This window comes from Antechinus flavipes, chromosome 1 (genome assembly GCF_016432865.1).
Source record: "Antechinus flavipes isolate AdamAnt ecotype Samford, QLD, Australia chromosome 1, AdamAnt_v2, whole genome shotgun sequence".
Taxonomy (NCBI): domain Eukaryota; kingdom Metazoa; phylum Chordata; class Mammalia; order Dasyuromorphia; family Dasyuridae; genus Antechinus; species Antechinus flavipes.
The window spans coordinates 579,467,559-579,539,647 of record NC_067398.1 but is presented as its reverse complement, the minus strand read 5'-3'; the positions used below and the strand labels follow the sequence as shown (position 1 = coordinate 579,539,647).

Sequence of the window (72,089 nt, the reverse complement as noted above, 5' to 3'; positions counted from 1 at the left end):
GAAATTAGGCTTATACTAATACCTTGCATTTTGGTGTAGTATGCTACAATACATTCAAAATAGAAATAGAACTTTAATATTTAAAATTCATATTCAAATGCCCCTTACAACTTTGAATAGGAGACATATTCTTAATCAAACAAGAAAGAGAGTCTATTATAAAGGATAAAAATAGGTAACTTTGATTATTTGAAATTGACAATCTTCTGCACAGATAAAATTAATGTACCTAAGACAATAAGAGAATTGGTTGAATGATAGGAAAAAATCTAAATATCAAATTTCTCTAATAAGGTTTAGCATCCACGATATATAAACAATTAATATACATGTATGTGTATAGATAGATAGATATAAATATGAATAGCAGCCATTCCCCAGGAGGTTAAAGGATATGAACAAATAGTACTCAAGAGAAAAATTGTAAAGTATTCACAATCACATAAAAGACTTCTGAATTACTAATAAGAGAATGCAAATCAAAACAACCCTCACATTTCATTCTATAATGAACATTCTATAAATTGACAAAAAAAATACCCAGAATAAAGGCAATGATCAATGTTGTGGAATTATTAATAGAGCTGTAAAATGGTAAACCAAGTTGGAAAACAATTTGGAATTATGCAAATAAAGTGACTGAAGTGACTAAAAGGTCCATACTCTTTGGAATTCTGTTGCTGTATTTTCATCGCAAATAAACTATTGGTAAGAAAAAAGGTCCCCCATTCACCAAAATATTTATAGCAGCATGCTTTTTGTCATAGCAAAGAATTAAAAAGAAAGCAGATGCCTACCATTTAGAGGATAGCTAAACAAATAGTGAAACATGAAAATAATAGAATATTATTGTGCTATTAGAAATGATGAGTGTGATGAAACATAGAGAGACAAGATTTATATCGACTGATTCTGAGTGACAAACAGAACCAAGAAAACCATATACACAATATGCAACAATGTAGATGGAAATAACAAAATCAAAGTGAACCTAATCAAAAGTGAATCTAATAAAATTATAAAGATTAAACAAAAATCATATGAAAACATATGAGTTGATATCCTCAATTCAACTGTTTGAGAGGCAGGAGAGTCCACAAGTATTAAAATACATTGCACGTGTTTTCTGACTTTTTCAATGAATCAATTGTTTATAGAGTTTTTTCTTTTTAAAAATACTATTTGTCAAATGGGATAGCTCTCTAACAGAGGGAAGAGGAGCAATACTTGGGATAACTATGATGATGCAAGAAACAGAAACAATCAATAAAAACTTCTATTTATCTGATTTTATGATTTTTTTCTGCATGGGCTTCCTCTCTGGGAAGAATAGCAATCTTTCATATGCACACAATCCTTGGACAAATATCCTAGGACAAACACAAAGAAACCATGATAATCCTTGGCCTCTGTTGAACTCTCAGGTCAGTCAGAGTAATTTCTTCTTCTGGTAGGCTTTCAGATAAGCTGATGGATAATCACTGATGGCTAAAGAAAGTCTACTCCTTCCCATCAGATCACACTTGGAACACACACTGGATGTGAGTTTGATGTGCACATGAGCAGAGAAAAATGTAATTTACCCCAACTCCCTAGTTCATCCTTTCCTGCCTATTTAATTCTTGCACACATGAAGGAACAAGATATCCTTGGGCTTGCTGACCACCCAGAGGGATTCAAGCAAATACAATTAATATCTTAGAAAAGCATTCAAAAAGAGCCTTGCAGAGGTATGTGAAATTCACAAACATCTAAAGGAAGAGCAGTCAGATATCTAGTGGTCACCAACCACTGAAAGTTACTCCAAACTACCAGAGGTTGTGAATATTACCATTTATTACCTGGGAACTTGTCAAAGTATTATTTTCATTACACTAATAAATACTGTAAATGTCAAAATAAAAAATACTCTAAGTTCTGGAACTTGTCTTATCTAAATCTATATGATCTGGAAATATTTAGCAAGGGAGCTCTGTAATACAAAACAGATACAGAAAAGGTCCAAGAAAAAGCCTTTGGGAAATGCCAAACTATTAATTACATGTTAAGCTGAAAGTCTCTTTAACAGCAATGGTCTATGCCACAAAGAACAAAGCCAAGTGTTTTCCAGGGAAATGTCTCTATATCCAAGTCATTTGGATCCCTTGAGAAAGGCCACTTTAAAGATGAAATAAAATTGTGATGGGTGTTTGAGTTCTGTTTGGACTAGAGAAGGTTTTTTAAGTAAAAAGTATTTTCTTTCTGATATTCCTTCTTTTTATTTTTTAGGGTTTATTTTTGCTTTTACTTTTGCTTTCTGTTTTTTTGAACGAAAGACTGTAGACTAACTCCCATCACTTAGTATACCAACAGAGCAGAACTAATGGTAAACCAAATAATTACTGAGTGAAAAATTCCAAAATGGTATTCTAACCAGAAAAATTCAGACTTTCTCCAAGCTTCTCTAGAAATTTTCCTTTCCCCTGAGATCTCTATCAAGTCTATCAAATTTTGTAAGAAAAAAATATGAACTAAACCTTAAAAAATCATTAGCATATAGTATCACAGACTGCTTGAGCTCTAAAGAACTCTTTGACAAATAAGGATACTAAAGTCTAGAAAGGACCCTTACTCAGGGTCACATATATGCATTTGTACGCCTGACATCATTTTGTGCTCCATTAGAGCATTTGCATCTAGAGAATATGGTCTTCTCTGAGAGAAAAGCAACAGAGAGAACTGGAAAGTCCTGAAATTTGAGCAAAAAATTATGGGTTCAATTCCTGGACATATTTCCACTCATTATGTTGGGCATTACTAGAACAAGTTAATTTACCTCCCTAAACTAAATGAAATGTTCTCTAAGTTCCCTTTCCATTCTAAGTCTAAATGATTCTAAATATGTATATGTTACCTCATGGAGGACTATGAATATTAAAATACAGTGATCCAAGGTAATTCAACAATATTCAAGGTGACAATAAGCATATTACCAGCACATGCAGAGAACATATTTGAATTCAATTTGCTAAATGGTCACAAGAAAGAAGTATGACCTACCACATAAAAAGTCAATTTAACCAGGTCAAACCAACACAATTCTATCCTTTTCCAAAAGCTATAATCAACCCCAGTGACACATCAGTGGGCATCCGCAGAAGCCCCGGAACAGCCAGCGCCCTGCACCGGGTCTATAAAATCCTCTCCCCCTCCCCGTTTGTTTGAATTCCCCCATGGCTTGCTTGATGAGGGCACTAAGTGCCGATTTCTGAGGTTAGTGCAATCTTTGTTTTTCCGTTGGCTTTCACCCTTCAAACCTGGGTCTACTCCCACAGGTGCTCTCATTGCCAGCTGGCTCTAGGTCCCTCACTTGGCAAAAACTACTTACCCTTTGATTCCATGTTACCTGGCTTCGTCCTGCCTTGAGGAGGTTTACCCAAAGCAGATGGCGGATGGCTAGGCATCTCACACAGGATGCACAATTATTTTTGTGCTATTTCACCACCCAGTTTCTCTTTATGGCTCCCCTAAGCAGACCTGATAGGGAGTTACTCTTCACAGCCGGAAAAGGATGTCAACCTTTGACGGCTCTCAGCCAAATGCTTCATTGGCTGCAATTATATCATTTATGAATTTATTTTTGTGGCTCATTAAAAAGACGCCACTTATTGCTCCAAAAGGTGCTTCCTTTGGTTATTTATTTTGTGCCACAGTAAAATGTTAATGCTAAACCCAAATTTCTTTTGCATATGTGTGATGTTATTGAAAACATCCCCTGGATTCTTCTAACCTTTTAGTAAGATTTTCTATACTTAATTCCATGGATGTAATAAAAGAACTGCTAAAAAGTATGATTTGGATGAGATCTCCTCATACCTTCCCTGAGGTCAATTCTATACAACTGCTATCAAATTGAATCTCAATCAACCAAAGACCAGGGGCCTGAAATGATATTTATGTTCTATATAAATAAGAGAGATAACAGATGTAGGAAGACCTGTCCTAAGAAGACCTAGAAAGACCTAGAAAGACCTTAAAAGGACAATCCCAAAGTCTAAAACACAGCTCAACAAGGATCTAATTTTTCCTCCAATTCAACAAACATTTACCAAGCACCATATATATATATATATGTGTGTGTGTGTGTGTGTGTGTGTGTGTGTGTATGTCTATGTTAGACTACAGGTGACACATTTAGATAGTTCTAGTCCTGTATCTCTTTAAGTTTGTTTATAAAAGAACATCAAGATTTCTGACTCACATTTTTTGAGCTTAAAACTAATTTATACCCCAAACTTTTATTGAAGGCTTTCTGTAGATACAATTCAACAAACATTAAGCCACTGATGTTAGAAATGAGATTTAAATATACAATTGTTGAATTACATATTTTATCACCCATTTAAAAATCTTAATACCCTTCAAGATATTCCCTAAGTGCCACTTACTACAGAAGCCTTTCCTGACATTCACAATCTTTAACACTCTTATTTTGAAATTACTCTATACGTGCTTTTCTGTGTACATACTGTATCTGTACAGTAGCATGTAAGCTCCATGAGGCCAGGGAACACTAAACATATAATGGCACAATCAGCTTTCATTAAATGCTTGCTCTGTGCCAAGCACTGAGCACACAAAAATAAAAGTAAAAGATTGCTCTTGAGGAGTGCATTCTATTGGAGGAACATGCATTCTGTTGAGAGTTTACATTTTTACTTGGAAACAATCCCAAGGGTTGTACATCCTATATTTAATTCACTGCCTTTATTCCATAACCAGGGCTCTCTGACATCACTGAATCAACTGCTTTGGGGAAATTGGGTTTTTTGTTCATCAAAATTATCCATAATTGATAGCTCAATGGCCAAACCAGGTAACTTCTTAACAATTAAATTACATCAACTATTTTCCAGTAGATCTATATGTAACTGTTATATTGGCAGAAAACCAACAACCAGACCCTAAATGGTTGACTTTACTGGGAAAGAGGAAAAATGCTGACAGCTTCAAAAGGAACCTAATTCAAATCCCATTGTAGACATTTACTAGCTGGTTGAGCTTAGGAAAGTTACTTAACCTCATTAATTTTAATTTCTTCCTCTAGAAAATAAGAATGATAATAGTACCTGCTCACTGTTATGTTATGGTATGCTATGGCTACATGAGCCATGATGAAAGTTGGGCCCTCATCTAGTTAAAAAAAACAATTCAAATAATGTAGAATCACTAAAAACATTTTTTCTTCAACATTTGGGTTGGAGAACCCCCTTAAATTGCCCAGTATTTTTTCCTTATCACCTAAATTCTATGTGACTTGACATGAAATGAAATCTGCTTTTGCACTTAACTAAATTTTTATTCAGAAAAAAAATTAAGAAGTGTGTCCCAAAAAAAGTGTTTTTTTTTAATTACCTTAAAATTTTCAATTTGATTATCACATTTCAGATCATTTGCTGGTTTCAGAAAAATAGATAATGTTCTCTTGAAATTCAAATTTGTTTCCCTCCAATAGACAAAGTAGATGAAGAAGTCCAATGTACCAAGCTTGGGCATTCCCCTCATTCATAGCTTCTGACTTTCAAACCAAACTTGAACCCTTTAGGGTTCAAGTTTGTTTACTCTCAGTGATACATGGTTTCCTGTTTATAAGGAAAAGGTCCTTAAAAAGTTTGTTAAAAAAAAAAAAAACTCAAAAGCCTTCTTGGACCTTGAATCACTCTTGCAAAACAACATTTCGATGAGTTAAGTGTAAATAAATCAGAAACATACGATTAAATTTCCATTAAAATACACAGGGATTTACGAATTATAAGGGAAAAGTCCTGGGCTTTATGCTTCTCTGACCCATAATACTTAAAATACAATTAGAGAAATTCAAATCATGGCTAAATTTGCCATCCAGCTCTTTCATAGATTACTCTGTGCTTTTTTTTTTTACACAAATTTATCATTTAGGGCCCCCATCAACTATCCTCACATTCTCCCAGGAGCACACACCAATATGAACCTCATTAAACCACATGGTGCCCCACCCCCACCTTAGTCTGCACTATTTGGGGGTCTCAGGAGTCTCCTAGGATAATGAATTGAAATCATAATGAGACTAAAAAGCCTAGTGGAGTGGAAGGTATGGTCCCATTGATTTTGCTCCTTGAGGGATAGGGAAGGAACACTGTAGAAGCCTCCCTACTATTAAGAGAGTGATTTGGGCTCAATGCATTGGTTGGAAAATCCACTATATTTTTGTAATTTGTCATTCTTTACTGTACTGTAGCCTGAACTCCCTCTTCAATTTGCTCCAGTAAATACTGGCAGTAAATCAAAGAAGTACTGTAAGACCACGGAGCTCATTTTCAAACCAAACATGGAAAGCAAGCCAAGGAGAGCTAGGGTGTGAGGATATGAAGCATTATAGACTCACCAATTTTCCTAAGGCACATGTTCTTTACGAACCATCTACACAGGCTAAGAAGTGAAAAGAATCCCTCAAAAAAACTCCAAATGCAAATGATTAGTATCCTTATCCTCTATTTAGAACATAGGAAGGTAGAAGACTTCTTTAGACAATGTCTAGTCCAGCCTCTGATTTTACATATGATAAATAATAATAATAAACAACCATTCAGAGAAATTAAGAGACTTAAAGGGGGTTAGAGCCAGATTTAGACTATCCCATGCTCCCTCTCTATTATTTAACAGTTAATTATTTTTTGGCCTGCTCTTATACCTAGGAATACAGAACTAAAGATCTGGATCTGAGAGAGCATTTGGGCTCATTCCTGAAGAACAGAGAGGTTAAGGGACACAGCAAGTGGCAGGCAGGGACTGAACTCAGTTCTCTGACTCCAAAAAACACCGCTTCCTCCCAACCATTGTACCACAATCCCTGATAAAGAGGACAGCTACAGAAGCCATTACGAAATGGCAAGAACAGTAAGATGCAGTTATGACAACTAGAGCAGACAATATGCTTGACTTGGAGTCTGGAGCAACTCAATTCAAATCCCACCTTTTACACTAACTGTGTGACCGTGGGCAAATATCTGCACTTCTTTGAACCTCAGCTTTCTCATCTGGGTAAAGGAGAAAATAATTCCTCTAGTATATCTACTTCCCAGAGTTGTTGAGGAGTTCAAAATTGATAATGTCCATGGAGCATTTTGCTATTATTAAAGCCAAAACTTCATACAAAGTTCAATCATCTGTACCAATATAGAGGAGATGTGCAAAATCCTTAGTATAGTATAGTAGATAATTCAGAAATAATTTCCATTGCCTTTTGGAAAACACTTTTTTACTTTTTGGTTGACACACAAATCTACTTCTGTTTTTCAATTTGTTTGTCCATAGTTATGTTGTGTATCCATAAAACATAACTATGGACAAACAAATTGAAAAACAGACCACCAAAAAGGTAGAGACAAAAGGGTCCTAAATAACTATGTATAAATACATAGGTATGATAAATATATATTACATGTAATGAATATAATATATGCATATATTAAAATTATTATCTTCAGTATTCTTTGTGGTAACAAAAGATTGACAACAAAATGGAAGCCCCAAAAATAGAAAATGACTAAAGACATCACAATAAATTAATGAAATGAAATATTATTGTTATAAGAAGTAAAAAACATAGCTAAATATAATGGTACATATCTATAATCCCATAGATAGGGAAGAATGAGGCTGGAGGATCTCTTAAACTCAGAAAATCTGAGTCATAATAGGGCAATGACAACTGGGTATCTGAACTAAATTTGACATTAATGTTGGGGAAAAGAGAGGAAAGGGATGGGAAGAAAAGAGGAAATAAAAGGATGGAAAAAGAAAAGAAAGAATTCAAAGAATCCTGGGAAGAGTTAAATGAATAGACACAGAGCAAAATAAGCAGAACCAAAGAATATTATTCACAATTACTACAATGATATAAATGAAAAGCACATTAAAGCTAAATTCAGATTCACTGCAATTATCAATCTTGGTTTCAGAATACAAGCAATAAACCTCTATTTCTTCTAGGTAAAAGGTACAAGATTACAGAAATTGAATAGTACACTCTCAAAATACAATCATTTGGTTATTCAAATTTTTAATTGGTCTTAATTTGCTCTGAAAAAAAGGGAGAGGATATGGGAAGAGAGTAGGGAAAAAAACAAGAAATTACTTTAATGTAAAAAAGACATTAATAAACATTTTTAAGTAATTATAGAACATACTGATTGAGACTTTTAAAAGAAAAGCAAACAGTACCAGTGATGGGAAAACTGGTATGACACTAGTCACCTTTAAGGCCAGGTACATTTACATTTCTACCCTTCTCCCCCAGTATTGTTCTGATACCCTTAAAGGACTGTAGCTTCAACGAATGGTGTTCCCTCAATGGTAGGGGAATCCCTTGCATCCCAGTTCCATTTAGCCACTAATAGATTAACTTTTACAAAGAAACATTTGCTCCAAAAAGTATAATCACAAATATACAAACTTATTCCCCAACAAGAAGTGAATGGCATAATCTCCCCCTATCCAACCCTCTGGGTTCTATAAGTTCTAAACCGATAAATTGGTTTAATAGATGCTAAACTACTGGTTCATAATTTAGCTCAGTTCTAGCTCCAAACTCTATATCTCCTTTGGGCTTTCTGACTTGTGTTTTTTCCTGCACTCTTTTCCCTGTTCTGCCCAGAGGGTTAAAAACATATTTTATCCATAGTATGATTGCCATGAACTAATAGTGAGAGCAAAAACACTTCCTCTGTCTGCCTCTCCCTGTTTTATGCTCCAGGTAGTAGGGACAATAGTGCTACCACCATAGGAGAGCTGGACACACCTTGACAAACCCAGGTTACACATGAATAAGTATTAAGTGTAGAGCTCTAACAGTCCTAGTGAATCATCAACTGATCACAATGTGCTCAGTAATGTGAGTGATGTCAATATGTGTGTATCAAGCTTAATAGTAGGTAGTTTCAGCGTTCCATAGAACATAGGAACCAAGAGATGATCACCAGACTTTGCAGTATCCCACTCCTCTTTTATAACTTGAGAGAATTGTATAAAACTTGAATATGCTTCAGAGACTAGCCACAACTATTCATGCAAGCCATCTCAAGAAAGTGGTCTCCTCCTCTATGGCTTGGAAACATTTATTGTCATTCCTGCCAAAGTCAGGAGTGATAGAATCTATTCCAATGTGTTTCTCTAAAACAACAACCCACATAAGGTGTCAAATTTTCCCAAAACTTCAGTTATTCCTTTGTTTTAAAGTAGTTTTTTCCAGTAACCTTTTAATGGGGCTAGGCCTGTCTCGTAACCTACCTTATGTGATTTCTTAGGCACTAGACCAACCCAATAGCAATAAAAGAAAAGGAAAAGAAAAACTCTCCATTGACTAATAATTAAATTTTGCCCTTAGAATCCTATTATTTGAATTGAAACCTTGCTATTGTTGTTTTTCTAAAATGTAGATATCCCGCGGAAAACTGGGACACTGATGCATTGTTGGTGGCATTGTGAACGAATCCAACCATTCTGGAGAGCAATCTGGAATTATGCCCAAAAAATTATCAAACTGTGCATACCCTTTGATCCAGCAGTGTTTCTATTGGGCTTATACCCCAAAGAAATGCTAAAGAAGGGAAAGGGACCTATATGTACCAAAATGTTTGTGGCAGCCCTGTTTGTAGTGGCTAGAAGCTGGAAAATGAATGGATGCCCATCAATTGGAGAATGGCTGGGTAAATTGTGGTATATGAATGTTATGGAATATTATTGTTCTGTAAGAAATGACCAGCAGGATGAATACAGAGAGGACTGGCGAGACTTACATGAACTGATGCTAAGTGAAATGAGCAGAACCAGGAGATCATTATACACTTCAACAATGATACTGTATGAGGATGTATTCTGATGGAAGTGGATTTCTTTGACAAAGAGACCTAACTCAGTTTCAATTGATAAATGATGGACAGAAACAGCTACACCCAAAGAAAGAACGCTGGGAAACGAATGTGAACTATTTGCATTTTTGCTTTTCTTCCCAGGTTATTTTTATCTTCTGAATACAATTCTCCCTGTGCAACAAGAGAACTGTTTGGTTCTGCAAACATATATTGTATCTAGGATATACCGCAACATATCTAACATATATAGGACTGCTTGCCATCTAGGGGAGGGGGTGGAGAGAGGGAGGGGAAAAATCGGAACAGAAGCGAGTACAAGGGATAATGTTGTAAAAAAAAAAATTACCCTGGCATGGATTCTGTCAATATAAAGTTATAAAATAAAATAAAATTTAAAAAAAATAAAATTAAATAACATGTAGATATCCCTAAAAGAGATGATACATTTTTAGATTTAGACATGGAAGGTTATACATCATTTATTTTCTAGCCCAACCCTTTCATTTCACAAGTTCAGAAACCAGGGTCTAGAAATTTTGTGACCTGCCCAAAACCACACAGGTAGCAAAAGCAGCAAATCCCAGCTTTAAATTCAGGTGCTCTGGTTCCCCAGGCTAGCCTTCCTTTTTATCCAAATGGATCATGTATGCTTCAGTGTAAATGACCTGATAAGATCCTTACTGAAAGAGAAGAGATTCAGGGTGCTCATATAGGAAACCTGGGAAAAGAAGATACTTCCAAGATTTTTGTATGGACCAGTCATTTCATCAGTGAAAGGAAACTATTAACAGCTGTTCTGCAAACTTCAAGTCCTGTAGGGGCACTAAGAGTATAAATGACTTGTGCAGGGGTCCCCCAGCCAATATATGCCCAAAGCTGGACCTCCTGACTCCAAGACTGGCCCACTCTCCCCAACTGCCCTTCCAGTAAAACATCTACTGAAAAATCAAAAAGACTGAACTATGGATATTTAATAAATGATACCCTGGTGTCCTGCAAGCTAATACAGCTTCCAAAGGTACTTAATTTACAACAGGGAGTAGCTCAGACATAGGGAGGATGGAGGTTATAAATGGTTTGTAATGATAATAGGAAAGGGCAGAGAAAGGGCCCCATTTTGTTTCACACAACTCCAGTGACATCAAAGGAAGCTCCAGGTTTGGGGCAGTTCAGCAGAGCCCAGCGGACAATGAAAAATGGGCCCACTGTGTATGTACTCAGGAGGGGGAAGCTTGGCCTTTGACTACAGCTCATGAACTAAATTGAAGTTTCCCCTTAGAAACTGGAGCAACAGCTTTTGATAGCCCTACCAGGAACTTAGTCTTGGGTTTAACCTGCAGATGTAAATGTTCCTTTTGTCTGATTTCCAGTGTCTTGCATGGATTTAAACATTGAAGTTATTTATTTTCTTTTCCATAAATTACATGCAGAATGTGTGCATATATATAACATATGTGTATGTATATCTCTATATACACATCTGGGTGTATGGGAACATATATCTATCTCAAACCATGTGAGTACACTTACTCAAACCTTGGGTAAGTCCTCTAGGAATTGTAATAAATAATGGAAAGTGCATGTTGTGTTCAAAAAAAAAATCTGTAATAATCCATGATTCACATTTTCTGTCATAGCCACACAGAAATTATGGCTGGACTGCAGGTGCAGCTCTACAGATCTCGCTATCTCTTCTTTCCAACAAACAAAGCCGTTATCATACTGATTGTAAATTGTCTCATTATGTAACATACTGCTCTGGGCTTATGCAATCCAATTTTAACAAGAAGTTCTCAGCGGCTGATGACTTTTTTTTTCTGTTGCTGACATAGCACTAAAACTTGTAGCCACAATAACGTATAAGCAAAACTACAGTTTTCCACAAATGGAGGGATCATAAAACAAATTGGATTCTCATGCTCACATTAGGTTAAAGTATCCAAGCACTCCTCCTTTCAATTTAAATCTGTTGATTAAATAAAATATGTATGTAGTCACACAATTGAACAAATGGTAAATCAACCAGTAACCCAAGAGTCCCATGCATTTTCCCAGACAGGACAGATGTGTTTTATTTGATGCCTGGTATTGTTTAATAGCCTAAGAATTTAATAGTGAATTTAAAGGAACTTACATAAATGGGAATATGAAAGGAAATATGAAATACTCTCCAATATCCCAATTATTAACGAAATATATGTTTTAGTTTGTAATTTTTTAATTTAGTTAGCATTTGCATCAAAAAATCCGGAATGCATCCTCAAACACAGGAAGGCTATATCTACACAATGCTGCCAATTAGAACATCTTGGTCCTGGCTTCCTTTGTACCACCTTCATGAGTTTAGCAATAGAAATGTCTTTGAAGAACAAAAAAAAGTTTTGTTTTTCTTTTGGGGGGTTGAGGTCCTTCCAAAAAAACTAAAACTATTGGGATAATAATTAGCTCTGAAGCTGAAGAAATAGATTGGCTGATTATTGGCATATAGCCATGAATTCCCTATAAAATGTTGTTGCCCGTCAGTAATAATCTGAGTCTAAACCTGGACAGGGGTTGGGGACAGAAATTTTGTGAGTATGAGATTGGGAAGGGATGGTTAGAGAATAGTTTGAAAGAGATGTGGAAAGTTTTGTGAGATCCAAGCTCAAGATGAGCCAGAATTGCAAAAAGGCAGCCCAAAGACCTGATCTCAGTCTATAGTAAAAGAAGGAAGGAGATAGTCCCTCTCTATTCAAATTTAAGCTACATTTGGAGAATTGTGCTTAGTCCTGAGTACCACGGTTTAGGAAATATTTTAGTCATTATAACTGTTAGAGTTCAAATGTTGGAGTTTGTTCTTCTCAAAGCACAGCCGGTTTAGAGGCTTAGAGCCCTTCGGATGTCTCCAAATCCAAAGGTTCTGTCCTTCAGCCTCTGCCTCTGCTTTCTTCTGCCTCCAACCAAGACAGAGATGGAAGGTCTCTCTTATCTCCTTCTGGGGAGCCCAGCCACCAACTTGCCGCGGAGAGAGAGCTTCTGGCGTAGCTCCACTGAAATCCGTCAAAGTGTTCTCTGCACCAGAGTCGTTCCTCTCGAGTCCAGCGCGATCAGCCAGCCAAGAGGAAAAAATGTATTCTGCCATAGATCCCTCATCGCTGGCCTTTTATCTGCCTCTTCTGAGAGAATGGGATTATGGGTTTTCTCCCATAGTGTTCTCTGGCCCAATGAGTTTTAAGGGAGGTGTGGACTCCCTTGAAGTTAGAAAGTGTACTTTGTGAAGCTAGCATACTTGTGGACTCCAATGAGTAAAGGTGTGAACACAAGCCTTGTCTTGATTAGTTCTACTTAGTACCTTGTTTCAGGTTCTGGCCAAAGCATCTTCTTGTAAGATTAGATCAACTCTAATTAGTTAGCAGTTAGTAAGGATTCCAACATATAACCTGGAGAATGAAGGACTTTTAGTCTATGTCAAAAGAGGATTATTTGAAGGAAAATGGAAATATTGAGCCTGAAGAAAAGGAGATCAGGGTTAAGATAGGTGTCTTTAAGTATTTGAGGGAAGAGAGATTAGATTCCTTCTATTTGATCCCAGAAGGCATAAATAGGAACATGACTGGAAGCTGCAAGGAAACAAATTTAGGTTTGACATAAAGGAAAACTGATTAACAATTAGGGCAATCCATGAGTAAAATGGATTGTCTTGAGATGCAGTGAGTTATTTCTCATTAGAGACCTTCAAGAAAATGTTGAATAATCATTTGGCAGGTATGTTTTAGTGGCTTCCTTTGGGAGGTGAGTTGTATTAGATGGCCACAAAGATTCCCTTCAACCTCTCAAAATCTGTGATTCTGTCAATAAGAAATCAATCAAAATAATGACTCCCTTAACAAACCTGATTACTCTAGTGAAAATATTTGGAGCATCTTAATGGCCACCAAACCACTGACATCATCTATTTTGGAACTGAGGATTGGAGCTTTTCCTTTCAAAATAGACTTGTAGAGCCATGAAATTGTGGAGCTTGTAGAGATCTTAGAGATCAGAGACTCCATCTAATCTTTATTTAACAAATAGGAAAACTGAAGCCCCCAGAGATGAGTGTGGCCCTTGTGGAGATTCAGAGTAGGGTCATGTAAGAGGGCCAGCATTTAGAAGCCAAAAGAAGTTGGGGTCCAAAATCCAAATGCTATGCTAATTATTCTTCTTTAGGATCTTGAAGAAATCATTTCCTCCCTCTAGTTGAGGAAACTGAGGCAAACAGGGTAATGTGACTTTTCCAGAGTCACATAGCTAATAAACATCTGAGGCTGAATTTGAACTCAAGAGCTCCTGACTCCAGTCCTGGAGCTCTATCCACTGCAATACTGCTTCTCCATAAAGGAGAATTAAGGAAATAGTATGGTGTAGTGGATAGAGAGCTAATTTCATGTCAGGAAGATCTGGGTTCAAACTCCTACAAATTCAGACTCAAATGCTTCTTAACTGGGCAAAATACTTAATTTCTACATGTCTCAATTTCTTTAATTATAAAATGGAAATAACAAGAACCCCTCCCTCGCAGGGCTGTTACAAGAAAAAATATGTAAACCCTGTTTACAAGGTTTACAGGGTTACAGGTGTTTACACACTGTCTGGCACATACACATAGATAGCGATTGATGAATGCTTAATTCTTTCCTTTTTTCCCTCTTAATGTCTCTGTGTCTCAATCAACTCTCCTAACCTATAAATCTCAGAGAAGGTGCTGGTCTGCTTTGGTAAGGAAAGTTCCATGGTGCTAGATATCTACACCAACAAAATGTCAGGCTCAGCTGAGAGACAGAGACAGAAAGAGAAAAGAGATACAGAAAAAAAGAGAAACAGAAAAAACCAATTCATTAAATACTCAGAAATAAATGCAATCTATTTACATAAAAAAAGAGTTAATTAACAAGCTAGTAGGTGATAGTATACACCAGTGATCCCAACTAATGGGGAAGCTAAACTGATAGATTTCTTGAGCTCAAGAATTTTGTACTTCAGTGGGTTTTCCCCAATAAGGTATATGCATTATTTGACATTAATAACAATCAGCAAATAAACATTTATTAAGTGTCTACTATATGTCAAGCACTATGCTTGGTTTATTAAGGGGAGGGGATAGTCCCTGTCCTTAAGGAGAGCTTGTAATCTAATGGGGGATAAGAATATGGAAACATATATCCAAAGCAAATACATACAGGATAAATAGGGGGAAATTAATAGAGGTAAGGTACTAGAATTAAAGGGACTTGGGAAGACTTCCTGTAGAATATGGGGTTTTAGTTGGGACTTAAAGGAAGTCAGAGAGGTCAGTGGTTACAGCAGGGGAAGAAGAGCATTCTAGACATGGAATAAAATAATCATGCTAATTATGGCAGGAAAGAAACTCTTTCTGCTTTGTCTTCTATATTCTGTTCTGAATTGATGTTTTCAGCTATAGACATAGTCTTTTCAGCCAATCAATCAATAAATATTCTACTACATTCAAGGCACTGAAATGACACAAAGTGCTGAAGACACAAAGACAAAAACGAAACAGTTTTACTCTCAAAAAATTATTTAGAGTCTACCAAGGAAGAGAACATATATATATATATATATATATATAGAAGTAAAAAAATACAAAAGAATTTAGGAGAGTGCTAACAGTACTTTCCTTCCTCCCTTCCTCTTTAGCCACCTTCTCCAACCTTACTTTTTCCTTCCAGAGGCTAAAACATGGGTGACAGTCCTTAAACAAGCCTGCTGAGAATTATCAAAGCTGATGGCCTCAAGACTAGCTCACAGAATCATAGACTGTGAAACTAAAATGGGGCCTTCAAAAATTTTCTGGGCCAGGAATTCTCAACTTTGGGTATTTGTCAAGGTTTCCTGGGCAACGTGGTGAAGCTTATGGTTACTTTTTTAGAATAATTGAAATACATAAAATATATGTGTTTATAAGCAAAAACCAATTATATTAAAATGATCATATCTTTAATATTTTTAAGTATAGACCTCAAATTAAGAAATTCAATTCTATTCCAGTTCTTTCATTTCATGGATACTAAAGTTAAAAGGATAAAGCATAGTATTCAGAAGTAAATCCTAGCTCTTTTGGTCCATGGTCCATAAATTTTTAACTTCTGGGCTTAGAATATTCCAGAGTGTAGATGTCCCTAATAAACCAAATATACTTCTTATAGAGCCTGCAAGTCTCTTGAAATAGCTAAAAAAAAAAAAAAATTCTATGTACTGTCCTTTTTTGCACCCCAGGCTACTCCTGCTATCTCACTTCATGAAAACCTGCCAGGAACCACCTTCTTTTTCCAGTTGGACATGAGGCCATTCTGTACCCCAACTGGAGGACATGTGGATTCTATGGTTTCTTATGATACCTAAAGCTGCCTGCCACACATAGGGTCAGACTAATCCTGCTGTTGTCAAATGGTTTCCAATTCTCAAGAATTTAGGGTTTGGTTTGGACAAACCTAAAAGATATTTTGCCCAGCACTTTTTCCCATAATTTTTAAACTTAAATGTATTTTAAGAGAAATTTAATCCGTATGTTTCTGATTAATTTGTAAGAGCCATTTGATGTCCAAGGGCCTTTTAAGTTTTTATAAGCCTTTTAAAGCCTTTTCCTTAGAGATGCTTTGCCAAGAGTAAATGAACTTAGATCCCTAATAGTTCAAGTTCAGTTCGAAATTCAACAACTACAGGGCTCGCACACTACAGAATTTTGGTTGCATGTAGTTTTCAGGCAGATCGCCCACAGTCGCCCAGTATGTTACCAAATCAACACTTAGATCTTTGTCTAGGGCTGCCCCTAAGCTGCTATCTGCCACGTGAATAAGAAGGTTAACTTCCATCACTAGATACAATTCAGTTTGTGCTTAAGAAAAGATACAAAATCAACGGTTTTGACTAAATGGAATAGCTAAATCAGGGAATGGCCTGCACCTAATAGAAATATTTGACTTCCTCCAGAAGAAATATTGATCATGGCAGAATCTGATGGGATAATACTCCAAATGATTAAGAATCCAATGAAGGTTCCAGAGAACAGGTAATGAAATATACCTCCATTCTCATGGCAGCAAGTTGTAAGACTGCTATGGCAGAATGTTGCATACATTATTAAATGAGATCACTATAGTATTTTTTTTCCTTTGTTAGAAGAAATGTTGAAATTTTGAGAAGATAGTGATAAAAGAAAGGAAATTGTTTCTAGAAATCACTGTGATATCAAAACAGAAATCATCAAGTTAACTTTTTAAAAAGAAAGTAATAACCTATAACCTAAATAAACTTTAATGATATTCTACCTTAGCAAATAAAAGAATTTTTAAGAAAAAGAATGAAATAGAATAGAAATACCAAATACAAAAATAAATGACATTTATAAGGAGAAATCTAATTGATTTTGATTCTTTGAAATAAATAGGCATGGAGATGAATGAAAGCCCAATGGATATACTTTACTGAGCCTTTTTAAAAAGCCTTTAATAAACACCATGTGGGATAGGGCTTGCAATCTTTTCTACCAGGGAAGATGAAATGATAGAATTCTCAACTCAAGAAATACAAAGATTCATTCAAGCTAAGCAGATCTATACCAAATCTGGCCCACGTCAGAAATAAAGCAACTCAATGTTCCTTTGCCAACCAACAGTGGCATCAAATCCATAGGAAGCCATTGTACTTTCAGCCTGGGTGGAATAAAGGTATCTATTCTAAGAAAAAAATTAATATGAAAGTATGTTTTTGCATGACTTCTCTCAGGGGTGAGGCAAGGATGCGAGGGTGGTAGAAAATGTGGAAATCAAAATTTTATAAAATGAATGTTAAAAACTTTACATGTAATTGTGAAATACCTAACAAAATAAATTTAAATATATATTTTAAAAGAAAACCTTTAATAACTAGCTTTACTATTTTTTCATAGGCAATAAAGTAGCTTATGGAGAAGACATAAAGGTTAGCTAACCAAAGGCACTTAGCTGAATGGAACAATTATAAAAAGGTATTTCAGGGATTCATACTAGGATGAGTATTTAACATCTTCAAAATTTTTTTTCATAGGTCTAGAACAGGAAAGGACCTCAAAGGCAATCTAATCTAATCTCATTTGCCAAGTGAGGAAACTGAGACAGAGAAATAAAGAGACTTACCAGAGCCTAGAGGTCACATGTGAAGTAAGGAACACTAATGTCTTACTTCAGAGGCTTCACTATAACATGGAGGTTGATTTTAGGTTTGTACAGGCTAAACCAGCAGAGCAAAAGCTCGGGAAGTTACTACATCAAGTGTGACCCAAAAAGTGTGATATATAGATGATATATCTGTTATCAATAACCAGCTTCCCAAGATTTGGGGGACCAACACCAGGTTGGCCACCAAGAGATGGCTTTCTCAGCCAATACAATTCTAGAAGAGTAGCCACAAAGCTGAAAGGATGTTTTGATCTGTGCCAGTGGAAGGGATTCCCAGTATTGAGGAAATCACAAACATTTGAAATATTTAATTTTTTTCTAGAAAAAGTAGTATAGTAAAATCTCTAAATGTGCACATGATAATAAACTTTTTTAGGACAGAAAATTCAAGTTGATTGAGACAGTTTTAGAAAGATCTTATAAATCTATGCAAGCAAAAAAAAAAAGTGGCAGAGGATTATTATCTTGGGCAAGTGCAAATAATTTATCTTATAGGCGGGGTAGTCTGCAACTATTACCTCAGGGCATCTCTAGAGCTAAGAATGTTTTTTTTTTTCATTTTTTAATATAGTACAACTTTAAAGGCAATTTTAACTTCATTGACCATGTGAAAAGAGATAAACTGAATTTGACCCACTAGGCCCTACCTTGCCAACTTCCAATATAAGTATTGGGAAATTATTAAAAATATTTGAGTGACATGGTCAGAATTTTGTAAAAAAAAAAAAAATTTTTTAATTAAGGCTATATTTTCTGAACTACACTATACTTTCTGTGTTCTATATTTCTTGTGATTTTATAAATTTAGCTTATACTTTCTGTGATTCAACATATTTATACCATATCCTCTCTGTTGGTTTTTTTTATTCTTCTTCATAGTCTATCCTTATGAATAGTATATCCCTCTCCTTCCTATCACCCAAAATGGATCTTATTTTCTTATTTTGGTTTTCTTTCTCTGAATCTTAAACTGGTTCCTTTATATCTTAAATGATGGTTAAAGATTTTCATAAAGCAAAACTCTGGTTTAATATGAAGGGAGTTATGTCTATACTCTATGGAGGTGAAAAATCAAAGGGAAAGATCCCACACAAACAAAAATATTTATATAAGTACCTTGTATAGGAACAAAGAACTGAAAACAAAATAAGTAATCAATGACTGGAAATTATTGAACAAATTGTGATACACAAGTGTAATAGAATATTACTGTACCATAAAAATAATAAATATGCAGAAGACAGAGAAATATTGGGAAATTTATGCGAACAAAGTAAAATAATCAAAACAAAGGAAAATAATCAAAAATTAACGCCTTTCACAATAGTTCCAACCTAATTATTTTTTATTTCCCGTCCCCAAAGGTGAGTATTCATCAAAGTTCTGTCCATGATCTCCATCTCTTTTGTGTCTCTATTTTTTTCCATGGAAATCAAATGTTCTCCCATAATTTCAACTTTCATCTCTAATCAGATAACTTCTAAATATTTTATCTTTAACCCTGACCTCTCTCTCCCAAGTTTAAAATCCATATCTTTAATTGCCTGTAAAGAAATTCTACCTGAATATCCCACTAGCACCTCAAATTTGACATGACTAAAACCCACTTGTTATTGTACAAATGTTCTCTTAGCTTTGCTCATTTTGTGCATCATCAACTTACAACAGTCTTCACAATTGTTCTTATTTATAATATTGATGTTATACTATAAATTGTTCTGGTCCTGCTTTACTGCATTCTGTGCATCATCTTTCTGTGTCTCTGAAATCATTTACTTCATCATTTATTACAGCACAATAATATTCCATCCCATTCATATACCACGATTTATTATCACTCTTCATTTGATGGACATCCCTGTAGTCTTCAGTTTTTTTGCCACTATAGCAAGAGCTTGTGTGTGTGTGTATATACATATATATTGCTTGTATATAGGACCTTTTCCTATTTCTTTGATCTCTTTTGAATATAGGCCTAGTATACCCTAGTATTTTCTGTGTTAAAGGACATGCAAGGGAGTGTGTGGTGAAAATAGGAATCAACATAAGTCTCATGGGATAATTAATGCTTGAAAGAAAATAGATAATAAACCATCACATAAAAATGAAGAGCATTCAGACAGGTAGAAGAACCAGGAAAGAGTATTGTCAAAAAGGGAGGAAAAAGAATCTAGGAGGCAAGGATAGCAAACAAGACAAAAGTTGCAGCGAGGACAAAGAAATTTAAGCCTGAGAAAAGGAAAACTTTCTTAAATTAGCAATTTAGAGCTCCACAGTAGCCTCTAAGGAAAGAGTATTAATATAGTGGTACAGAAGACATATTGTAAAGGGCTACAAGTGACACAAGATACAAGTGGATGATATAAAAGCAAAAGATCATAAAATTTTGGATCTGGAAGGGACTGCCAAGATTTTTGAGTTTTCTATCATCATTTTTACAAATGAAGAACCTGAAGCCCCCCCCCCAAAAAAAGGATATTCCAATAGAGGCAATAGCAAACCACTAGCAAAGCTCCCCTAACACTCAGTCCAGTATGTGAAGTGGGGTGAGGCAGAGAACTGAAATCATTCCTAGGACTTTTCATCAGATGGTCCAGAGAAGACAGAATCACTGGAGAATTCTCAAATAAACGGATTTCTGTTCAAACAACAAACTACTATCTCCAATGTACTTTTTGGCTTCAATGACTTTTTAACCCATATAGAAGCAGCAGTGGATTTCACTTTTGAATTATCTCCTGATGGGAAACAGTAGGGAAGTGGGTAAGATTTCAGATGGAACAGGGAAGATTTGAGTCATACTTTACTCCCTCCCTAGCGACCTGATTGGGATTTTCTCACCAATCTCTTTTCTGAATTGAGACCTCTGACTTGCATAGTTTTTATCTTTCTCCACAGTTCTGACATGTACATCAATCTGTAAGTCACAAATCAATTGGTGGTCAATCAATCAACAAACTTTTATAAAGCACTTATTATGTGCCAACAAGAAGTATTTACTGAAAGGCAAGACCCTGCACTTATCAGCATGAGAGAAACAGAGATATACACATAACTCCTCTCTCTGAACTTACAACCTGGATAGGGAAACAAGAATACAAATTTACACAAATAACATTACAAATTAATTACAAGGCAAATAACAAATAACATGATTTCAGAGGACACTGAAAAACATGGCCTGAGATGGTCTAGGAAGGCACCAAAAAAGAGCTAGTCTTTCAATGTTGGATAGAATTTTGATAAGTGTAAGCTTACACACAACACACAACACACACACACACACACACACACACTATATCCAATATGTAATAAAATAGGACCTGAAACATTCTTTTCACCACTACTTTTCTGGTCATATTCTTGAAAATAAGACTTTATTTAAGCTCTCACTATGTGCCAAGCACTCTGCTTGGAAATAAAATACAAAGCCGACAAGTTCCTGTTCTCAGGGAGTTTGTGCTTTAAAGGGAAAACAGTACACATAAAGAACTGGAGGCCACTGAGTCCAGAACCTTAGGACCTAGAGATATAGATTGACACAACCTAACCAGGAAGAATGGCAAAACTTGAATGACTCCAGAGACAGCTGGGTGGTTCAGTGGACAGAATGTTGGCACTAGAGTCAGAAATACCATAGTTCAAATCTGGTCTCAGACATTTATTACCTGTGTGACTCTGGGCAAATCACTTGACTTGTTTGCCTTAATCCACTGGATAAGGAAATGGCGCACCATTCTAGTATCTTCACCAAGAAAACCCAATAGGCTGCATTATCCATGAAATCACAGAGTCAGACATGACAAGGATTGAACAACAATGGACACAACTGGAGAGGAGGAGGAAAGGAATTGGAGAATGAGATCCCAAGGCAGAAATTCACCCAATATATGTTTTCTGGTATATATAACAAGGAGGATGGTATGTGGGTGGATGGGATGGCCAAGCTCTCCTCAAGCTGTCTAGAAGTCTCCCTGAACTGTCATCATTGAAGAATTTGAATGTCACAAAGTCTCAGCAGCATAGTATATTTAAATGGATTTGGATGGCATGGAAAGTAGAGAAGCTGCATGAGGAATTCTATCTGTTCATGAGTTCTCTCTTATGAAAGATGGAGTGAAAATGTAAAAATTAACCACCTTACCTTGGCCATAATATATTTGGCAATTCAGGAGTTAATGACCTGAAATCATGGCTAATATTCATTTCTGGAAACTTAGATAACTCATATCAAATATCATAAAGAATTACAATATATGTCAAGCTACATAGTGTAAGCCAGTGGTATCTACTAGACATCACTGGTGCCCAATTTTGTGTCTATACCTATACTAGAAACCATTTATTTGACTGCAATCAGTCTCCTGATATTAGGCAGAGTCTGGAATAATCAAGTCTTTCTGAGATAGATAAAAGCTAAATCTCTGATGCAGCATTGTTCTGAGACACCACCAAATTAAAACTTCTGAGTTTGAGAGCAAGCTTGGAAATAGAAAAGGCACTTAGACCATATAACATAAAAAAGGACCAATCCACTTACCATGACGCACTAATTCTAATTCTTGCTAGCTTCTTTTCCCAGGTCTACCTCAGCCCCAGATAATTAGTAAACCCCCTCCAATGATAATAGGACACAAAAGAAAATATAAATGGCTAAGAAATGCAAGAAACACCATTCAAGTTATCAAGGATGGAAAGAATTCAATTAGAGATGGGCAAGATCTCTTGGATCCTTTTTAATTTCAACCTTCTCCAAATCCGTTTCCAGTTGTACTTGGTGTTATGCACAGTGGGAGCTGCAGGTTCTGCTGGGGTAAGGTCAGGAAGAAATCACTCACCTTTGTTCTTTTCAGTCCAGAAAGGCTTCAGGGAGGAGGTGTGACTTTAAGAGCTTCATCCAAAAGAAATACCTTCTCAGTAGGAGATAGTGACAGGAGAACCCCCTCCAGTCTTACTAAGTTTGGACCGTTTCATCATCTTCACCCAAACAGGCTCTCTTAAAGAAGGTTGTGATGTTTTTGTAACCCCAGAGCAATTACTTGACATAGAGGGAAGGCATTGGAGGCAGGCCAAATCAACCTTGCATTTTCCCACTGTGCTTAAGAACCATATATCTAATTGTGCATAAGGGGCCTCATTTTTAAATAAATTGGAGACTGCTGTACTAATCCAAATTAAGGGATACCACAAAGGCCTGGACTAGATATCAAGCACCTGGTTTTAATAAGGAAGAGGAGATTTTTGGCCTAGTAAGTAAACCTTCAGATGTAGGAGTGGTAGTGAAGCAGGTACCAAGAGACACACATAAGTACTCCCTCTTTTGCCTAATCAGAAGTTGCAGCTCCATGGGCAGCCATCCAGTTATTGTGTTGGGCTTACCTGCTGTGTATGGCGCTGCTGGAGTTCCATCAAGAGATCAGGCAGAACTCTGTGTGTTTGCACTAGACTTTAGCAAGATTAGGGAAGGGTAGACAGTTAGAAACCCAACCAAAAAATGCTAAGAAGTTGTAGAGAAAAAGTAAAGCCTTAAAAAAATACGTTCCATTTTCTTTTTTATTTAAAAAAAATGTTAGACTAGTCGAAGTGTTTTTCATTAACCATCTCTTCACCTGTAGCTATATGACCATGAGTCATGAAAATTATTACAATTCCAAAATCGTATCAACCACAGGGCCATGACAAAAGAGAGTATGGAAGGGCTGTAAGACATTACCAAAAAATTACAAAGGAGCACAAGAAAGAAAGACAAAAATCAGACAAATGTATGCTCCAAAGAGAAAATGGACTGGACACTTGGCAAGAATAATACATGACTGATGGGCAACCTATGTACTACACTGGCACCTTAGGAATGAGGACAAGAAAAATCAAGGAAGGTTCTTAACATATATGGGAGGGGGGTCCTAAACAGCAGCAATCTGTAATACCCACATGATAAGCCACAAATCCATTTGAGTATTTTTCTATCTCCTCACCTACAGTATATACAAAAGAGAATGATCTTAGAAAAACATGGAGAGATTTGCATGAAATAATTAAGAGTAAAATGAGCAAAACCAAGAAAATGTTTTGTATATGGCAACATTTCTTTTTCCACTTGTGACCCCTTTTTGTTAGAGAAATTTTTATATTTTCTGGGAATATAGATATATAAATATGTATGCAAATCAAACATTTATTGATAATAAATCATAATTTCATGACTCTCACATTCAAATATTTAATCCTATATGGGTTCACAAACCACATATATTATACCCCAGATTCTGGGGTGAGAATTTGGGGTATAAGAATAACAACAATATTGTTTTAAGAATAACTTTGAGCAACTAAGTCATTTTTGACTATTATAAATATCCAAATTACAAAGGACATATGAAGATGCTATCTGCATCCATAGAAAGAACTGATAGATATATAGATATAGCTATATAGATAGCTTTCACATATATAGATATACACACACACATGTCTAATGGTAGTTATTTCTATGGCAGGGGAATGGGGAAAAAAGAAATTTAAATGATAACTTTATATTTAAAAGGAATAGCAAGTTGTACAAAAAGATTTGCAATTTCATGTGCAATCTTTTTTATTACACTTTGTTATGGAAATATCTGTTTTATTTCATAAATTAAAAACAAAATTAATTTTAAATTAAAAAAAAAAACAGAATAGAGCCTAAATTCCATAGTCTGGAAAAAATAAGGCTAAGCCTTAAGGAAATCAGACTACAGGAAAGTCACAATGTAACTTTTAAAAGCACTCTGTTCATAACTCCATGAGGTAGGCAGTAGACATTATTATCTTTATTTTACAGATGAGAAAACTGAGGTTTGAGGAGTCAGACTTGTTTGTTTTAATATAGCTAGTAAGAGTCCAATACCAAGGAGTCTCCTGACTCCAAATCCAGTGCTATAAAATTATGCAAACATACCAACTATAGCAATTGAAAATAATACACAGTAGCTGTGTGACTCTGGGCAAGTCACTTAACCCCAATTGCCTCAGGGGGAAAAAAAGGAAAGAAAGAAAGAAAATAATACACAGCTGCTATAAGTATTGTTGAAATTACAGGAATTGGGAATTATTTCATAGAAAGCCTTGAAACTTAAGTTGCAAAGTAACTTTTGCTTCAAAACCACTGAATTGTTTTTCTGGATAATGGATATGATTAAAATAATATTTAAACAAAGTGATCTGTACTTCTTGTGGGCAGGACTAATTAGAAGAGATAGACTAGATGCAAGAAAGCCAACAAAGAGATAGTTACAGGCTCAAAATTCTAAGAAATTTGTTTTTGATGACCATTGCTATCAACTGCTTCATTAGTGTGACACTGATTTGTGAAACCATAATCCTCCTCCTCAATCAATACTTTCATCATATTCTTCCTCTGCTCAAGAATCACTAGTATTTTCAACTCAATTCTAAATTCAACCTAACATTATACAAATATGGTCACCATTCCCACAACACAGCAATAGTGCTATAGTAAGGTTAGTTACTGGAATTCATCAATATCACTGAATAGATCATCCCTTGCTCAGGGAGTGTTGACACTTACTTGATGAATTTGTTCCCTTACTCCAATTTTTGCCCTCACACTGACAAGATTCCTTTTCCAAAAAACAGACCACTACAACATAGTTACCTTCAAATTCTCTCTGGATCCTAGTTGTTACCCTACTCTGCATGACATAGACACAGCCTGCTACTCACAAAGACATTAAAATACAAAAACTAATTTATCAATAAAGCAAAAGAAATAATATCATATAATGATACTCATCAATGAAAGCAAATGTCCAAATAATACATTACATTATAATCCAAATATAAACTTAAATCACATAGTTTCTCACCAAATGTACTCACTATCAATGGTGAACTATGAACACACATTTACAGGAATCTAGCTGATGATGAAAACAAACCCAGTCACTTAGGGTGACTTTGATTTCATTAGTGCATCCAGGAACATCTTGATCTTATGAACTGGTCTATTGGTCCTCAACCATTCTTCAGCTGATGAAATATTTGCCACTTTATTCAAATGGAGCAGTACTGACAAGTTCTTATAACTTTAAATCATCCTGAATAGAGTATTTGGAAAATAACAGATCAATCAATTATGCCCATTAAGGACAAAGCCTACAGCAATGTGGCTTGGAGGGATTCTTTGAGCAAGACAATCCAGCTGATTTTGTCCTCCTGGAAACAATGATGCAGGAGAGAGCAACAAGCACTTATGAAAATCTGTTACTCCCTGTAACTCTAGATGGCACCAGAGAGTAACAGTTAGCATTGAAGTTTTTGGCCAGTCAAATCAATTTTCTCCCACAAATCACTCAATCTGAAGTCTTCTGTCAATTGACTGCTTCTAGCTACCACTCATATGGAAAGCAGCTTTCTAATCACCTGCTTTTTACAATTCTATTCTCCAGATTTCTATGCCTTCAGTAGCTTCAAAAACAACTTCTTCAGTGTGCTTTTCATTTAAGAAAACACAACCTCCAAATTCTTTATTTCAAATCAATAATCTTTTTTTAAATCATACCTCAATCTCCATATACTTATATAACTTCCTTTTTTCCTTTTACTTTCAGTCTCTTTAGTCACAAGATATATACAAATATGTTTGAGTTCAATAATTCCTTGTAACTTTGTCTTTAAGATGGCCCAATATCACATTTGGTGTCCTTGAAAACTTTTTCTTTACATTAATGATTTTCTAGTTTTCAATAAATAGTTGTTTCTCTACACACATATATGTTTCTCTTTATACATATATATGTGTGTGTATATATAGTCACATATAAATATCACTCTACATTAATCAAAAATGATGTGAAAATTTATATTTATGCCACAGCTCATTTTCTATTTAAAATTGTTTAAATTGTATCCCAAGAAAATTGCTTTTTTCACATACCCATCCTTTACAGTGTCTATAGAAAGAATGGGCACAAAGAGAGTAGAATAATAATAAGGCACAATTTAGACAAAGCAACTTCTTCTCTGGTATATTAGGACCCCAATATCCTTACCCTCCTTATGGAATCCTAACACTTCTAGGCTGTATCTCTTTTGGACAGGTCATTCAGCTGGGCTTCACCTAATTAGCTCCTTTCTGCCCAGGCTAATTCTCCTTTGAATTCACAGTTGCCTCTCTTTGCTGCCAGAGGTCATATTTCTAAAAGCTGTTTCCTTCCTTGGATCCTCAGGAACTGATGAGCTCAGCTTTTTTAAGAGGCCACCAAGGATTTGGTCAATATTAATCCATCCAATGCCATTGCTCTTCTAATTCCATCAAGGAGAAACTCTTTCATAACTTTGCAGAGGGATGACAGAGTGTTTAATACATCTTTGCACTTTATTAACATAGTAACACCTCATTATCTTGGTTATATGACCCATACTTGCTATGATTAGATCAACTGGAAAGAAAACTAAATACGTCTTCCTTACCCTGTATCTTTTACTTCCTTCAATTCAATGAGCATTTATTAAGCACTTACTATGCAAAGCACTGTGTGACAGGCTTTGGGGAAATAGAGAAAATCTTTACAGTAAGGAGTATATATTCTCTTAGGGTTTAGGGGATGGGGGGGGGAGAGAAGTGGAACACAACATGTACAAGTTTCCTTTCTGATCTAGAGCACGATATAATATTGTGCAAACAGCAGAAACTCAATAAAAGCAGGTGGGAATAGCTATTGAAGTAGTAAATGTGGGGAGGTAATATAGAATATAAGATCCTTCAGGACGGATACCATGTTGTTTTTTGTCTTTGTATCCATGATGCTTAGTACATACTGGTCACTCGATAAATATGAATTGAATTAAATTGAATTTCTGGCAGAAATTCCATAAACTACTAAGTTTGGGAGATTTACCTATAAGACTGACATAAAGAGAAGCTCAAATTCTGCTGCCTATGATATTTGTATAAATTTTTTTATCTTTTGTTAAATACTAATCATAATCACCCAGGAAATTTAAGAATACTTAAAGTTAGAAATGAAGGGGGAAACTTAGGATAATTATCCCATTCAAGTTGGAGGTTTTGACTTAATTATTCATTTTCCAAAGTTATCAAATATTAGAACTGGAAATACCTTAGAGATCACCAACCCCTTCATTTTACAACTAAGAAAAACTTTGGCTCTGCTACTTATTAGCTGTATGACCTTGAAGAAGTAACTTAAATTCTCTGGATTTCTGTTTCCTCATTTGTAAAATGAGGGGGTTGGACTAGATGTTGAAGGTGACATCCAATTCTAAAGCTATGTTTTTGTGACTTGCTCAGGATCATGGCATTCATCAAATGGAAAAATGAAACCCTTAGAGAGATTTGACTTACCTAAAATCACAAAGCAAGTTAATGGAAGATTCAAGGGTAGATACCACCTAGGTCTCTTGACTTCCAGGCTTCTAATCAAGCTCTAGTGTATAAAAATACTTACATCTATCTTGCACTTTACAAAACATTTGCTTCACAATAACTCTTTGAGGTAGGTGGCACAAATATTAACCTCATCTTACAGATGAGGAAATAAGAGTCCCAATAAAACTGAATGAGTTCTTCACAGTCCCATGGCTTGGAAGTGTCAATGGAAGTCGGGTCTGGAACCCTAAACTTCTAATTTTAAAGTCAGTGTTCTTTCCACTACTCCATACTGCCTTTTGTGTCCATAGAGTCTGCCAAAAGAAGGTATTAACGTTACCCAGATTTTCCTTGTGATTTTGAATCCATGAACTCCCAGGAAAGAAATCACACACTAACCCTGCAATAGAAACTGACACCTCTCTATGTGGCATAGAAAAGGTGGATATAAAACAAATTCCGTTTTCTCTGGGCATTTTTTTCTCTGCTACCAGTGACCTCAGGGGACTAATAAACTGTGAGAGGAAAACCATAAAAAACCATAATCCAGAGAAAACAAAATTCAGCTAGTTAAACTATCACCAATAAGAAGCATAAACAGGAACCATTTTCAATCGCTTGGAATCCAAAGCTCAATAAAAAATAAATATTAAAAAAAGCCTTCAAAACAACAGTTTACTGTTTCCCGGACATCTGCAGTTGCAAAAACAGAAAAACAGTTTTGGAAAGTACTGTGGTTTACTTCACACTGGGTGATTTCCATGTACGAGGGTAATACCAGGACAGAATAAAAGTGGAAATAGGCATCTTACAGAAGAGTGGTGAGTTATTCATTGTACTTATTTTTTCTCTATCCTCCAAAGAAAGAGAAGTCTCTCCAACCAAAAAGCTTCCCAAAAGTACCAATTCCTTTACCTGTGAACACAAAGGGTAGCATAAAAGAGTACCTTCTAGGGAATGCTAGAGACTCATCTCTGCTATGGGTTCCAGAAAGATTTGCCCCATAGAGATGTGGGGGGGAAGACTTCGTCTTGACATTATTTATCATTGTCCCTGCTGTCAGGGACAGCAGTCAGATCTAACTTACTGAGAGCTATGGAATTAGGGGCAAAATTGCCAACCAGCTGTGTATCCTCCGCAGACTGTGGAACAAGCAATAAAAAGAAAAAGGAACCAACAGCTTTGCCAACTGCTTGCAACACTGCTTGAGCCAGAACTTGACAGACCAAGTTGGTCACTTTTCCAGGGGGCCAGCCTGAAGTCGGCATCTGACAGCAGCTTCAGGAATTACATCAGCCGCCCACCATTCACCTGCTCCCAGGTCACTACCCTACTGACTTGCTTACTAAAGATCTACACAAAAACTAAAAAAAGTACAATTAGAAGTGGAAATACAAAGAGGAAAAAAGATAAAAAAGATGGTTGTCCTGGTCCTTTTTATTTGTTTTTGGAGGAAATCAGGATTAAGTGACTTGTCCTGAGTCACACAACTTAGTAAGCTTCTAAGGTCAAACTTGAACTAATGTCCCCTAGGACTGGTACTCTATCCACTGTACCACCTAGCTGCCCCCTATACTTTTTGAAATAACTTTATTCAAACTTTCTATTGAATGAAAGAAGTCCTACAAAATACATGAATTTATTAATCAATGTGTCCTATTTTATACCATGCAACAAAAAAGAGAAATACTTCAGATACCAATCAATCCACAATCTCATTCTGATCATTGTTTCTGGCATTTCTTCTAGTTATACAAATAACAACCCCTCCTCATTACTTTCACATTTTGAGTAGTTTTTGTAATTATCTTTTTACAAACTTTCTATACAGGGTGCACCTAATTCTTCAAATATTTGGGTTATGTAAAACTTATTCCCTTACTAATTTCATTTCATTCTGATCATTCCCTTAATATACATCCCTGCTGCACTTCTGTATACACTTCCTATTATTAAATTTGCTAATATCATGAAACACGAAGGAATAGCTAATATAGTGGATATTAAATCAGATTCAAAGAGAATTCCACAATATAAATGTATGGGTTGTAATTCAATAATATAGAATTTTCTAGAGAAAAAATGTATAGTAATACAAAGGTTTGAAAAACAAGGAGAAAATTAAGATCAAAATGGAGTTCTTAACTATGTAAGTATTGGTACAATCCTTTCAAATAGGCTACCCAGAAAAGCTAACAGGTTCACAGCATCACATTAATCAGAACCTATTCAAAATTATAGCTCATTAAGTCCCACTGATATGTTTGCCTTTACTAATCAGATTTCACACAAAATACATTTAATCAAACAGTACAGCAAATGAAGTGACAAGAGACAATTCCTTACCCACACATGCACAATGTGGGATCAGTCCTCTCACAAGTAGTCATGGGGAAAACACAAATTAAGAGAACATACATGTACAGAACATGTGGCCAGAGAACATGGATAGATCAGGAACCTATTACTTACTCCACATATCTAATTAATTGACAAATCTTGCCATTTTTATCTCAATAGCATCTCTTACATATTCTTTCCCATACTCTCATGGTCATCCCTCACCCCAAGTTTATGTCATCACTTCTTGCCTAAACTACTAAGGCAAATTCCTATTTGGTCTCCCTGCCTTAAGGCTCCTCCCTGAAATTTCTAGTAATTTCCTAAAGCATGAGTTTGATCATGTCAACCCATTATTCAACAAACTCTGCGGGCTCCCTATTGCCCTCAAGTATAAAATATAAAGTCCTTCCTCCCTATGCCATCTAAAGTTCTTTATAATAAGAGCCCTTCCTTTCTTTTCCAGTTGTCTTACACAATACTCTCCTCCTGGCACTGTATATTCCAGCCACATAGGAACAGAAGTCCTGGATCTCTGGTCTCCATGCTCAGTAATGGACTAAGCCCATACCTAGAATGCAATGCTTCCTCTCCTCCATCTCCTGGAACCCCTGGTTTCCTTCAATACTCCACTCAACTACCATTCTTTTCTTCCTACAGTTCCCCTTACCTACAGGGTTCCCACTCCTAAAATTACCCTGTAATCATTTTGTTTCTGATCATATATGTGCATGTAGTCTCTGTTAGAATGTAAGCTCTTTGGGAGCAGGGATTATTTCATTTTTGCGTTATACATCCAGGATTTTAGCATGGTACCTGGCGCACAGTAAGTAATCAATTTATGTGTTAAGCATTGGAGCTAGAAATATGGAGAAAGAACTGCCTTTAAAGACTCTGCGATCTAATGGGAGAAATGATACATAAGAGAAAACTAAAAAGGAGACAGAGAAGGTATGCAACACAGGGGCAGGTGGAGCAATCAGAGAAACCCCAGGCTAGTACTGCCAGGTAGGAAAGGAGATAATGTGTCTTGAACCTCCTCCTTAAGTGGAAGCTTTGAAGTTCATAGTTTCACTCTCCAATCAGAGAGTAGTGATAGCTACTGAGTCCAAAGTTGATTTGATGATGAAATTTTTCTAATGATGAGCTTCCCAAGGTATGTTTGAGAATCCCACAGTCTGTATCCAGATAAAAAAATTCTAAGTCTGCAGGAGGATACTGATGGCTGAGAAGATTGAAAAAGTAATAAATGTTTGTTGACTAATTGATTAGCTCACAAGAGGAGGATGTATATACATGGAGGGCATGAGAACAAAGTAGGCATGGCCAGGGTAATCAATCAATACCACTGAAGTTACAGTGTGACTAACATCTCTAGTGATATCATCTTTCTACTCAGCTGTTCCCTACTAGACATATCAGTGTGCTGCTTTGATGTTTACTATTTCTATGTATTCAAGACCATCAGTTGGCCATCTCAGCCTTAATGCAATGACTAGAAAGCCTCCTCTGGAAAAAGATAGTCTGGCTAGGACCAAACACTGCCAGCCTGATGAGCCAGCCCATCACTAAGAGGGCAGGGGACAAGAATCTAGGTAAAGTTTTCACCTGAATAACATACTTAATTTATTTTGACTTCCTGTATCTAAGACAAAAGTTTATGTCTTTGACCCAGACCATTAACTGATTTAAATTTGGAAATTCCCAACCTCTTCTCCATGCTTGCCATGCAAACTAATTTGAGTATAAAATCTAATCAAAAGAGACCAAAGTCATTTCTTTCTATTCTCTTTAAATCCCAGCTCTTTTTTTTTTTTTTTTTGACAATTTGGTGTCTATAAAGACACCAAAGACAACAGAATAAACTTCTTTGATTTGGTTACTATATTTTTACCAGAAAAAAAACTATTTTCCAACAAGTATTATCATAAACTCACAATAAGACTATGTTTCCATGATACATATAGTATGTATTCCTATCAAATAGAGATTGAAAAATTCTTGGTTCCAAACTTTCTGGTGGTCCCTAAAACTTTCTGATATAGTTTCCCCACATAATGGGAGTCACCAGGCACGGGAGGAGACATGAAGGTTTAGTTTTGTAAGCAATCATTTTCTGCCTACTGTCATTTCAACATGTGGAACTTTGTAAATTAATTTCAGGCAAGATAATTCAGGGATTCATAATATATGGCGACAAAAAGACTTTTAATTGATATTGGAACTGGAAGGACTAGGAATTCAGGAGGCAGAGCAGGAACTGTGTGCATACAAAAGGGTCATTATGTCTCTCTCTCGTGACCTTTTTGAACATTTCTTTGCTAGTGACCTCTGAGGCTCAAAGCCAATTTTTGAGTTGCTTTGAGGTGAGAGGTGAGGAGAGGGGTAGTAACTGCCACATCTTCCAACCATCATTCATCCACAAATATATGGCACTTCAGTGTTTTTTTGTGTTTATTCCCTTTTGATCTTCATAAACAAGGATTGAGAGAAAGGAGTATCCAGGCAATGAATAAAAACAGGAGATTCATCTAAATCCTCATTCTCACTGACAACCAGAGCTAGTAGCTGTGGCAATTAAAACCAATAAAAGACCAGCACAGCAACCCAGCAATCTGCTTGACCCAACCCTCAACTGTACTGCCCATGTTACTAAGACACTATGCCCTGCAAGGATCCAGTCAAACTGAACAAGCTGGTGAAAAAAGTAAAGCAAGAACTCAAAGGAACTTCCTCAGTCCCAAGTGTTCTTGGTGACCCCTTTGTTTTTTTAAATCCTCTCTACCTGCACACTTTAGGTGTCCTAAGAAGAGAATGTGCCCCCCAATTTGAGGATGTGGTTTTGTAACTACTATTCTTGTTCTACTTTTTAATAATGAAATTCAATTGATTTGATATTGGAAAGCACAGCAAATTGGAATTTATGAGTGACAACATTGGAAACCTTAAAAATCTCAGTGTAACTCCCACAAATCTCTAGGACAGCAATTATCATTGCCTTCTAGGAGATCTAACCTACTAGTCCAGTATATGTTGGAAGAGTGAGCCCAGAGCAGGCACTACATCTTTATCTCTAGTGTGGAGAAATGGCTTGATTAATAATAGTTATGGTAATTGTAACATGGATATATTACACATGAAATGTAATATAGACTACACTCAGCCTTTTTGCTGAAATTATTGGTCATAATGTTACTAGGGGAAAAAATCAATTATGATTCCTGGGAAGCCAAAACCCATTAACTTATTCAAAAGTAACTGTGATAATTATGATAGAAAGGTTTGCTGTCTTCCTGGGGCATATATCCAAGACACAACATAGAAGCTCCGAGACTTGTCAAATCTAATGACTTCTACACCTCCTCCTTCTGATGATTCACACAGACAAAAAACGATACTGCCAAAAAGGAATCTGCAAAGCATCATTAAGGGTTATGCAGTTTAGGGAAAGAAACTAAAGATGTCAGGAGCACAGCTGGCATTTTTACCACAGTCACTGACTGCATATATGAGCTTCAGAAGAATAAGAGTTGGCAATTAAAAAAAAAAAGTTTAAAATGTGGTGTTGAACAACAGACATTGTATTTATGGACCACAAATTAAAATATAAGAAATGACAAGTTCTTGCTGAAGAATGGAGTGCTCATAGCAAGGATGAGTTAAAATGTTTTGCCTGGAGCCTTGCAACAGAAGAAGAAAAATAGCAATAAAGACACCCCAAACTCCCAAGAGGCCAAATGCAAGAAAAGATCAATTAGATGTTAAGAAGTTGGGGTCCACGTTAAAAAAGCAGAATACTTCTTGTTCTTATGGAGCTATTAACTTCATTAAACTTTCTTTTAAAATGTATTTAATAAGTTTTAGATCTTCCCCAAATATAAAAAGTCCTGCCCATTTTTTTCCCAAAATAACATTGTCTGCCAAGATTGGACACCCTGCCACCATGCTGCCCCTAATCTACAAAGCTGTAGTTGATTAAGGTCTAAAATATTTGGTGACTTTTATCTGCACAGGGTTGTCATAATGGTTCTGAATGTTCCTATGAATGAAGCCCATCTATTTGCATGACTTCATTGTATCAGGCCCTTCCAATTGGCTCCCATTCATAAAGTCATGGCCTTTGTTTTCTCAGTAACCACATGCCCTTCTTCACAAACAAATATGATCATCTCAATTCAGCATCATTAGCAGCTTCGTTTTTTCCAGTAGTGGTGACAGATCCACAGTGAGCATATCCCCACTTGTGACCCACATCATGCATTTACAAGGCTCACTAAGGTTGGGATGCCAAAGTTAGCTGGTCTGGAAGAAATTCAAGCCATGACCCTTTGGCCTCAGTACCATGCTGCAGACAAGGGAATTTTATTCCTAGACTAATATTTCACATCGAATTATCTTTGTCCTTTCTTTTCCTACCACCTCTCTTTGGTCTATTCCAATATATCTTGAGTCAAAAGAATTAGAAAATTCCATGAACCACAGTGAGACAGGCTCTTGAGTAGGACAGATTCCAAGTGAAGGCAACTCAGGGCAGATGGCAAGTTCTCTGCCTTACACTTTTAAGTCCCACAGAATTTCTTTCTACCTTTGACCTGAAAAAATGGAACCCCAAAGTAATATCAGTTTTCAAGGGCTCTTAACATTCCCAGTCACAAATATAGGCCATCATCCCACACCATATTAAATGTTCAAAAAATTAGAGTATATGGACCATAGGGCACACTTTGGACCTTTGATTCATTTTCATTTTCTCCAAGTACCTCAGTGACTGCACTGAGCTACTGAGCAACCTTTAACTAGAACAGAAGAAATTCCTTCCAGGCAGCTTGACAGCCTCCCTTTTGAAAACCAAGAAATTTCAAGCTTTGTTTCTGATACCTTTGTACACTCAGGAAGCTCTAAATAAAATCTATGGCTCTCTTCCCACCCCCTTCCCAATCCCCAAAGGCTCCCTCCTCTTTACCTCATTTTTGCCTTATATTAGAGCTCAGATGCAAACCCTGAAACCAGAAATTTTCCTAGAGGTTCATAAAGGCTCTGATCTAAAGTAAAAAGTTATAAGCCCACATAACCCTAATTTTATGGTTATAAACTATATTGGTATTTCATAAGTTTAAAAAGGCTGCTAAGTGCTTAGCTTGGGAATGCTGGGAATTTTTCTGAAGTTGGATTTATGAGAGAATTAGCTGTTAAATCACTGTAGGGGAGGAGGAGGAGAATAGAACCTTTTGGATGGGTCTCACAAATCAGAATACCTATTGCATGAAACGCAATGCATTCAGTCTGATTCTCCTGTTACAGCTCCACAGGGGACAAGTATGGGACAAAGTGCTTTGTCATATAGAAAGGAAAGGCCTCTGTCTGTCCCTCTTGTAACTAAATACTCCCACCCCCTGCAAATCTACAGAGGACTTCTCAAAGCAGGTTTATAACACTCTTGTCTCTAGTCTGTCAGCCAAAGAGTCAGGTTTATTGTAAAATGTTAATGATTCCTCCTTCTATCAGACCCTAGACACATCATATGCAATCACAGCAGAACAGAAGACTAAAAGATGTTATTGTAAGTAATGTCTTCATGTTAAGAGACTCTCATGACCTGAAGGGCCTACTTTGCCCTTGAATGTCAAATGTGGCAGCTTGGAAACAATTTGATGACGGGTTGAGAAATTACAGGAATTAATACCAAAGGAAGTAATGAAAAAAATGCAAAGGAAAGGGGCCTAGCCATACCAGACTTAAAACTATTACAAAGCAGCAATCATCAAGACTACTTGGAACTGGCTAAAAACTATAGTGGTAAATCGGTAGAATAGGTTAGGTACCCAAGATAGTAGGAAATGACTATAGTAATCTACTGTTTGATGAATCCAAAAATCCATATTCTAGGATAAGAACTCACTGTTTGACAAAAATTTCTGGGAAACTGGAAAGTAGTATGGCAGAAACTAGACACTGACCAACATCTCACACCATATAGCAAGATAAAGTCAAAAGGGGTGTAAAATTTGGAAATGATGCCATGAGCAGATTAAGAGAGTAAGAGATTTTATCTGTCAGCTCTTTGGAGAAGGGAAGAATTTATGACCAAACAAGAGGTAAAGAACATTATGAAATGCAAGGTGGGTAATTTTGATTACATTAAATTTAAATTTTATTTTAACAAATAAAGCTAATGCAATCAAGATTAGAAGGGAAATAGAAAACTGGGAAACAATTCTTTAGTCAGTGTTTCTGATAAAAGTTTCTTTTTTTTTTTTTTAAACTGAGATAATTGGAGTTAAATGACTTGACCAGGGTCACACAGCCAGGATATATTAAGTGTCTAAAGCCAGATTTGAACTCAGGTCGTCTTCTTGACTTCAGGGCTGGCACTCTAGCCACTGTGCCATCCAGCTGCCCCTAAAAGCCTCATTTCTAAAATAGAGAGGACTGGGTCAAATTTATAAGAATTTGTCATCCCCCAATTGAGAAATGGTCAAAGGATTTGAACAGGCAGTTCAGATTTAAAAATTAAAGCTATTTATAGTCATATTTTAAAAATTCTCCAAGTCACTATTAATCAGAGAAATGCATATTATAACAATTCTGAGGTACCATCTCACAACTATCAGATTGTTGATGGAGTTGTGAACTGATTCAACCATTCTGAAGAGCAATTTGGAACTATGCCCAAAAGGCTATAAAACTGCATACCCTTTAATCCAGCAAGACTACTACTAAGTCTGTATCCCAAAGAGATAATTTTTTTTAAATGGAAAAGGATCCACATGTACAAAAATATTTATAGCATCTCTCTGTGGTGGCAAAGAATTAGAAATCAAGGGATGCCTAGCAAATGGGGAATGGCTGGACAAATTGTAGCATATAAATGTAATGGAATACTATCATGCTATTAAAAACGATGAGCAGGCAGATTTCAGAAAAACCTGGAAAAACCTAAATGAACTGAAACTGAAGTGAGCAGAACCAGGAAAACAGTATATACAGTAATAGCATGCTAATGATCAACTTTGATAGACTTTGCTCTTCTCAGCAATACAATTATTTAAAAACAATTCCATGGATTGGGGAAAATGCTATGCACATCCAGAGAAATAACTATGGAATCTGAATGAAGATCAAAGAATACCATTTTAAATTTTGTTGTTTTTCTTTCTTGTGTTTTTCCCATTTGTTCTGATTCTTTCATGTGACTAATGTGGAAACATTTAATATGACTGTACATGCGTAGTCTATATCAGATCAATTGCTATCTCATGGAGTGGGGAGAAGAGAGGAAGGGAAGAAAACTAAGTCAAAATGTTAAAAATGTTAATGTTGAAAACTAATAATTTAGGGGAAAAAAGAAACTATAGGAATGTGTTATGCATAATCAGAAGTGATGAGATTTTGATATAATCTGAACACCAAAAACATGGTGCATATGATCATGATGGTTTGTAGCTGCTGTAGGTATTGATGTAATTACTGTAAAAATAAACTAATACCTCAATTTTTGGAATGCTTGTTGTCATGAAAATATACTTATTATATTTTAACATATTTAACAAGTATTGAACTATCTACCAACTAGGGGAAGGAGTCCGGGGAAGGGAGGGAAAATTTGAAACAAAAGATTTTGCAAGGGTCAATGTTGAAAAAATTATCCATGCATATGTTTTGTAAATAAAAAGCTTTAATTAAAAAAAGAAAAGAAAAATATACTTGTAATATAACTGGACAATTATTTACTGCTTACAGCATCATTAAATAATTTTTAGCATAAATCTTTTGGATCACTGTTGTGAGCTCCTGTGGGGCTCAAGAACCACTAAATGGTAACCATAGGCATAGTGGAAAGAGCACAAGTATTAGAGATTCAAAGAGCTAGATTCAAATGCCAATTCTGCCATTTATTAATATTCAAAGTCCACTGCTTTGGGAGATTTTTTTCATTTCTTTGGCTTAAGCCCCTTACTTTCCCCGGGCCAAAAAAATGTTGGAGAAATCACACTATAGGTAAAAGTTTTATCGAATAATCAAAAAAAAAAAAAAATCAAAGTAAAACCCTTAGAAAATACACAGAAACCCTCCAATGAACGACTGTCTCCCAAAGATCCCCATAAATGATTTCTATAGCCTGCCTTATGCCCTCTGCTAATGGAGTGGTTCCAGGGGTGAAGTTCACTCTGTAGTCCCCAGTAGCTCCCAGCAGGTGTTACCAAGCTTTTATACTCTGTCTTAGCTCCTTCTACAGATCCATTATGTTCCCAGCAGGTGACATCAAGGTTCTCCCCACTTTCCCCCCTTCACCTTCTCTCCTGTTCTGGCTTATAGACTCAGACTCACAGAATGTGGGAAGAGATCTTAGAGATTATGTAATTCAATTCCTACATTTTACAGGAGAGGAAATTGGAGGGCAAAGAAGGAAAGGTACTTGCTCCAAGATCAGACCACTAATAAATGGCAGAATTGGCATTTGAATATAGCTCTTTGAATCTCTAACATTTGAGTTTTTCCACTAATGCCAATAGTTCTCATTTAGTGGTTTGTGAGCCCCAAAGGGGCCTATGACAATGTCCCAAAAGATTTATGATAAAAATTAGTTAATGGTACTCTAAGCAGTAAATAATTGCCCAATTATATTACAAATTTTGTAACAACAACCATTTGCATATTTGAGGCATTATAAATTTGTTTCTGCAGCAATTACATCAACATCTACAGCAACTACAAATCATGATGTGCATTGATTTTGGTGTTCATACGGAGATTACATTAAAATCAAATCACTTCCAACTAGGCACAACACATTTCTGTCATTTTTCAACTCATCTAATTGTTTCCAAGTTGCTACAAGGATTTGATGTTCAAAGTTAAACCTGTTCATAACAAATGGTCAGTCAAACACACATATCCTCAATCATTTGTGTTCTATATACTGTACCAAAGTAACTCCTATTTTCTCTTATAACCATACCTTGTCATCTTACCTGTGTGATCACATGATCAAGATATTGCTAATGTTTCTTAAAGTACGAACAGGTTCTTTGAAAACTAATCTCTAAGCATGTACACTACAAACTCATTGGGGAAGCAGATTTAAGACTCATCTGGTGTTAAGCCAAATGATGCAAACTTTTGTTCAATTCCAACATCAAATTTACATCCAATTATCATATTATGTTAAATAATTTCCAAGTTGTAACTTTTCATTAAAAAATATTTTTTTCCAATAAATCTTATAAAATAAGAAAATTTAATATAAAGTTTTGCAAATAATAAGGATGAGGTCTTGCTAGGTTGCTTTTTTAATTCTTACAGAATCTCATAAAATAGTATTTATTTTATAATTAGAGTTTTATAGGGTTATATTTTTTAGTTCCATGATTACAGGTAGGATAGATTTTACATTTTATAATTATAATTATATGATGTATCATTTGGAGTTTTTGGAAGCAAGAAAATCATTGTGGTTATTGCAAACACTTAATGAACATAAAAGAATATAATGAATATATTCACCTCTTCTGGGGGTTCACAACATTTGTCGTTGTTGAAAGAGGTTCTCAGAACCACAAAAACACAAACAAAAACCATATTGTCTCATGCTCTAGTTCCATATTACTCCCAGAAGATGGCTCCAGACATAGTTGCCTTATTGAGCTGTAGAGTTACCACTGACCCATCTCACAACTCAAATGAATCTGTGATCTCATCAATTTGAGGTCAAACCTATTCATGCCTGCTATCCTGTACAACTGTTGGTTATATCCTCTCAAAAGTGTGCCATAGAAGGTCTTTCCAATGTCCTAGAGGCCTTCCTCATTTTCTCTTGTCAGGACATCAATAGAGTACATCACCTGTTATCCCACATTTTTTGCCACATGGGAAGTGTTCATAGTCTCTTCTTAGCATACAGTTCATTTGTTCTTCATTGTTCTTCATTGGTTATACATTGCAGCCTGCTTACATCCATCATGCAACTCTCTATTGCCCTCTATATGATGTTAATTTTTAGTTCTTCTGAAGCAGTTATGCTCCATATCTTGATGTTATGCAGTCACACTGGCAGAATATTAGCATTCTAAGAAAGAGAGAAAATAGTTTAGAAACAAAAATGTAAGCATTGTAAGCTTGGATTTAGCAAGAATAGCTTCTGTTTATTAGGGGAAAAAAAATTCTTGACAAGCATGACTGAAAAGGAATAAAATTTCTGGAATTGTTATCTCTCCAAATTCTGTAAAACACTGGTGAAATACTTTATTTTCTGTTTCTTCTTAACTCCAAATTCATATGGCAAAGATTTTACTTTCAAGTTTTTGTTTCTTTAAATTGTTCCTTAATTTGTATGAGATTCATATCTATTATTGAATGTAGAGTGACTACAAAGGGGAGATCCAGAATGGTTTGTAGTACACAAAAGGAAACAGAATTTTGAATGACTTTCTAAATTATTTAAGATTTTTTCCTGTCTTGGGGGCTCTGAGCTATTATCATGAAAATCTTGCAGTTTGGGTTGTATTAGTAATACAAGTTCTAAATAGCAAAGTAGATTAGCCATGTAATTTTTTTATTAAAGCTTTTTATTTTCAAAACATATGCATGGATAATTTTTCAACATTGACCCTTACATAGCCTTATGTTCCAAATTTTCCCCTTCTTCTCCTCCATCCCCTCCCCTAGATGGCAAGTAATTCAGTATATGTTAAACATGTTAAATCCAAAATAATGTAAACTTATTTATACAATTATCTTGCTGCACAAAAAAAAAAAAATCAGATCAAAAATGGCCAGTAATTTAAGATCATTTGTTCTAGCCTTTGCATAATAAATAAATAGATGAGATATACAGAAGGCTGGGTAAAATCAAGAGACTTCCTCAGTAGCAGATAGCCACAGGCATAGTTTATATTCTTCAATTTTTTTTTTTAGATTGTGTTCTTTGCCCTAGTAACGGAAATAATTTCAGCTCTAACTTAGGGGAAATAATATCTCTCCATCTCCCCAACCCCTCTCACAAGGTGCTGAGGGAAAAAATGAACTTGCTCCAAATCTAAAATGGAATCGTCCATCTTAAATCATCAAACCTTGCCAGATACTGCCACCTGCTGGTTACAACAATAATGGAGTTATTTCTCCATTACATAAGAGAGGTTAAAGTTATAGTTCATCTTGATCAACTGATTGCTATTCTACTGCCTTTATAATAAGTAATATGTTTGCATAAGGAACGAACCTGACAGTTAAGCAAAATTATAGAAATTTCAGGAATTCTGGATGACTCAAAACCTTGATATCCTTCTTTGCCTCTGACACCTTGAAAAAGTACTTATCCCACTAGGGATATCCCAAAGACTCTTCAATTCTCTCTCTTTAAAAAAATTGCTTGATATTATTCAAATTGCTCCAAACCATCACAGGTTTTTGCTAGTTGCCAGCCCCCCTCAAAAAGAGTGGTTTTCTAAGTCCTGGGCAGGAATGCCACTGGGAACATCATGAATTTTCCTGAAGCTCCTGGGAAAGGGGAGAACAGCTTTTCTATGGTTATCCAGAACAACAGAATCGTGCTATGATCATAGTGACATAGGCTCAGAAACTCAAGAGGCACATAGGGATATATAGGCTTGAAAAGATCTTAAGAGGTAATTCAATCCAAAGTCTTCAATTTACAGGTGGGAAAACTGAGATTCAGTTATCTTACCAGAATCATACAGCTCGTGTCAAGGACAGGATTTTAAAGGACAGGTTCTCCTGATCATCAAATTGTCTTCTATAACTTTTTTTTTTGGTGGGTTTGGGAAGTGTAGAGAACGCCCAATGAGGAAACTATTAATGATTAATAATATCAACAACTAGCATTTATATAGTCCTTTAAGATTTGCAAAGTGTTTTACATATGTTAGCTCATTTGATCCTGGAATCATCTCTGAGATAAGTACTATTGTTTTACCCATTTTACAGATGAGGGATCTAATGAGTAAAGAAATTAACAGCTATACCCAGAGTCACTATTAGTAAGTATCTGAGGAAGGATTCAAATTCAGACATGGTTTATCAGCTAGGCCACTGCTCCCTCCACTAAAACAGATCATCCATGGATCTGTAACTTATACTCAGAGGATTTCCTAGGGCTATCTCAAGGTTAAATTACTAGGCCAAGTCATATTTGTCACTGAGACAAGATTTGCATTCAGACTTTCCCAGTTCCAATTGGTCAATAGATCACTTTTCTTCTAAACCATAATTTAAAATCTTTTTTTTCTAATTATAGCTTTTTACAAAACATAATACAACACTGACCCTTGCAAAACCTTCTTTTCCAAATTTTCCCCTACTTCTTCCCACCTCCTTAGCTGACCTGTTATGAGTTAAGTTTAGAAGTTCAGTTTTCCTGCTAATTAGTCAATGTCCCAAGATCTCTTATCCTTGAGGGAGACAAGTGGACACCAAAGATGCTGATCTACTGTCTTCATTTTCAAGCTATCCATCAAGGATATTTGGTTTGCTACCCAAAGAAGTATGGTCCACTCTCTCTAATCTTGCAGATGGACTCAAAAATAAGTATTTCTTAATCACAGAAAGAAAGGAGGTTGTTGCCAGCCCTTCATTCCCAATTTCCAAACAATAATATTGTCCCCCATGGCTCAGCTCTGTAATCAATCACATTGATTACCATTTATGATGTCAAGTTTTTCTAATCAATCATAACTTGTTCCCCCCACCTATGAAATCCTATTATTTGTTCAGCATTTTCCTAAAAACTTGTAAAAAAGAGCTGTGCCCTCATTCAGGGTTCTAGCTTTACTGGAGAAGATAAGATTCTAATTGCTGGTAAATGCAGGCTTTTTAAATAAAGAGTGTTCAAAATTGTGCCTTGGTTTGCCCTAATTTTAATTATAACAGTACCTATTTATAGGTGCATTTGTCAAACCCTGCAGAAGCCAGATGCTCTGAGGGGGAAAAAAAACTTGTTTTCATTTGAATCTCCAGTGTCTAACATAGTATCTCATGAAAGGCAAGTACTTAATAAATGCTTGGTCATGAATTAACTTTTCTCTAGCAAAGACTACTCTTGATTGTTTCTTCTGAGCAATTTCCATCATCTATAAAGAAGCTACAAATATTTATACATTGCAAATCTATAATTGTTTTTAGTTCTTCAAAAATACTTGTAACCACAACAATAAGTACTAAATTTGGTACTTCAGGAATCAGGGTGCAAGACACCCTGGGACAGATGAACTAGGGTTAAAATTGTGCCTAATGGCAACTCCTAATAATATACCTTTTTGGATGAGGTTAAAAGGAGTCCACCTGAATTCCTTTCTGGAGATACAAACATGGAGCATGCAAAAGCAGTATCTGTATGAAAATCTTTTCTGTCATTAATATCTTTGAATCTTTTTTTTTTTAATTAACCTTGCTATTGCTTTCATCCTATTTCCTTTCCTGGCATTTCAAATTTCTTTCCTTCCTTAGAGAAAATACTTGCTTGTTCCTTCCTCCTTTGGTTATTATGCAACAAGTTTGCTTTTGGCTAGAAGCCACAATCCCCAAGTTCTGTGCATCCTATAAAAGCAATGCAGGATGTGTACATGCTATGATCGAAGAGGAAGACCATGCTTTCAGGGCTATTTTGCACCACCAAATTTTCTCGTACTTTGAGAGTTTCCAAGCATCTTTTTGTATATTTGAATACCCTTCATTTGGGGAGCGGGGAGGTTTCTTTAAAGAAATCTAAGCAATTGCTAGCGAGGATACATGCACACACACAAGTGGCTCCCCCTCTCTGCTCTCCCCCCTCTGTGTAGCCAAAGCACACCTGGAATATCCAAACTCAAAGCTGGCAGCCCTCTTTAAGCCTGAAGTTTTTTCTCTTCCACTATTCACATCCCAAGAATAACTTTTGACTTAAAATGTATAATTACTCACTTGCACCAGTAAATAACGTAGCTAAAAAATAAACATCACCTGAAAGTTGTTTTATTTCATACATGGACCAAGTCTTTATTTAGGCTATGGAGTAAAACTCACCCTGCAGTGCCCCCTGCTGACCAATCCAACGAGGATTCAAGGGAACCCAAATCTGACAATCATGAAATTGAAGCCTCAAAATAACCCAGCAGATCATTTTAGTGTTGGACAAATGAAATTTAAATGAGAACTCTCTAGGAGAAAAACAATTTTAGATTGTGTTTGAAGGTTTCCTTTGATTTCCCCCCTCTCTCCCAGATCTCCTTCCTTAGCTACATAATTTTTTAAAACTGAGTTAGAGTCATAGCTGAGAAGGGATCTTTGCATACTTGTAGGGCCACAAGCAAAGGGACAGGAACATTCCTGTTGAGATAATGATATCTGGGGAGAGGTTGCAGGATGTAACTCAGGAAGGGAAGCAAAAGACAACCTATTCCTTTCCAAAAAGGAACTCTTGATTCCTGTGCAGAGGAGTCACTCATTTGCCCCAAATGTCTTTACTGAAATGCTCCCTTTGAGCTAATGAGATGTTTTTTTTTTTTGAAAATGCGGGCCCTCCCTAGGTGAATTAATAAACAAGATTAAGCTACTGGAGAAGAGAAGGAAGACGGCTGATGTAGTACTAGAATCCTTCAAGCATGAGCTCCTAGATGCAGGGGTCCTCAAACTTTTAACAGTTCACTGTCCCTCAGACTGTTGGAGGACCGGACTTTAGTAAAAACAAAAACTTTGTTTTGTGGGCCTTTAAATAAAGAAACTTCATAGCCCTGGGTGAGGGGGATAAACGTCCACAGCTGCCTCATCTGGCCCACGGGCCGTAGTTTAAGGGACCTAGAGTGTCAGAGGACACACAACAGGGGAATGTTCCATGGTCAGAGTAGGCAAGAGAGCTGCCATAATCATAGATTCTCAACTCAAATTAGAAGAGATCTCAGATTGTCTGGAGAAAATACATTTTAAGAGTCTTTTGTTTTAAAGTCATCTTAATCTTGTCTGACTTCTCAACCCCAGTTGGGGTTTCTTGACAAAGATATAGGAAAGGTTTACCATTTCCTTCTCCAGCTCATTTTACAAAAGAGGAAACTGAGGCAAGTGACTTCTCTTGAAGAGCCTTCCTGACTGCAGGCCTGGCACTCTATTCACTGTGCCACCTACTTGCCCTATTAAGAACCTACTATGTGCCATTAGCACTGTGCTAAAATGCCTAGGATACAAAATAGGCAAAAATAGTTCCTGTTCTTAGCAAGTTCACAGACTAATAAGACAGACAATATGCAAACAATCACACATAAGCTATAAACAGAATAAGTTGGAGATGTACAATTGTTACACTAGCAGTAGCATTAACTGGGATGGGGAAAGGCTTCTCAAAAAAGGCGGGATTTTACTTGGGACTTGAAGGAAGCCAGGAAATCTAAAAGTGGAAGGGGCGGGGAAAAAAAATTCCAGGCATAGGGAACAGCCACCAAAAAGATCCAGGGCCCAAGAGTTGTAGTATCTTCTGTGACAAGCAAAGGGGCCAGTGAAACTGGAGTGGGGAAGCAGAGAGAGTAAGTTCTAAGAAGACTGTTGTATAATAAGAATTGTTGCTTATCTCCTGATTGGATTTTTCTTTCTACCAAGGCTGAATGAAAGAATGCATGAGCATTTATTAACTATTTACAATGGGCCTTATCTGCTAAAATAAGGACACAATACAAAAGATTGCCCCTGATAAGGAACTCACATTTTAATAAGAGACAATATATACAGTGGAGATGAGTATACTTAGGCCAGAGAAGAATGAAGCCATAGGGATGGCTAAAGCAATCAATAGGCAATTGATTACCGACTTACCCTTTTCAGAAGCAATAGTAATCTTGCTGGAATTATGCTGGTACCACCAAAGGTCATTCAGAACTTTCACCATAAGCTCTGCCTTGGGCAGGAGTGAGAGATCCAGATGGAACATGTAGGAAACTAATCAGAGATGCAACACATCAGGAAGATAGCATTTTTGCAGTTCTACTCATTATTTCTGGATCTACATTCTAGAATAAAACAGAATATTAAGGTTATTCTTCAACAGGACAGTTTTTCAGATGCTTGAAAATAGCTGTACTGTTCTTCCAATAAGTCATCTCTTCTCCAGATTAAATATCTCCAGCGCTTTCAACCATATCTCAAACAGCATGAAGCTGGGCCTTTATCCACAATGGTTCCATTTCCCAGGACCCTTTCCAGCTTATCTGTGTTCTTTCTAATATGTGGCACATAGAACTAATCACAAAAGAAGGGCATAACTCGATAGACAAACAACCTCAACATCAGTTTGGCTTAGGGGCTATTCTATCATTATAGAATTCCTTACTATATACCACCTATATATACACAGCTATAAGCACTTTTTACTTTTCAAATTACTTTCAGGTACATTCAATTTTCACAACAACCAACAACCCTGTAAGGCAAATTAAGACAGCTAATTTATTTCTGTTTTGCACCTGAAGTAACCTGAGAAGCAAGAAGTTAACTGACCCCAAAATTTCGCAGCTATTTAAACAGCAAACTTTGAAAGAAAATTTGTGTCCTCTGACTTATCCATTGGTCTTTATCTTACACCAGGGTTTTCTCTGAGATAAATCCCTTCTTCCCTCCCTAATAACTTAAAAATAAAATAAATAGGCACACAGAACTTAAGATTTCAGGATTCAAAAGGTTACCTTTCCCTTCCACCCACCATTTATGTAGGATCATGTAACACCTGTATCACAAGAGTTTTGATAGAATGGGAGACTCAGGCAAATACCTACCTATCCCAGAGTTCATCTCAGAGTTGACCAGGTTGTTGACATCTTTGAACATGATTTTCAAGAATCACTTTTAGAGGCTTCTGGGAGAGAGAAAACAAAGGAGGAAAGTTAGATTATCCATCTGCTCTGCCCATTTTGGGTACCCTTCCCCCCACCCTGCCATTCCTCAGTGCACTGAGATTTTTTTAGCAAGAAGGAATAGTCCAATTTGTGGGGTGACCAAAAGATGCGTGACAGCTAAAAATGATGGTAGGTGAAAAAATGCAAGCAACTAAGCGTAATCAGCTCCCTCTCTAGATAAGAGAGCAGCATTCTCACCCCATCTACTGCCCAATTCATTCAAATTCTGTCTCCCATCCCTTGTGGCTAGAGGAAGAAGAAAGAAAAAAGCTAATTCTAATTCTGCATTTACCACCCACAATCCGTGACATGTATTAAACTATATATGTTTAATGATTGACTCCTTTTGTATGCTGTTTTCTCTCCTTAGATTATATGTAGGCTTCTTGAAATCGGGGATTGTCTGTTTTTATTTGTATTTGTATCCCCAGCACTTAACAGTGTCTGACGCATAATATCATTGTTCATGTTCATTGTTTCCATGACACTATTTTCTGTCTTCCCGTCTCCTTTTGCCTTCAATGTTTCCCGACATCAGGTCTTTTCCAATCACTGGCACATAATGTTGTTGAATTGTTTCAGGAGTGTCCAACTCTCCAGGACCACATTTGGGATTTTCTTGGCAAAGGACCTAGAGTAACTTGCCATTTCCTTTTCCAACTCATTTTACAGATGAAAGACTAAGGCAAACAGGCTTAAGGGACTGGCCCAGAGTCACACCACTATTACATGTATGAGGCCAGTAAGCATCTCAGGTCCTTCTGACTTCTAGACAGTTCTCTATCCACTTTGACACTTAACTGCCCCAAGGGTGTACATAATAAGCACATAATAAGTGTTTACTAACAGACATGAAGCTACTAACTTTTTCCTATCAAAATGAACAATTTCCCACCATTGTTCACCAAATTTTCATTTCTCTCACTTAATACCCTTAATAAAAATTTAGTGATTGTAAATAGTTGCTTGTGCTGATAGTAGGTACAATATCAAGATGAGATTTTTGATCTCTTAAAATGATAGAATACATTCTGAGAAGAATAGGGAGGAGCTGACTATGATCCCATTTGAAATTATCAAAAGTAGGAGAAGGAATACTGATATCATATTCCTAAGCAAGCATAAGTTTTCACACATGGGAGCTTACAAGCAGAGATGAACCTTTGGGGTGAAAGTGAACCAACTTTGGACAGGACAAGGCTCCTGAAAAGATCAATCTACAAATGGATGCCCAACCTAAAACCTACCATGAAAAAATCAAAACCTTTAAAGAAGGCATTTACTGCTCAAGTCAAGACAAGTCAAGAAAGGTCTACTATACTAAGTGCTAAAGATATAAAGAAAGAAAAGAAGAAAAAAAAGTTCATGTGCTCAAGGAATTCACAAACTAATGGAATCCACTAACATAGCAGCTCATGTAAGGGACTTCACAATCTGAAATCCCTTGATAGCACTGGCCCAAAGTCAGAAAGACTTGGGTTCAAATTAAGCCTCAGAGATTTATGAGTTGTGGGATAACACCTATCTCCCAGAGTTGTTGTGAAGATACATTTGAAAAACATTTAGCAGGGAAACAAAGGCCCAAACAAAATAACCTCCACTCTCAAGGAGCTTACAGATTATGGTCCAAGCAATATATTTGCCGCAACCATCTACTTATTGGTCATGTTACCAAAAAAAGGAAAGGAACAAAAAAAAATAATAATAACCACCAGTAAATGTAGGTGTTTTCACTTTGTCAATATGACATTAATTTTATTATTATTATCATTATCATCATCCTTCCTTCTTAGGATACTTAAATCCATGTTATTATTTTAATATTATGTATTAAATTTTAATTTAATGATTTTTATTATTTTGATATTGTGTATTAAATTTTAATTTTTTAATCCATTAAGACTTAATGATATCATTCCCAGTTAATTGTTTAGATAACATTCAGCAAGCCAATCTTTTGTTCAACATTTGACCTGGGATGCTAAGTACCTTATAAGGGCCTAATTTCTGTTATTGTTTTCTACTATTTCTTCTTACCTGCTGTTTTCCATTTCCCATGCTCTTCATTTCTCCATCTGAGACATGAAGAACTTAATCTCTGTCCAACACCAAAAGTATTTCTACTAGGTGATAATGAGCCAATAAAAGGTTAACATCCCCATCTTTCTCAGCATGTCCTTCCAGCTGCCAAACATCCTTCTATTGCCTGATTGTCCTTCACACCTATTACCTTTCCTGAATAGTAAGCCATACTCTGTATATTTTCAATAGGAAGCTGTTTGGTCTGGTACTTAAAATCTTCACACTTCCTCTTTCCCTTCCATGAAGTCCAGTCCATAAGCATTTATTAAGTAGCTAATAAGTGCCAGGCATTGTGCTAAGCACTGGGGACACAAAGAAATGCAAAAGACAATCCAATGGGAGGACAACATGTAAACAGCTATATAAAACAAGATAAATAAATTGGAGGAAATCAACAGAGGAAAAGCACTAACATTAAGGGGGATGGGAAAGGCATCCTGTAAAAGGTAGAATTTTAGTTGGGACTTGAAGGAAATCTAGGAGAGCAGAAGCAGAGATAAAGAGAGAGAGAATTTAGACAAGAAATTGAAAATGAAAATATGCAGGTTGTTTTATGTAAAGGAATGCAAGAATTTCACTGGTTTGAGAGAGTGAGTAAAGTATAAGGAAACTGGAAAAGTAGGAATGGGTTGCATTTCAAAGGGCTTTGGATGACAGAGAATTTTATATTTGATGCTGGAACTGACATGGAGCCATTGGAGTTTAGTAAATTGGTGGGGAGAAGGGGGCGAGGGGAGAAGGAGAAAGTGCCATGGTCAGGACTATGCTTTTGGAAGATTAATCTGACAGCTGAGTGAAGGCTGGATTGGAATGAGACCAACCAGAAGATTATTGCAAAAGTCTAGTCATAAGATAATAAGGGCCTAAACCAAGGAGAGGAGCAATGTCAAAAGAGAAATAGTGTATACAGAAATGATCAAAAGAAAAAGATGTTCCAGGATTGAACATACCATAGAAAAGCCTATAGATCCTGAAAGTTGACCTCAGAAAACCTCAGTTCAAAATCATGGTTAATCTACTTATTAGCTATGTAACTAATTTGGACCTGGATTGAAGATGATTTGGGATTAAGTACCCCCTCTAACATTTATTAGCTGTGTGACTTTGAGCAAGTCACCCTCTCTGTTTCTCAGTTCTTTCAAGTGTCAAGTTAGAAGTTGTGCCCTCTGACCTCAGAGATACCTTCCAGCTCTATGATCTTACAATGTTCTGGTAAGCCATTATCCTTTGTGAGTCTGTTTTCTGATTAGTGGGGTTTTGCACAGGTCCCATATTCATCACAGGATCATAAATTAAAACCTGAAAGGGATAATAAAAGTCATCAAATCCAGCCCCATTTACAGAGGGGGGGCGAAAAACAGAGAAGGTAAGTGATTCATAAACTTAGAGCTGGCAGGTATTTCTGAGACCAGAGAATATAACCCCTCATTTGACACAAGAGAAAGCTAAAGAATAGAGACTCATAGCTAATAAGTGTTAGAGAATAAGTATCAGGACCCAAAGTTATCCTAATAGACTTGAGCATTGTGCTGTATTTTATATAAGATGAAATTCAATGAAGATTTATAAAGCTTTCTACTTAGATTTCAAAAAAATCAATGATAAAAATACAAAATGAAGAAAGGTATTAGAAAGCAGTATCTCTGCTAAATTATTTAGAGGTTTTAGTAGATTGTAAATTCACATGAATCGCATAGTGATATGGCAGTCAAAAAAGCAAACATAAACTCAGGCTTCATTAAAAGAAACAAAACCTTCTGGAATAAGTAACCAACAGCCCTTGTGTACTCTGCTCTGTGTTCAGTTCTGGAAACTATCGTTTAGGAAGAATGTCAATGAGCTAGAGAGCATAAAGAGAAGCAAACACCAATGAGGAAAAGACTTGAATCAATCTTATATCATTATTAATGAAACTCACTTCTCAAAGTGAGAGCTCACTTGCAGGAGACTCTCTTCCTTGGTGGAGCTTAAGTATTCAATATTCTGAGTCGTGTGAGGGATAGAATTGACAAGAACTTAGAGATCTTGGCTTTCAGACATCCATGTTTGAGAAAGCAGTCAAATGATTCTAGGCTCTCTTCAGGTCTCTGAAGGGAGAGAAAGACTCTGGGAAAGAGCTGACACACAGAGATGTTGGATCACCCAATCTTAAATATTGAGGTGGGTGGTGGAGAATTAAAATTGCTAGGTTTGGGTGAGAGGTCTTGACTAAAAAAAATAATAATACAACTTAGAAAATGCATAAACCTAAAGATAACCTAGGGAGAAAAGCAGGGAACTTGGTACTTCATTTTTCTTACCCACCAATGGAAACTTACTAGTTAAGCACTAGATGTCATCTGAATGCCAGATGGAAAGCAAAATTGGCAGCCTCCCGGTGTAACCACCAATATGCTGAACTTTACTTCATTAAAGTTTATAGAGTGCTTAGAGATCCTGGATGAAAAGAGTTAAAGAGGTGCAAAGGGTGTTTTTTTAAAACCCCTATTACTAATTCACCACTGTGGGGCTACTCACAAAGAATTGTTTTTTTTTTTTTTTTTTAATGCCTCATATTTTTAAGGCACCATTTTAGACTCTGCTGCTTGCTTTGGAAGACTAACCCAGAGTTTAATAAATGTTCCTTTTGGGAAATCTTTCTTGATTTTCAGCCTAAATAGTACTTTTCTTTGTTCTACACTTTCCATTCCTCTCCTCCATTCCTCCACTTCTTTACATTGCCTTGAAGACTCCCCTCTTTGAACATCTGCATAGTTTGAATACTTAAAGATAATTATAAGGCCTCCTTCTCTTTGTCCAGCTCTACACACCTAATTCTTTTAATCCTTTCTCATAAGTTAGTCCCTACAGTCCCTTAATCATTTTGTTGCCTTGCTCACAATTCCCTATGCACAGAACTCTAGTATGTTGTGGTTATCCTGAATCCACAAAGCTACAATAAGCTGTGGTTTTTTCCTCAAAGCTAGGATAATATGGTATTTTCATTCTAACAAATCCCAGGGAGAGTTATTTTTATAATAGGACTGCTTTACTAATTTAAAGTTATCCAATATTGTTAATTATTTAAGTCGAGGAGTTTGGCTTGCACTTTTTCCTAATAACATGGTAGAGCTCATTACACAAGATTACAGTTTTGCCCTCTCCCCACCTCTTATCAATCCCCAACAAAAATACAGTACCAGAAAAGTGCAAACAGTCAACACTAGTGAAAAATATGTATATGTTTATATTAGCCATAATCCATTCTCCCTCATCCTAGATCTAAGAAGCTTTCCCACTTCTGCACCTTGTTTCATACATGTGTGGGACAGATGCAAGTATACTTTCCTTGACTCAGTGACTTCTCCACCAGTCATTTTCTAGCTGGCAGACAATCATTTCTAGGAGTCCACTCACCAAGGTAGCCCACTTTAACTTATTAGGAAGGGACTAATCCCAATTCAAAGATAAGTAATATAGGAATTATTACACTCAATTTTTTTCTTTACATTTTACAGATAAGGGCAGGGGGGCTCTGAGAAGTTAAGACTGAAGCATTAGATTCCTAACCATCACTCTACCACACTAAGCTACTTGTTAAACAGAAATGGGCAAAAGGACAGACCTTCCAAAATACAGCTACCTCTAAATTGACTCAAATTCATTAATGGATTCTTTGGGACCAGTTATTTGCAAATAAACCAAATTGTACTATCATCCATGCCACATTTGCTTCACACAAAAGAGTATCATAAAAGATTGTCCAATTTAAGTTAAGGGAAGTAACGTAAAAAAAAAAAAAAAAAAAAAAAAACAGGAATAAACATGGTATTACAAAGAGGCTAAGAAACTGGAAGATCTTAATGGAGATAAGGGGTCAATCATTGAAAGGAGAAATGTTTGGATATATTTGAGGCACATGGGGAAGAGAAGAAAAGTTGTAGAAAAGAAAGATTATTAATGCAATAGTGAAGAATTTTGTCCCAGTCTCATGGGAAAGATGGAGTTAATGAAAATTCTTGACTAGGGCAATAACATTAAAAAATCCATGCTTAGGAACCTGATTCTGGGCGTGATAAGAAAAAATGAAGTGAAGTAAAAATTAAATTCTGAAATAAGATAAACTTGGAGGAGTCCAAGAAAGGGATAGAGGTCTATGATAGGATGGTGACATTGGCTATAGTGAGTAAGAGACAAATTCATGAAAATTAAAAGAATCAATAAGATTTGATGATAGATCTTACATACTGGGAATGATACAGGGAAAAAGTGAAGATGACTTCCAGGTTTCAAATAATAAATATTTATTTAAGGAAATGAAAGTGCTAAGGACAGAAACAGGAAAAAAAAGAAAAAGAAAAAATGATTCTGAGTTGAAAATGCTAAGACTATCATCTCTCTTGGTAGATGTAATAATTCTGATTCCAATCCATTTTCAGGTCAGTGTTCCATTCACCTTTTAAATATTTGATATATTGTCATCTGGAAGAGAAATAAATATGTATGTTTTCAAATATCATAACTTAAGTAGGAGTGATAGGAGGTAATGTCTGACACATTATAAGGAGTACTTTCTAATAATTACAAGAAAATTTTGAAAAAAATGGAATTGGCTGCCTCATGAAGCCTTCCACTGGTGGAAATACTCAGGATGAAGCTGAATGACCCTTAAAAGGCAGTGATGTTGAGATTATTCTTGCATCAGGAAGAAAGCTAGACTAGATGAACTCTATTATCCCTAACTCAAACAATTTATGAATCAATGACTAAAAGAAATCAATGAACTTAATGAAGTTCTGAGGAGGAACTGATAAAAATCTAGCACTTAGATAAAGACAATATACTTGACCTTCTCTTTATGGTCCTTTTATTTTTATGAGAACCTGTGTTTGAATAGCTGGGAAGGAAAGGGTCTCTTGGGTCGTCAAGTATTTGTGAGTCTTTTGTTTATGCTATGCCCTTCCCCCCAAAAAAAAACCTCTGTGTGTGTGTGTGTGTGTGTGTGTGTGTGTGTGTGTGTGTGAAATAGTAAGAATGAGTGTCAAAGAACTAGGAGAGAGCACTAAGCAACACTGACAAAACAAAATTCTCATAGGCTTCCATGATTTTTTGAAAGATATTGTCATCACAATAAACTCAGTAAGTTCTTTAGAGGAAATCATTAAAAGAATAAAGAGAGAGTAAAAATTCTGAATTGAATCAGACATCAAAAATAAAATCAATATATTCTTCATCTGTTTCCCTCATTCAAATATACCTCTGTATAGGACTGGCTCCTGCCTTGGAAATATTGCCCTGAGTACTGTAAAATAGAGAAGTCATAGATTCACAATGATTTTTGTACATGGCTAACCCACACACCCATCCAAGTTACAGACAAACCGAAAGGCTATATGGGAATGATGCTTTGCTTGTGTGTCACCCTGACATTGGACAAATGTAGTGCTGAAAAAGCATCAGAATAGAAGAGCTGCAGGAATTTACACTTCCCAGCTTCCTGGAGTCCAAGGGAAGTCACGGCGGGGCTTCAGTAGCACAAGCAAGAGTGACAATAGCCTTGCTTGAATATTCTGAAGTTGTACAAAATTAAGTATTCCCAATTATTGTCTCATTCGAAATTTACAGAAAGATTTATTATACATACTGATGGTCCTATAAATACTAGCTGTGGAAGAGAATATGTTTTTGTGCAACTGTGATCAAGCAAGGTTTTTTGAGGCAGGAAAAAAAATGCCAAGAATTAAGTACAAGAAAAAGGGCTCAGTATCTGTGGTGAACAATGACAGTGATTAATATGGATCTCAAGTTCATATTACCACAGAAGAAAATCTAAGTTACCTTGATGATGTACATATAGTGTTTGGTGAAGTAACAGAAGGAATGGATGAAATCAAGAAAATTAGTGAGACATTTGTTAACAAAGATGCACCTTAAGATCCATTTGATGACCCAGCTGGTTTACCAATTCTTTTGATCAATCACCACAACTAGCCAAGGAACAACTAACTAGTGGCCAAATAGGAGCAGATAAAGAAATCGATGATGTCAAAGTAAGATCAGTTGACAAAATTGAAGAAATAATGGCAGAGAAGGAGCAAAAGTTCAGATTATTCTTTTAGAAATGGTGGGAGATTTACCTAATGCAGATATTAAACTTCCAGAAAATATTCTATTTGTGTGCAAATTGAATCCAGTGACCACAGATGAAGATCTGGAAATAATATTCTCAAGATTTGGACCAACTATAAAAAGCTGTAAAGTTATTCATGACTGGAAGATGGAAGAGGCCCTTTGTTATGCATTTTATTGAATTTAGAAAGGAAGAAGACTGTGAAAATACCTTTTTCAAAATGGATAATGTGCTTATAAAGGATAGACAAATACATGTAGATTTTAGCCAGTCTGTTGCAAAAGTTAAAGAAAGAGAGAAAATGGGAAATATGTCGAAAATTATTTCCAAGAATATGAAAAAGAAAATGAGGAAAAATCTTCTAAATTTGTTCTCAAAGATAAAGTAAAACCTAAACAGAAGACTGGCTTATAACTTTGTTCTAGTAATTGACTTACAGACCTAATTAAAGCAGAGACTTCTTACCTTTTATTTGTTTAACTCTTTCACTGGAAGAATATAGACATTTTCAATTAATATAAAGTATACAAAAGACTCAATTTTCAAAAGAAAAACTGAAAAGTAATTTGCCTCCCATCCTCATATATTTTACAGTGAAGAAGTAGAGCCCCATAATTCAATCAAGAAAGGGAAATCATAAACTAATTTAGCAGCTGAAGAATCAAGAAGGTTAGACTATATGCTTCTTGAGACTAGGACCATCATTATGTGGATGAGAAAACTGAAGTTTAGTGAGTTAGGTGATCAAATCTCCTCTACGCCACCAACTACTATTGCCTTCTCTCTGAGATTACTTTTATCTGCTTTGTATAGATCTTGTATGTATCTACCTCTTCTCATATTGTCTTCTCTGTTAGAATGTGAGCTACTGGAAGATTTGTACCTTTCTTTGTACCCCAAGTATCAAGCACATAGTAAGGGCTTAAGAAATACTTCTTGAAATCCAAAGAACCCATGATAAAAAATACTATCCACCTCCAGAAAGGGAACTGATAAACTCTGAACGAAGATTGAAGCATATTTTTTTAAGGTTTTTTTCTTGTTTTATGTGTATCTGTATTTTCTTTTCTAACATCACTAATATGGAAATGTGTTTTGTATGACTTCACACGTATAATCGATACATTGCTTGTCTTCTCAATGGGTGGGAAAAACAAAAAGAATTTGGAATCCAAAATTTTCAAAAATGTTCATTTTTACATGGAATTATGAAATATATGTATATAATGTGTATTATATGTTATTATAGATTATGTACATGTTATATACACACATATGTGTATGTATGCATTTTTTATTTATGTATATACTTAAAGAAATGGTTGTTAACCAAGTCCTGTACTTCTTAAATCATGTAATAACCATAGATAGACCAACAATGGGATAATGGCGTCCAAGGATTGCTGGTATTTAACGTTCACTTAGCCCAGTAAGAATTGGGAGGAGTAGGAAAGAGAAAATGAGTATAAAACATGAGTTGGTAGGTGGTACAGTGTCCAGAAAGGCAGCTTCTTGGCTCAGTGGATAGAGTGGAAGACTAATCCCCCTGAGTTCAAAACTGGCCTCAGACATTTAAAAGCTATGTGCCCCCAGTCACTTAATGCTGTGTTTCTCTTGGTTTCTCATCTATAAAATGAGCTGGAGAAGGAAATGGCAAACCATTTCAATATCTTTGCCAAGAAAACCCCAAACAACAGGATCATGAAAAGTTGGACATGACTGAACCACAACACAGTAGATAAGAGAGTTCTGGGACTACCTTCAGAAAAACCTGAATTCAAATCCTACCTCAGCCACTTACTGTGTGACCTTTATCTGATCACTTAACCTCTGTTAAATCTGAAAATGAGAATAAAAGTAGTACTTACTTCCCAACTTGCTAAGAAGCCCAAATGAAATAATATTTGTAAAGCACTTAGTATAGTACCTGATACATCATAATAAATGCTTATTTTCCTATTCCTTCATATAGGTTCAAGGACCCAAGACTATTTCTTTCCAAAGAGACAGGAATTTAAGCTGGTAATAAAAAATACAGTAGTGGTTTTTTTTTTTGGGGGGGAGGGAAGAGGGGAAGGAGGAGGGATGGCTTTCTTGTTTTAAAAAATATGTATAGTAAAAATAAATTTCCAAGGGGTCACTGTCTCTTTCATGAAACTTGGCAAAGCCTTCTCAGCAGTCACTGTACCCACAATGAGAGTGCTGTAAGGGATAATAAATATTGTAAAGCAGCTTTCTGGCAAAGTCTCATCCTGTCCTGCTGTGTATCTAAAAGGTCAGACTTACAAATCGGCAATAATTAAACACAACTTCACACCAGCAGGACATTGCCAGGCACTGTGTGCTATTTGTGAGGTCTGTGCACCTGCATTCCCTGGCATCAGGGATAGATGGGGACCAGAGGAACCTGTCCCTGTAACCAAGAAGAGCGGAAGGAGGGAAACAGTGATAAAGTCGGTTGGTTGGTGCCCAGGAAAGAAAACATCTCATCATGAGGAAAAAATGTTTCCGTCTGAAAGATAAAAATAATTATTAGCAAAGAATGAGATAATTAGTCTGGAAGCAGAGAGCCAAGCTAAGGGTGGAATATATGTCTCATGGAACAATCAGATCTGGGCACCTATCTGTGGAAGGGAATGGATAGAAGGAAGGTGTGGAGAAAAGGAGGGGGAGAGTCTTTGAAGATGTTGTGGAAAAGGGAAAAAAAAAAAAAAAGGTCTTTGAAAGCCATCAGCTGGGTACACAGCTGTGGCTGAAGAAGACAAACTCAATCTGAGATAGTTTTGGCAAAAGAATTGAATGGAAAGTCAGAAATGAGATCCATTACTTTTCAGAGTTCTTATTAGACTTGGAAAACTCTCTATTCTGTCCCCATGACCTATCACAGGAAGCACCCTGCCTTGATTAGGGTTAAAAGGAGAGCCACCAAACTAGCCTGGGAGTTCAAAAAATTATGAAACAGATTCTAAGGAAAATGAAGAAACTAAGATATGACTTCACACCTTCTCTCAAATGAAGAAAAGGGACCAATAAAATGAAGAGAAAAGTTTGCTATTTTTCTCCTTCACTGATTCAGAAACTGGGGAATGCCACATAAAAATGAGGAAGCCAGGAATGAGTGAGGAATCCGGACAGAACTCATGCATGCTGGAACATATGGAATAAGTTACCGAGAAAAGTAGCTGTAACTGAGGGTTTATAAGAGCTGAAGGGGGGTAGTTATGCTTCTTTTAGAGACAGAGGAGATTGAGGGTGTGGTGAAAAAATAGCAAACCAGGATTAGGATAAAGCAAAACAGAGGAGAAATGTTGGGTTAGGTGAACTTTCACCTACCCTAAAGTGATTTATGTACTTCTGAATGGTGAAGCTGGACTTCATTCCTGGGGATAAAGGTGGAGTGTGAACCTGCACGAATCTAACCTTTCTTCAAGAATTCTGTGAGCCATTTACAGGGCTACCTTCAGGGGCTGATCAATCAATCAACAAGCATTTATTAGACACCTCCGACATACCAAGCATTTTTCTAGCTGCTATGGATACAAAGACAAAAACTAAAACAGTCTGACCTCAAGGAGTTGCAGTTTATTTTTGAAATCAATTTTATTTTGTTTTAGGGAGCTTTTTTAACAGTTTGGAAACTCTGCATAAATTCCCTCTGCTAATGCAGATCAGCAACTCTTCTATGAATTATGGTCTTAGAGAATTGCATAGTACTCTAAGAAGGAAAGTGAAAGGAAGGGTTGCACAAACTAATAAGCAGAAGAGCAAGGAACATCAAGTTGTGTGGCTTTCCATTCTCCCAAAAGCATACTGGTTATCTGATATTTTTATCAGATTGGCTAGTTGTCACTTTGGAAGACAGATTCCTAAGAAAACACAATGAAGGACAGATAAGTTTAAAGGAAAGGTAATTTGGGATGGTAGGAAGAGCACATGATGAGAATAACAGATGAGGGGGAGGAGGAGGGAAAGAAAGCATGAATAGAAATCATCAAAAAAGGAAAGAGAAGTCATCTATATCACACAAGGATCAGTTCTGCCTGAATCCTAACTCTGTCACTAACTTGGAGATAACCTTAGAAAACTTTTTAACACGTGCCTGTTACTCTGCTATGGGACTAGTATTTGCCTTCTTTTCTTATTGTTATAGCCCCATTTTCTACACCCACTGGGCAGAGACTGTGTCCAATTTTGTGTTTTGTACTGCACAACACCTAGTGTATTATCGACACTCAATAAATGCTAACTAATGTTGTGTTAAGCAATAAATTGCCACCAGATGTTTGCATGGCTTTGGCATCTTCAGCTGAAACTGCCTGCACAAAATAGTAGTTTAATTATTACATCATACATCTCTGTAATGGAGAGCGTCTGCCTGTCCTGGAGCTGAAGACTTACATTCAACTTGTTGCTATACTGTATGAGTAAATGTTCAAGGCAAAGTCCCTGAGGGCCAGTACTGGGGAGAGCCAACAATCAGCTTCCCATGACCATCTTGAATTGTTTTGTTCAAAGGCAAACTCTAATATCCAAACCCCTGAAGAAGATGTAAAATGTCAAGCAAAAAAAAATAGAGGCCTCCAGCCGAAATGAAGCTTAAGAATGAGAAAAAAAATACATGGCAGCTACAGAAAGGCAGTTAAAAGTCAGAATGGCTCCAAAGATGCAATAGCCTAACTGTCCAGCAAAATTAAAGATAATCAACCTAATTCACTCCTTTGTATGTGTAAAAATGTTAACATTCCACATTTATAGAGGGAAAGGGACTCCTTTATTTCTCTTCTGGATTTTCACAAACAAGAGTTATAGTAAAGTCAAGTTATAGTTGCATGGAGGATATAACTAGCTTAGGAAAAAAAGTGCTCTCTTACAGTAAAAGAAAAATACAAGTCAAACAAGGAAAGGATTTAGGTCATTGTGATGACCTGACAGCAACCAGGAGAAGCACATAGCAACCAGATTTGCCTTGGTTCTCCTACCCTGCTGCCAAGGACTATGACCACTAAGGATTATCTAACTTGGTTTGGGACTCGTTTCTTAGGTCTCTTGCCTGAGAATGTTTCTTGCTTCATAAAAGGATTTTATAATGTGTTATGTTTGCCTGCTCTCTTCTCCCACCACATGATACAGAATCAGGTTGAATATTGCCAAGAAATAGTACCCAAAGAATTGGATCATGAGATATTATAAATATCTTTATTGTTATAATAAAAATATTTTGCAATTGAAATTGATCTTTGAGGTCATATAGTCCAAAGCTTTTTAAATTGAATGTGATGGGAGATCACAAAATTATGATTTATTATCAGTAAATGTTTGGTTTGTATATTTATTTTATATATCTATATGACCAGAGTCACATAAAAATTTCGTGGGCAAAAAGGTAGCAAGTGGAAAAAGTTTAAGAAGCCCCAGTTTAGTCCAATTCCTTCATTTTAAGGATCAAGAAAATGAGATTTGGAGAGTTAGGTAAGCTGGTTCTCCCTCCCCCCCCCCAAACCCTCTGAAGTTATCTTGATTTTACTTTATCTTACTTTTGCCTGAGATTATTTTGGTTCTCTTCTTCTCTATCTTATATGTACATATAGTTATTTGCATTTACTCCCCCTTTAATTAGAATTAGAACACAGTGCCTTTGCCTTTCTTTGAATTCTTTGCACTCACTATGGTAAGTGCTTAATAAATGCTTATTGACTGATTTGACACAACTTTAAATAGCTGAGTCAAGATGAAAACCCTGATCCTCTGACTACATATCTAAAGCTCTTTTTGTTATATCATAGATCTAGAAAAAGCACTTTAAAGGTGATCTTATCCAACACTTCACCATTTTGCAGATGAGGAACCTGAAACCCAGGATATTAAAAGCCTAATGTCATACATGTAATCACTGTCAAAAGCAAGATGTGAGCTCAAATTCTTTAACACCAGAGTCAATATGTTTTCCTCTGTATCATGTTGCCTCTGCCTGGAAGATTTTTTTGTGAATAAAAAATAAACAAAAATCTTGAAACAATCCAAGGATCTCCAAAGAATGGACTTGTTCATTTCACTTCTGTATTTTTCAAAATAAAACGAATGTTTCTAATTTTGAAAACTAAGGGACTGAAGTAATCTCAATTTCTCCTCTTAAATAACAACTTTAAAAAACATATTCAGAAAAAAAAAACATATTCAGTAAATTAACACATTTGCTTATTGTCTGCTATGTTTTATGATGGTATGGAGAATACAATTATAAATTAGATATCCTCAAGGAATTTATAATCTACTAGCACTATATGCACACAAAAAATAACATATCACAAAAGGCATACAAAGTTGTAAGATTTCATAATAGCGGTCATTTTTAAGTTGGGAAACGAAAGAAGTCATCACAGAAATGGTTATAATTGAATTAAACCTTAAAAGTTATGTAGGACTTCAAAAAGAGAATTCAGAGTAAGGATGCTAGCTGGTCAATAGTGGATTTAAGCTAACAATGTTCAACTTAATCATTGAAATTTAGTTTACAACTAAATATAAAGGCTGTCACTTTGGTTCAAACAATCAACTACAAGATAGGAAAAAGGGATTAGAAAACAAATGATGTAAAAACAACCATAACCTAAGAGTTCTACTCACCTAAAAACTCAGTGAGTTAGCAATTTGATGTAGCTAATCAAAAAGCATTTTATAGAGTATTGTCCAGTGTAAGGCTGGCAGGAAGAAGGGGGTGGGAGAAGGGAGAGGGAGGAAGGTGGGTGCAGGAAATATTCTCTGACGAGGACTCTCTGACCTAATCAGACATATCTGTGTCATATTGTGTCTCATTCTGAAAACCATATTTTAGAAGACACTTAACAAACCAGTGAGAGGACATCCAGCAGGGTGTTAATTCAAAATTATGCCATGTGAAGATTGATTGAACTAGAAATGTTTAGCTTAAATTTCAGAGAAAACTATGGATCAAAGCAGAGTTTTTCTTTTTTTGTTTGTTTGTTAGCTTGTTTTTTTTTTTTTTCCTTTCTTGTGTTTTTTTTTTTCATTTTTGATCTGATTTTTCTTGCACAGCATGATCAAAATGGAAATATTTAGAAAAATTGCACATGTTTAAATTACATCACATTGAATGCTGTCTTGGAGATGTCTAGGGGAAGAGAAGGAGGAAATTTGGAACACAAGGTTTTGCAAAGGTAAATGTTGAAAACTATCTTAGCATGTATTTAGAAAAATGAAATATTACTTAAAAAAGAAATGTTCAGTCTAGAAAAAAGAAGATTTAGGGGGACATAACAGAAGTAATCAACTATATGAAGTATTGTCATTATAGAAGAGGGTTCAGACCCCAGTAAGTAGAAGTAACAGGAATACTAATTCTGACTCAATAAGAGAAAAAGCTGCCTAACTATTCCCCCAAAATAGAAAGTAACGTGTTGGGGAAAGTGAAAGGTTGAAGGCAGGAAAGTGAAGGGAATAAATAATAACTTTTTCACAATTAAGAGTTTTTCAAGCAGATATAATTGGATGATCACTTGTAAGAATCCTTAAGATAAAATTCATGTTTTGATAAAAGTTAAACTAGATGATCTCAGAGATCCCTTTCAATTCAATTATATATAGGAGATAAGGATGAGGAGATAAAATTGAAAAGATATTAGACACAGATAGCTAAAACTCTTGAATTTTGACCTAAAGAATTTTTATTTTATTCAGTTAGCCCTGAAAAATCACTAAAAAGTTTCAAGAATTAAACAAAAAGAATAACAATGCCTTAAGAAAATTGATATGGCAACAACCTATAGAACAAATTACAGGATTTAAAAAAACAAAAAAAAAAACAAAAAAAACTTGGGCACTAAAATACCGCTAAGGAAATTTTAGGAAGTAGTCCAGCCATGAGTCATTTAAGGCCTGAACTAAAGTAGTGGCCACAGGAATAGAATGAATGAAATGGATCCAAAAGACATTAATTTTCTTCATAATTAACAATTTAGCACATCCATTCATCTTTCTCATGTGATTGCAAGACAACTTTCAAAAATCACAGCCCTCATTTGATATGTCAACCCTTTAACACTCATGAAAGAGATAACATAACACTTTCATAGTGTAGTATCTTAAAGTATATAGTATTTTAAAGTTTGTGTTCTTTTTTAATACTTTAAATCAATATATTCATATTTCACTTAGATGTTTCATACAATAAATTTATGAAGTGTACAAGTATTATCTCCATATTACATCTGAGGAAACCAAGGAAAAATGATTTGCCCACAGTTATACAGATAGTAAGTGTGGGAAACCAAGATTAAAACTCAGTTCTCCTAACTCCAAAAGTCCACCAAATCACAATGTCTCTTCCCTACATTTGATAATCTTATATGAAGAATTTATGGAAAGGAATAGATAAAGGCTATACAAGATAACAAGGTATGAATTTATTGCATGAGTTCACAGATCTATTGAAGAAATAAAAAATATAAATTAATGGAAATAACCCCCCCACCTTTTGTTTTAGTAAATTATCTGTCAGTTCAATCACCTAGTTCTACAAAGATATGGTATTCCTATGACAATAGACTCCAAAAGTGTATGCTCTTACTTCAAAAGTGCTATCTTCTTTTCTTTTTTTTACTTTTTTATTTCACTAATGCTTTTTTTTTTTTTTTTTAAAGTTTCTTTCCCCATTAGTATGGCAGAAATTAGGCATGGACCCACACTTAACACCATATACCAAGATAAGATCAAAATGGGTCCATGACCTAGGCATAAAGAATGAGATTATAAATAAATTAGAGGAACATAGGATAGTTTATCTCTCAGACTTGTGGAGGAGAAAGAAATTTGTGACCAAAGATGAACTAGAGACCATTTCTGATCACAAAATAGAAAATTTTGATTATATCAACTTAAAAAGCCTTTGTACAAACAAAACTAATGCAAACAAGATTTGAAGGGAAGCAACAAACTGGGAAAACATCTTCACAGTTAAAGGTTCTGATAAAGGCCTCATTTCCAAAATATATAGAAAATTGACTCTAATTTATAAGAAATCAAGCCATTCTCCAATTGATAAATGATCAAAGGAAATGAACAGACAATTTTCAGAGGATGAAATTGAAATTATTACCACTCATATGAAAGTGTTCCAAATCATTATTGATCAGAGAAATGCAAATTAAGACAACTCTGAGATACCACTACACACTTGTCAGATTGGCTAAGATGACAGGAAAAAATAATGATGAATGTTGGAGGGGATGTGGGAAAACTGGGACACTGATGCATTGTTGGTGGAGTTGTGAACGAATCCAACCATTCTGGAGAGCAATCTGGAATTATGCCCAAAAAGTTATAAAACTGTGCATACCCTTTGATCCAGCAGTGCTACTACTGGGCTTATACCCCAAAGAGATACTAAAGAAGGGAAAGGGACCTGTATCTGCCAAAATGTTTGTGGCAGCCCTTTTTGTTGTGGCTAGAAACTGGAAATTGAATGGATGCCCATCAATTGGAGAATGGCTGGGTAAATTGTGGTATATGAAAAGTTTCTTTTCCCAAATTTTTCATTTATGGCCCTTCTTTATAAGTACAGTCAATAAAAACAAATCAATATATCGATTGAAACTAAAAAATATGCCCCATTCCATACATCTTACTTTATATACACCTTTCTGCCAAGAATTGGAAGACATGCTTCATTATCAGTCTTCTAGAATTATTGAGTAAAGTTCTGAAGTCTTTCAATACTGTTTAGCATTTACATTATTTTAGATATTTTATAAATTTTACTTTTGGTTCTCTTTTATTCTACATCAATTCAAAGAAATCTTCCAAATTTTTTGTAATAATGGGCACCCAATTGATTTCTCATAATGACATATTTTTGTACACATGGGATTTTTCCCTTTGTTTGTTGACCTTCTTGGAGTATATGCCTAATAATGCTTTATCAATGAGTCAAAGGGTAGGTACAGTTTAGTGACTTTGGGGGGCAAAATTCAAATGATTTTCAAAATGTTTGAGCCAATTCATAGTCCCACTAACAAAAGCATTCTTAACCTGATCCATGGGTGTGTTAGTAAAGCAACTGGCCACTAGGTGGCACAGTGATTAGTGGGATTATCCAAGGGTCCATTGATTAGACTGCTGCAGATCAATGAACCAAAACAAAATATCTGCACGTTTTATTTACCCTTAGAGACAGGTTCCTGTGTATGAAAAGGCAGACAGCACAGAGCATCAGCTTCAACAACCTTATAAAGAATGTAAATGCATAAGCTGCAAAGAAAAGAAAAATTTTACAGGAAAACAGGAGGGGAAGATAAGAGCATACATATCTGAGAACAAATAGCAAAAGGAGCAAAATAAGGACAAACTGCTTTCCCAGCCTTTATTTTGTAGGTGTTGTGACTTTTGAGTTTCCAGGAATACTTTCTGGAAGTTCAAAATACAGACTGAGATAGGGTCTTCTTTTTACCCTAATAATTACAAGAGTCAGAGTTTCTTTTCCATCACATTCTTTCTCTTAATCTAGTGGCAGCAAGAGCCCTGATTCAGAAAATCTCACCACAATTGAGTACTGTGCCTGGAATCAGGAACACATGAAGTTCAAATTCAGCCTCAGACATTTACAAACTATATGACCTTGGGCAAGTCATTTAAACTCTGATTGCCTCATTTTCCTCAATTGTAAAATGGGATTAAAAAAAAAAAAAAGTAGTAAATTACTAATATAAATTGAAAGCCACGGCCTAACTGTGTGATCCTGGGCAAGTCACTTAACCCCAATTGTCTCAGAAAAAAAAAAAAAAGTAGTTAAAGTCAGTAGAAGTAAATCAATAATGGTACCTATTTCCCAGAGTTGTTATGAGGATCAAATGAGATAATATTTGTAGAGCACTTAGTATAGTATGTGGTACATAGTGGGTTCAATATAAAATGCTATATTTAATTGACTAGCCAGAGAGAAGGAAAAAAAAAAAAAGACTCATGATTCACTTTATCCATCACTTTCTTAAATCTACACAACCAATAAAATAATCGTAAATGTTCATACTAAAAATTTTACAATCTAATCATGAGAGTTGGTTTGAGCTGGCTTAAGTATACAATTAGCCTGACCCCATTATTTAAACCTAAATATGATCCCAAACTGCTATGCCATTAAAAGATTTTAGATTCATCTCTCCTCAGGAGCCCATCAACTTCCCTAGCTTAACATCATTGTGAACTCCTAATCCAAATCTGCTGCCTTATTTTATGTTATTTTGCCCGGAATTGTGAGTTGGCATAGAGAACTCACTTAAAAAACAACTCTCTACCAATGTGGATAAGCACCTGTTTCACAATTTATCTAGTTCTAGCCAATTTATTGGGGTACCACAAGATTAAATGATTTGTTCAGGATCTTACCGCCAATATGTATCAGAGACAGGTCCTGAATTCAGGTTTTTCTGTTTCTAAAGCCAGTCTTTCTATTATTTCACAAGGACTCTCTTCTGCCTAATTTTACACAAAATTTTCTGTGAAAGACCTTACAACAGTTCAACTCTCCAAAGTAAAGTACATATTTTTTTTTCATTTAGCTCATCAATCAAGAGCACATTCATGATCTATATAGGTGAGGTTGCCAGGAGTGGGAATTATTTTATCTTAGAACTTTTTCTACAGTATTTTCACATACCTACCTCACTTGATTTTATACAACTTCATTTATCAGAATAATATCATTAAGTAGGTACAAGTTAAGTGACTTGAAAATTTGGCCAAAGATTTTTATTGCAGGAGAATTTGCTGTCATGGTATTTCACTTATGTTTTAATCATAAATCTTAAGTGAGTGCATTACCCTATTATACACTGTGACGTTAGGTTAGATTTTTTTCCCCACTTTCAGATCTGTTGTCTGAATGAACATAGTGAAGTTTTCTTTCATTTGTATATGATTCTATCTTTGGTTTAAGGATGATTGTTGAAAATTGTTAAGAACAGATTTTTAACAACATGGGAATTTTGATGTGAAATGTGAAAACTGTCAAAACTATTCTAAACATACACTGATGAACTCTGACATGAAAAGATTCCCTAAGGAAAAGAAAGTACCTTACCACCATCACCTGGTCAAGGATTCATCCGTACTTAGGAAAACCTCACTACATTTTAAAGGAATGTTTTCTGTATATGTGAGGGAAGAATAAATAATAATTATGAAGTTTAAATTTAAAAACAGTATAATATTATGCCAATGAATCTTGCATTGTCTTCAAAATCATTATCCTATCTAGTCTAGCATCACATCAACTTCAGAGAAAAGGAAAGGGTGGAAAGAAGCCCAGGAAAACAAAAACAAAAACCAGCATTACTAAGCCATTGACAAAAACTTTCAAACCTTTTCCAGAGAAGAAGACATATTCCCTTTGTTCCCTTCCTGCATTCACACATTTCCTCCCAAAAGTAACAGTATATGTGATCACTGATTCAAGACTCTTTTCTTCTGGATCTGGAGAAATTGAGAGAGGAGGAAAGGAGAGGCTGAGGGTGTAAAAATGTTGGAACAGCTCTGTACAAGATGTTATATGTAGCCTATTGCTATGCTCTAGGCAAACTATGCTGACGTATTTTTCTTTTGCAATTACTTTAGGCAAGAGTGTTCTACTCCTGCTTTAGGAAGAATATTTTTTAAAAGGGAGGAGGAAGATATATAATCTATAGATTACAGTTGCTTCATTTCCCATCTCAGACTAGCTTCTCTTTAAAACATAATACTGGTGCAAGAAAATTAGGAATTTAAAGAGTTTAGAATAGTTTCAAAGTACTCAAAAGCATCTTCTCTTCACCCATTTATTCCTTCATTCAACAAACTATATTGCATGTCTAACATGTATGTTAGACTTTTTCAAATGATAGAAATATATATCAACAATTATTATCCCAACCCTCAGAGTTTGTTTTGGTAGGAGAGCTAAGATGTTTAGACAAATAACCGCAATATGAGTCAATAAGACTCAATCAAATGTAGTAAGTTCTGTAATAATTCAGAGAAGAAAGAAAAGGGGGCTAATTGGGAGCTAATTTTAATAGCATCGAATTACAGAGAGAGCCCTGACACAGAAAAAGCAATTCCCAAAGGTTTTGATAGAGTATTAAAGATAGATAGGTGAGCTTATGATCACTACAAATCTTCACAGCTGAAATAACAAACAAGATGAAAAAATATGATAAATTTCCACAGAGAAAAGGAGTAACCATTCTACTCTATACTCTTGTTGGGCTTAAAGTGTTTGCTTTCCCATAGGGGCCTCTGATTAAAATATGGGTTAAAACCTATCATTATAAATACTATTACAATGAAAATCTCTGCATCAACAAAATTTTCAAATCACTCCTCTTCACTGGACTTCAGTTTCCTTAACTGTTGAAGGAAACTTTTAAACCAGATTATTTCTGAGACTTCTTCCAGATTTAAGACTATGGGTATAGCAGTCATCATGATAAGATTATTGACCTGTAGATATTCAGTCTGTGATCATTACAATGAGGATTTATCTTGCATGGTTATAGTAACAAGGTGGTGTTATGAACCTAACATGGTTCAAATCTGACCTCACTTATTAGCTGTGTGATCCTGGGAAAGTGATTTAACCCAGTTTGCCTCAATTCCTTATGTGTAAAATGAGCTTGAGAAGGAAATGGAAAACCATTCCAGTATCTTTGCAAGAAAACTCCAAATGGGGTCACAAAGAGTCAGACATGACTGAAATGACTGAATAACAATAAATTGTATATGTACCTAAATATATACATGTTGTCTGACCAATCCGTGTTCTAAGCTCTTTATGTAATTATATGTTGAATAGGTAAAAAGAAAAAAAAAACTGAAAATAGATCCTTCTAATGACCAAAAACTGGACCTGAATAAATATTAAGAAAATGTACCTCCTTCTCTTTTTTTTAAATAGGGGTAGGATACCAGTGGTGTGTAATACCACATATAGTGGATGTTTCAAAAGTCACTGTACTTTAAATTATGAAAGCTTAAAACTGAACTGCACTAAGACTTCTGAGATACCCTATCCTATCATAGTGGATATATTAGGTATTTCTTTCCTTCTTTCCTTGCTTTATTTTTTATTATTTGTTACATAGGATGGCTTATTGGGGAAGGAGAAGGGAGGGAAGGGATGTCATCAGAAATGAAGGAAAGCAGCAAAAGAAAGCTCAATGCATTTGTCATCAGAGAACTTGAGTTCAAATCAATCTCTCTAACCTCAGTTTTCTCAACTACAAAAAGAGGTTTCTTGACTGGTCTCTGAGATAATTTGTAGCTCTATGCCTATGACGCTATATATCACAGAATCATAAATTTATATTATGTATATGCATATATAAGCATATAAATATGCTTTTGTGTGTGTGTGCACATGTGTACATGCATATATGGGAGTACACATACACACATATATATATCATAGGATCATAGATTTATATAACTTTTATTTATGGATGTTTCAAATACATGTTTATATGTAACTGTATATGTAAAGTTTAATTCACATATTAAAAGATATATCTATAGCTACATAATAATACATACAGAGAGAGAGAAAAGGGGGGTTGCTAAAATGCCCTATTAGATTCTTGAGATAAATTGCTATTGACAGTGCTAATAATCTTGGCACTGCTATCATTAAGAGACTGTTCATTGTTTCTGGTACTGAACATCAGATGCACTGACAGCAACGAGGTTGATGGAAGGGGAAAGAATCTGTTTTGCAGTTAAGAAAAAGCAAGTGCTCAAATTTTTTTAGGCCATCTGAAATCCCACCAGAGGAGTACTTGATTTCGACATTCTTAAGCACTTGGTGATGATGCAGGAAGTAGTCTTTCCACATGTGATGATGTCGTTTCAGGACCAGAGTTTCCTCAAGGTTTTCCAAGCCTTCAGGCTCCTGCTTCTACTTCAAATTACCAAGATGGGAGGATGGTAATTAGTCTAAACTCTCCATAGCTGTGAGAGATGAAGGCACAAATTCCACTCAAGATTTGGCCTCTTCTAGACTGAATTTACCTATATGACACCAAGGTGGAGCAGAGGGACTACTTAAAAGGACTGGCTCAGCATCAACGCTATTCAGTTTCTTCCATCACATTAACTATTGGGAGACCTAGTGCTCTTCTGCTGGCTGCCTCCAGCATAGCACACCTCCATGTCATTGCAAGGGACCGGAGGGACGGGTGGTTAGAAGACCTGGAGTGGGGGAGGCGGAGGAAGCAGAGCTCAGTCATGCAAACACAACTGTTATGCTTGGGAATTCAAGAGAGCTTGCAATTCATTATTTGTAGAGCCAGGAGGACGATAAAACACCTTGTAACAGAAGGGGCTTCACCTGGGGCCATGCATGTAGGGCAGCCTATGGCTCCAGCTTCCTGTTAGATTCTGACTCAATAGCAACCCATGCTGGAAAAAAAAAAAAAGAGCAGATCCAGAGCTTTCTGTCAATTACCTGGAAAAGTCAGCCAGATTTTGTTTTCTTAATTTAGCCCACTTCCCCCTCCCTAAAAATATGTCCTTGGGTTACTAATCAAATGTAAAAAAATACAGCTTACCCCTTCATCATTTTTATTAGTGTGTTATCCACCAAAGGTGCTTGGCTATGGGTCCACACAGCCTATCTGACTTTGTGAGTCTTTGAAGACCCGGAAAGAGATATATACAGAGACAAGAAGTTCTCACCCTTGCTTATACACACTTATAAACATAGAGATGATAAATTATACTTTTCACTCTGGAAAATCAAAGGAAATGGGAAAAGTCCAATAAAATGTTCTCTTAAGAAAAAAAAAATTTAACTTCCAGTGCAAAGATGTCAGAGTAAGAAAAGAATTCTCTGAAGTCCTCCCAAATTCCCCTGCAAACAACTAGAAAACCACCTCAGAACAGATCTAAGAGGAAGGAAGCAGCTACCAGCCTGGCAGGAAAGTTCTGTCTTCTTGGGGTTAGAGGGAGCAGGGTGCAAGAGCAGCAACCAGCATCATAGCAGGGGTCCTGCAGCAAAGCTCCAAACCTGTGCAATCCACCACAAAGGACCCATCATCCTGCAAACCAGCAACCCCCTAGACAAGTTAGAAGGTCTGTGCAGTATAGTAAGGTCCTATGCCAGTGACAGCATTCCCAGCACCAGTGAGGCCTTGAATCCATTGTTAACCAGTAGTGAAGTCTCACTCCAGAGAT

The 72,089-nt window shown here is 35.9% G+C and overlaps 1 long non-coding RNA gene and 1 pseudogene across 1 annotated transcript; one reads left to right on the top strand and one right to left on the bottom strand.

Moving 5' to 3' along the window:
* Positions 1-40,097: 40,097 nt before the first annotated feature.
* On the bottom strand, positions 40,098-47,647 carry LOC127538310 (uncharacterized). The gene is made up of 3 exons (XR_007947720.1): positions 47,564-47,647; positions 46,608-46,801; positions 40,098-40,881 (listed from the first exon to the last, which is right to left on the bottom strand). It is a non-coding gene; the product is annotated as an uncharacterized LOC127538310 (long non-coding RNA).
* Positions 47,648-53,908: 6,261 nt separating this feature from the next.
* On the top strand, positions 53,909-56,288 carry LOC127547503 (peptidyl-prolyl cis-trans isomerase-like 4; annotated as a pseudogene).
* The last annotated feature ends 15,801 nt before the right edge of the window (positions 56,289-72,089 follow it).